We start from the raw sequence: 72,089 nt of genomic DNA, 5'->3' as shown, positions 1-72,089 counted from the left end.
ATGTGACTAGTTAAGGATGTCTATAAGTCGTCTTGAATCTCGTAGTCTTACACTGCCTGTTCTTTGTGGTAACTCCTTTGTTTCCTTTGGTTGCTTGTTGAAATTCGTTCTTATTCTTGGTGCATGTTTCATCTCATTTTCATATAGCTTGAGTATAGATTTCTCTACTGGGCTAGTTTAGCTCAATCTATCATCAATTTCAGGTACATCACAAGGATTTTGTCGCGGAGTGCATGGTGTGTATGCTTAACCCCATCTTTTCGAAAGCCATCTTTGAGAAATAGTTCTATCATCTTTTGTATGATCTCTTGAAAACATGTAATTGTAAATTTCATTTGAGCTCTTTAACTCTAGATATCATGTACCTCTAAATTTACCATCTTTAACTAACTATGGAATTTGGGCCGCAGTGCCAATGTTGTAAATTTCTAAACATGGGGACTTGGTTTGTAAATGATCATGTGATAACTCTCTTTTGGGTACCATTTGTATTATGCGAAGATCTTTTATTGAAATGGATTATTATTTATGTTGAAAATCGAAAGCGTGACAGATTGGGAGCAGCAACACTATGGAGTATGGAGTATTGATTACTTTATTTTATTATGGACTTGTGTTTGGCTTATTTAAATTATTATGAACTTGTTGTTTTAATCATTTTAGACTTGTTTTGGTGGTTGTCTAAACTTATAATATGGTGGTGGAAAACTGAAAATGTTTTGACTTGTGGTTGATTGGTTGTGCTGAAAAAACAAGGGAGTAGAGACTAGAGAGCTGGCTGTTCTCTATAAAAAAAAAATTTTGGTTGTGTGGTGGTGGTGGAAAATGGAAATTTGTATGACTGCAGGCTGCTCAGTGTTCACTGAGCCATTGATGAAAAAGACATGGGAGGAGAGAGTTGAGAGCTAGCCGCTCTCTCGAAAACTGGAAATGTTGAATTTTTTTTTGTTATATGGTTGTGTTTTTATGCCTGCAAATCTGCAATGCAAACTGTGTTTGGAATTTGGATAGAGAGATGTGTAAATTGAAAAATAGGGCTTGGAGCCTTGGATTGAGCTATAGGGCATGGCCCAAAATATTTATATAAATCCTTGAGGCATTTGGCCTGTTGAAATGGTGGAAAATTAGCCCAAAGTAACTAAAGAAGTAAAAAAATGGTCCAAAAAAATAAAACCGGCCCAAATAATGGCCCAACAAAACTAACCCAAAAACTGGCCCAATCCTATTATCCGACTGAACCCGACCAACTCAACCCGACAATGTTTCGGTCGGAGCCTGACAAATTGTATGGTCGGGTTCGGGTGGGCGCTTATTCAATCCGACAACAGTCAGGCCGGGTTGGTCCAACCTGACCCGAGCCCGAAAAAAATCCAACCTGGACAACCTAAAGTATCGTATGCATAGCGTTCAAGAGAATGCCTTATTAGCCGATGCTGTTAAAAGTATTCGCTTTCAATAGCGTTCATTGTCCGCTATTGTTGATCTCTTTTATAGCGGGCAATGAACGCTATGGAAAGTAATAGATAGCGTTTAGAAAAACGTTGTATTAGCCCATGCTGTTAAAAGTGGGGGGCATATCATAGCGTTTTCTGACTGTTGTTTATCATAAACTTGTAATAGCGTTTCCTGAATGCTATGTATTAGATAGACCTTTGATAGCAGTCTTAGAACGCTATGTATTGTCTACAAATTACCTAAAAAGCATTTCATAAGCTCATTTGACAGCACGTTTTTTGCCAAAATACTAAATGAACCAATAAGCTACACATAAATTCACCCAGGATTCCATTCAAAACAAAAGAGAAATATATTTCCATCTAACATCAAGTAACTTTAAATTAAACAAATTCAATAGCAAGCCTTCATGTCCTACCAACATTTTGAAAGAGAATGGCAGTGAAACAATCTTACTATCCCAAAAGTTGCCCACATGTCTTGACACAAAACGGGAAGTATTAAGGGAAAAACTTCAACTAAGTTCCAGCGGCACCATTGTAATCTCCATCTTCATCAAATTGTGAGGAAATATTGATCTTCTCTTCGAACTCGAACACCTACATACTCAGTGAAACACCAAAGAAGTCAAAAGAAAATAAATCAACAATGACTTCTAAAATTGAAGTTAGATCACCAACATCGAAAATTAAATTGAAATTAGATCACCAACATCAAAAATTAAAATAAAGCTAAAAGCAGCACCGAGTTACCCTCACATCTTTTATTGTCATTGTTAATTATGTCTTCCTTTCAACATGATGATAAGAAGTAATATAAGAATTATTAGTCATATTGTTCATGTCTAATAAAAGCAAACACAGAAGGGAAAAATCGGAAGACAGACCTCGTGGTTGTTTATCTTTTGACTAACACGACCCTTCGAAGACCAAGATCTGCAATCTTGAGGAAGCCAATCTTTAGCCCTTTCCAAAACAAAAATGGGAGGATAAAAATCTAGAAGTGTACAGATAAAGATCTCAAGACATTGTATCACTAATCATCTACATTAACCAATACAACAAGAGTTTTGCGTACGCCAACTAAACACACACACAGAGGGAGAGATCTCATCTATAGTAATGACTCACTATTTTCAAAGTTCAGATCCCCATTTCACCAAAACCTTAAAGTTGCATTTGAACTACTGATTGAACAGAGTTTTTTTTTTCCAATGAAAGATTTAGCAGGGAAATGGAAAGGGGATAATCTTATGACAAAACACAGAGAATTGATGATGGCTAGAGACTTGCAACCTGTGGGAGTCCAAATAGATAATTCTCCGGCGAAGAAGTGTGATAGCATTTAGTGTTATCAATGTAGAAACTTTAATCCACAACACCACATGGCATACCTTGGTTTGATTGCCCCAAGGGCCCTTAGTCCCTGGTGAGAAGGCTCAGATTTGAGTTAGGATAATCAACCTCCTGAAAAATAAAAAACAAATGAAAAAGTAATGAAAGGGTATAGTTGGCTACCTACTAACTCTCACAGACATACTCTATTGTAAGTGCAAGCTTTAATTGGAAACAAATAGTCTAATTCCAAATATTTACTAACTCAGAAAATTGTCTTTCTTTTTACTGATCCATCAGAAAAGAGAACGACAAAAATAATTAGCTTAAGTGGTTAAGCCTAGTAAGGCACTTGCAAAATCAGTATACCTAAATTTCTTACTAATCAATCCAAACGTCATTCGATCAATAACCAAACTAATCCTTAAACACAAAAAATTAATCATAAAGACATCAACAAACATGAAGTCATGAAAATAGATACACCTACAGAATAGTTCCTCTATGAAGTCCCTAGCCCACTTTGAATGGCAATTGAAAAAGCAAAAATGAAGATATGTATAGCCCCTATGAATAGAAAACTTCTATTGGTTAACAATCTTCAAATCATTCACAACCCCTATTGCCTATTCAAATGAATCAAGCTTAACTCACACACACACACACAAATAGAATCAGACCAACCAACATCAAGTTTCAATAAGTAAATCCCCGAAGAGAAAGCAAAGCCTAGATAATCAACTGATACGAAAACAAAATGAGTTCACTTTAAGGAATAAAACTTGTTTAGGGCTGCTAGTAGTGGAATTTTGCTCGCCAAAACTAGAGATCGGTTGTGCTTGGGTGCCTGTGCAAAGGAGGGAAAGAGATTGAGAGGGATCTAGAGTTAGACGAACAATATGAAATCGCGACTTACATTCAACAAACATGAGGACCTAAATTCAAACCTCCATCATAATTGAGATCTAGGGTTGGTTTTGGTAGCCACACTATTGAAATAAAAACCCCAAAATCAAAATATGTATATACGTACATATCTATTGTGTCTATTGAGAGAGAGAGAGAGAGAGAGGTGAGGGTTGGGAGTCGTCAACCGTTGGTGCTACTGAAGGAGATGAACGTCATCGATCCACCATGGTTCTAGGGTTTTTTTTTTTTTGTAGAACAAGATGGAGGGGAGGGGAGGGGAGGGGAGGGGGACGGGGAGGGGAGAGGAATTGGTGAAATCAAAACCCAATTTGCTCCAGTTCGCACGAAACCGATTGAGAAATCTAGTAGAAGCAATTTGAATTTTCAACAAGGGAAGGGCACCTAGAATTTTTGTGGAACGCTATTGAATAGTTAATGAAACGCTATAGTATTTTAGGCGTGAGTGTTTTATCCAGTTCTTATCACTGAATGCTGTTATTGCTTTCCTAGTATAGCATTTCTAAAAAATGTCTATTAACTACTGCTATGGAAAGACATATTTGCAAAGGTAATAGTCCATAGAGTGAGGCATTTGCAATAGATAAAATATATGGGGCTAATTAGTGCTGATTCTGCCATCAGATAAAAAAAATATGTGCAAATTTTAAGCCTGCTAGCTCAATGCAGAATTAATTCTTCACATTAGGAGAAGTATAGATCCACAGAGGCACAAACCTTTTTTATTAAATGTCAACAAACCTAGGAAGCAGGAAGGAGTACAATCAGAGAGGAATGTGGCCTCAATGTGGACTAGCTTGTACTTTTTACCAAAAAGGGTTTGAACATCCTAAACTCTCTATAAATTGCATCACAGAACTAAGCACAAGGATCCCAGACAAGAATTGGCCAAAGAAAGCAACTCAACAGCTATAGTGGAATTCAACTAGTCCCGCCCCCGTGATGCTTAAAGTGTCTTTTTAGGCTACAAATAACAGTGTACTAGGCTACAAATGGTAGTGTTTTGGGCAACAAATTAAATGATAGTATTTTTTGTGTCCACATGAATATATGAAGGAAACATATATACAAAACCCAAAATAATCTTCTTGTGTTTTCTAGGCAAATAGTGAAGGCCCACGAGATGAAGGAGAAATCAAAGTGAATATTTAGTTTGCATTTGGTCAAGAATTAAGGAAAAATCAAACTGAACCTATTTAGGGCTTCTTCGTTTGACGGCTCTTTGTTTCAATTGGTGCAACAGGTCACAAAAGTTTGCTTCTTTTTGTGTATGCAATATGGATCGAGCATATGCCTGCATTAATTTTTTTTTGCAAAGTATTAGGTAAATAGGCATAAATAAAAAGCCAAAAAAAAAAACATTTCATGGAAGAAAATCATGATTGAAACCCTAGAAGAACTGAACTCACGATCTAGCCATTAGAAGCCATCTTATATCTGTTACGAAGCGATTAGAGAGGGAAATCGCATGGCAATTTTGGTATGAAGTGATCGAAATTTTTTGGGGTCATCTGATAACTTAAGCGCTCAGGAAAAGGTAAAAGTGACCGGCGCCCTAAATTTGGTGATTTGCTATGGTAGAAAGAGTTTTTCTTCTACTTATCCCTGTGCCTCTTTACAATTTCAGCACACTTCAGCAACAACTAAGGTATATCAACAATAAAAAATATCATATTCTAGCACTTTATCTAAGCAAAAAAATACTATTTTTTCACTAAACATCCAATCTTTCGAGATTGCAATATTATCACATCACAACAACAAATATAAGTTGAATAACTATTCGCTTGTGAAAGTATAATCAACGAACTAATATAAATTTGAAGGATACCTAATCTGACCAAGCACTTTCCCCAACTCCAAAAATTGCTCATTTGATGATTCCTTATTATGATTCCTTAGTCTCTCAAGATCAGAGTATCCAACATTCACATAAACAATAGAAAAAAAACCAAAGTCTATCCTTCCTGTGCACCTCATTGACCCACAAAGTGGCATAAACTAATACATTTCATTCAAAATCAGATGAGTGCTTACTTTTACATACTAAGCCATGGGTTATATACAAACCAAGATGCTGATAACTCCATGCAGAGAGATAGATTGCACCAGTTCAAAACAGAGAGAGAGAGAGATAGAGAGACACACACATAGAAATGATTAAGGGACAAAAGGAAAAAACAATGAACACGACTAATCGAAGAGAATAATCCAAGCTTAGAAACAAATAACCACAGAATAACATAGATTATAGAATCGTCAAGGTAAAGATGATTTCTCTCACCTGCACTTGATCCATATTTCAAGCCCTTTACTTAACAGTTTCAGCACATTGCAGCAATAAAAACTCGATTTCCAGCCGTTAGAATACCATATTCTAACTAGTGGGGTGGAAACAAAGAAACAAGTTTTCATCTTTTTCCTACACTCTGTTACTTCTGTTCAACAATGTTTGTACTTGCCAAAGTCAAAACTAACTTCTTACTAGTTCAAACTTCCGATTTAAAAAGTGCACAAATTCTATAGCTGATTACTTTCCCCACTCACTAGTAATCTTCTTGTTTGCTGGACAGTAAAATGGCATCTTATAAGAAGGGCTGTTAAAAAGGCCTAACTTATACTATTAGGAGAACTAGAGTCTATAATATCTATTTAACTTTTTTGGCTCAATAGGTAGGGTAATCAACCTACTGTGCAAGAAAAATAGAAACACATATAAATTTTTCCACTGTACAAAGCTATGCTAGGCAACTAGAGGACCAATTTGTTATAGCGTTGAGAGAATCAATGAGATATACCCTTAGAAAAGAATCAATAAGGCAATTGACCAAATTAAGAACCAACAAGATAAAGCCCCAAGAGGTCAAAATGGCTTGAATACTGAGATGAAATGGAAGTTACTCCCTTGTATACATCCTTATAGAGTTGTAGTAATATATACTCACTCTCATATATCAAGTATTTCTCCTTAAATATATATACATAAGTATATGTATATATTTACCTATTTGAAAACTTACAGAGGTTTGTAGATCCAGAAGTGTCTTTCACCGTTTCTTTTCCTTGTCTTCTTTTTCCACCCAAACCCACAGCACAAGCTCTAGCCAACAGAGGCAACAATCGTTAATTTAAAAAACCCTAAATGGGGAACGAGAAAATTAGGGACCGTAAATGGGGGATCGGCAAATCGAGTATAAGCATACACAGATGCATACAAAGGAGGGGAGAGAGAGGATAATACCTGGTGGGGGAAACTACGAGAGGCGCATCTAGAGGCGGGAGCACCTAGAGCCATCGCAACTTGGTGGTGCTAGCGGTGGTGGAAGATGTCGCTGTGCAGTTGTTGGTTGTCGGGGGTCGAAGGTTTGATGGAGAGAGAGAGAGAGAGAGAGAGAGAGAGAGAGAGAGAGAGAGAGAGAGAGAGAGAGAGAGGGAGGGAGGGAGGAGATGTGTCGTGCCTCTATCTCTGATCCTTTTTTGTAAAGGGGTAAGGGATTAGGGCGCAGAGGATGGCGCCTCTTAGTTTTTATTAGAACGTTGTTTTTTAGTTAATGAAACGCTATTGTAAACAAGGCACGAGGGTTTCCTTCTTTTTCTCCTCATGAACACTATAGATGTACCCCTACAACAACATTCCTAAAAGAATGCTATTAACTAATGCTATAAAAACCCATATTTATTGTAGTTCCTGCTTCCTCATGGTTTTTTGTTCATCTGATTCGGGTTTGAATTACTTTGAATCGATTGATGCCCAATTATTGTGGCGTTTGGTTCTTGAGGATGATAAGCTAGTGGAGCATGATTCTCTATTTTTGTTTTTGGATTGGATCTTAATAAAATGGAACCAATTTGGGTTTCTTGCATGGGTGAGATCCAACATCAATACTCTTCCAATTTCAATTATTTACTATAATTCACTTCTGAGACATGCAACCGACAATGAATTAAAGTAAATAATAATTAAAACTGGGTCTTTACAAGGGCGAATGTCACGCTCTTGATTTTCAACATAATTAAATAATCATTTTCAGAAATAAGACATCGCATTATACAGATAATACACAAGAGAGAGCTCCCAAATGATCATTGACAAACCAAGTCCCCAAGTTAAGAGATTTACAACCTTGGCACTACGGTCCAAATTAACTTAAGTACAAGTACAAATATGTTTAGAATATTACAAACACTTTAGTCAAAAAGAAATATAGAAGAATTAGTTACAAACGCATCTTATCAAAAGAAAGTCTTCACATAGATGATTAAGTAACTAAACGGGGTTAGCTTCCAAAAGCCTTCCACATCCAAGCACACGATACATGCAAGCTAAAGTCTGGCATTTGAACTTGAAAATGACAATAGGTTGAGCTACACTAGCCTAGTAGAAAAATCTTTACAGAATCTATATGTGGATGAGATGATAATCATGGACACAGTGAGTCAATCTAAATGGCAAATCCTTTTTGGAAGAAAAGAATTAACAACGATTCTAAATCATTAGAGTACAAGGAATTGGCACGCAATGGTAAATCCAATAACAATACATACCAACACCGTTTACTAGTATAAAAGCACTCTCACTCACATACACACACACCCCTCCCACAGTATTTCCACCCCTTGCGTTACAAAAAACTCCACCCCTTGTGATTCTGTATTTTCACCCCATGCGTTATTGTAAACTCCACACTTAAACTTCACAATGACAACCACAATACCATCACAATCGACATCGAAACCATTCATTCATTCCACACATTCCAACATTAACTAACACGTCACAAATAACTCATGGGTCTCAACAATCAAGACAAAAATACAACTTTCATAAGAATATGTGATCCTCAAACCCTAAGGTGTTCCACCCGAACCATGTATAGCAATCAAACACTAACAAGAACCTTAAGCAAAGTGGGTTTTGAGCAAAACCTTAAGTCTACCAAGTGCTACAAGCTCGAATCTACCAAGAACAAGCTCCTCCCAAGCTTTGCTACAAAATCTATAGTGGATATAACCCAAAAACAAGATAAACAAGCATGGATCAACAAGTGATTGAGACGCGAGAGAGAGAGAGAGAGAGAGAGAGAGAGAGAGAGAGAGAGATGTGATTGAGAGTCAAAGAGTAAGAGCAAGAATAAAAAACTTTCCCCTTGTTCTCCAAATGCGAGAATCAAGTGTACTTGAGGTAGAAAACACTTGAATCTTGAAGATTTAAGGTAGAAATCAAGGGATTTGAAGGAGATTGGAGTGGGTTAGATGATAGGGGTGTTTATAGGTCTATTTCGTGGGATTGGGTGTGACAAATAGAAAAAAGGGGGTATTTATAGTGGTTTGAAACGCGTGTTGCATTTTCAAAAATTTCTCAGCGGGTACCGGTACTGGGTGATTTGCAGTATCGGTACTGGCACCTAAAATTTCACCAACAGTCATCAAGTCAAACCCCGCTTGCTACCAACACCTCCAAGCATCATTACAACATCAAAACTAGTAGTTCAACTATTCTCCGAATGTCCGGTACACAACTGTAGGCATACCCCTATAACCACATTAATAGACGCATAACTTATTCAAAATACGATTTTCCACATATTACAATTAAAGAAAATAGAATAATTTGCGGGTCTCTACATTCTATCCTCGTTAAAGAAATTTCGTCTTGATATTTACAATTCAAGCCAATTAAGCTCATGCATCAAATAAACATGCTCATGCCACGACACGTATTATCAAACGACAAGTTAACAATCATAAAGTCAAAATTCGAGACTCACTTTGATTTAATTTGGAAATAATTGTGGATACTTGTCTCTAACCTCGTCTTCCCTTTCCCACGTCGATTCTTCCTTCTTGAGATTACTTCAAAGAACTCGCACCAATGGAATAGTCTTACCCCTCAAACCTTGGTCATGCAAATCTAGGATACGTATCGACTCTTCTTCGTAAGATGCATCGGCTTCTAACTCTAGTTCGGACCACTCTAGAATGTGTGACGTGTCTAGTTCATACTTTCGCAGCATCGACACATGGAACATGTCATGTACACCCGATAGCTTCAGTGGCAAAGCCAATCGATACGCAACTTCCCCAATCTTCTCGATAATATCAAACGGTCTGATATAATGCGGTGCAAGCTTGTCCCTTTGCCCAAAACGAGATAATCCCCGACGCGGTGACACCTTAAGGAACACGTGGTCCCCCACTTCAAACGACAATGGCTGGCATGGACGATCGGCATAACTCTTTTGCCTACTTTGTGCGATTAACAAATGTTGGCGAATCACTTTGACTTACTCAGTGGTTCTCTCTTGTGCTTCAAGAAGGCATTGGTGAATCACTTTCATGCTCTCAGAGGTTTCTTTGATCATCTCTGGCCCAACTAACGTAGCTTTGCCCAACTCGATCTTATATACAGGTGATCAACACGGTCTCCCATACAAAGCTTCATATGGTGCTATCTCGATACTAGATTAGTAGCTATTGTTGTACGCGAATTCGACTAACGGTAGGTGATCTTTCCAATTACCGCAAAAATCCATAACGCAAGCCTGAAGCAAGTCTTCCAAAATTTGAATCGTTCTCTCGGATTGCCCGTCCGTTTGAGGGTGATACGCGGTGTTAAACAAGAGATGGTGCCGAGAGTGGCTAGCAAACTTTGCCAAAAACACACGGTAAACCTTGGAGCTCGATCCGACAAGATAGAAACGGGAATTCCATGAAGACGGATAATCTCGCGAATATATAAATGACTAAGCGTATCAATCGAATCCATAACCTGAATATGTAAGAAATGAGCTGACTTGGTCAATCGATCAACTATCACCCAAATGGCATCGTGCCCTCTCGGTGATCTCGATAAACTGGTAACGAAATCCATAGTCACATTCTCCCATTTCCATTCGGCCACTGGCAATGGTTGTAACTCTCCCGCGGGTCGTTGATGTTCGGCTTTCACTTGTTGGCACATAAGGCACTTGGACACGAAAGTAACGACATCTCTCTTCATTCCCGGCCACCAAAATTGTCTACGCAAGTCGTGATACATTTTCGTTCCCCCCGGATGCACGACTAACGGTGAATGGTGAAATTCTCTCAAAATTTCCTCCCGACACGAAATGGGTACGGACAATTTTCCTTGGTATCACAAACTTTGATCGGCATGAATCATCCACCCATCTCGAGTGTTTCTGTTAAGAAACTTAGTGTGAAACTCCCCCGCTTCTTCATCTTGTTGTTGAGTCTCAATTACTCGAGTCGACAAAGTTGATTGAACGGTCAAATTATACAAAGTGACTCCATCTCGAACCTCCTCAAAATGCAACGCATAGGAGCCTAAGTCGTTCGTCATCTTCCACTCATGAATGGCTAGACTCGCAAGATGTTTTGATTTTCTACTTAGCGCGTCCGCTACCACGTTCGCCTTTCCCGGGTGATATTGCAACTTAAAATTGTAATCTTCGAGCTGTTCCATCCAACGGTGTTGTCGCAAATTAAGCTCCTTTTGAGAGAACAAATATTTTAGACTCTTATGATCAGAAAAGACTTTGAACCTTTCACCGTAAAAATAATGACGCCAACTCTTCAAAGCAACGACGACGGCCACAAGTTCTAAGTCATTGGTAGGTAATTCTGCTCGTGAGTTTTCAATTGCCACGATCCATACGCCACTGCGCGCCCCAATTGCATCAAAATGCACCCTAACCTCTGTTTCGAAGCATTACAATACACTGAGTAACCAACTCCTCGTTCGGGCACAATCAAAACCGGCACGGTAGTCAATCTTCTCTTCAATTCTTGAAAGACCATCTCACATGCGTCACTCCAAACAAAATGAGTCCCCTTATGAGTCAATCTAGTCATCAGAGTCGCTAAGCGAGAGAAATCAAGGACAAAACGATGATAGTACCTGACCAAGCCCAAGAAACTACGAATCTTGAATACACTCTTTGGTCGTTGCCAATTTATTATGGACTCTATCTTCCCCGGATCAATGGACACTCCATCCTTTGACACAACGTGACCCAAAAACTTGACTTCGGACAACCAAAATTCGCACTTACTAAGTTTGGCATACAAATGGTGTTCTTTTAGGAGTTCAAGAACTATTGAAAGGTGGGATTGGTGTTCCTTCTCCGTAGGCGAATAAATAAGGATGTCGTCCACAAAGACAACCACAAAACAATCAAGATAAGCACGAAAGATGAGGTTCATTAAGTCCATGAAAGTTGCTGGTGTGTTCATCAATCCAAAAGGCATAACAACAAATTCGTAATGGCCATAACGAGTGTGAAAAGTGATTTTAGGAATGTCTTCCCTCTGAACTCTCAATTGATGGTAACCGGATCTCAAATCAATCTTAGAGAAATAAGTTGCGCCTCAAAGTTGATCAAACAAGTTGTTGATTCTAGGCATAGGGTACTTATTCTTAATGGTGACACTGTTCAATTTTTGATAATCGATTCACAGACGAAGTGACCCATCTTTCTTTTGAGCAAACAATGTGTACTGGATGCTCAAGTTCTATACTTGAATGCTCAAGCTCTATGCTTGAATGCCCAACCACTGCGTACTGGATGCTCAAAGCCTGTACTTTGAATGCTCGGATTCTACCCTCCAAATGCTCGAGCTCTATGCTCTGAATGCTCAAGTCCAGAACTTGAAAGAAGCTCTACGCTAAAAGCAAACACACACGCACGGGCCCATGCACATATTGCATTATTCACATCGAGTCTGCATCAATTACATCACCATTACCATTATCACATCTAATTATCACCATCATATACATACTATATTTTGCATCTCTCTCATGAAATAGGTAAATCCTGCAATCAACCGGCTTCGCGCCTCGATTTTATTGATCGGTCCAGTACCTCGATCCTCTGGCTTTATGCCAAAATTTATGATGGGAAAGCTCTGTGCATAGACCTTTAGATTGCAACCAGCTTTATGCCTCGGTTCTACCAAGCTCTAACATCCTAGGCTATCGTTATATGATTGATATTGGCTCCGTGCCTTGGTTCTATCACCTCAAGCTCCAAGCTCCAACATCCTAGGCTCTCGCCATATGATTGATACCGGCTCCGTGCCTCGATTCTATCACCTCAAGCTCAAAGCTCTGACCCTCAGGCTCTCACTTTATGACTACAACCGGCTTTGCGCCTCGATTTCTTCATCTCAAAGCTCTGCATTCCAGTTACTTGCCTTGTGCCCCCCATATCTCAAAACTGGCATCCGATTATCTCCAGAAGATGGTTTGGATTCCACCCAATTACAACTATTCCATCAAGCTCATTCACAAGGATAGGCTATTCTACCGAGCTCCCTTCAGTCAAAGTTGGGATGATCAAGAAAAGCAAACGACTCACCTGCTGTGTATTGATCTACCCCAAAATTCTGAAGATGCTCTCCGTAAAAATATTCCCCCGGTAGCCCTGCGCTCTTTCAACTACTCTTCGCAAAAATCCTGGCGTTGCCTAGGTACGTTGCACTACGACTTTTAAAGCCCGAAGGTAAGTATTCTGTTCTTAACCCTCCAAACTTTTTATTTTTTTATTGCCCCAAACTACGGTTGGTCTGAATTTCCTTTGTGGAATACGTAGGCAGCCTCCCGGCCCGACCATAACTAAAACCTTTTTCAAAAAAACCTTGGAATAGTGGTTGGACCAAATTAAGTTGCTTTTACAGCTTTGACTCTTACTTAAACATGTCTTGCGATTCGTCTAAGTTCAGTCAAAGAGGGGCATCTGTAGACACCCCAATTTGGCCTAACGATTATTTCAAGTCCCACCTTGGGGACCATCCCGATGATGAATGGATACAATGATTGTTGATTGACTTCTCATGAACCCATGGACTTATGGTGAGTACTTTTAGCTACTTAGAGGATCCAATCCAGAGCCAAATAGCCTTTCAGACAGAAATACAGTATCTTAGGAAAATCTATCTTTCGGCCGTAACATTGATCTCACGGCCTCAACTTCATTCTTTCACCCATGAAACATGTTACTTGAAAATCTCCCTAAGAGTCGATTCCTCGGCAGCCAGATCTATTCTTCGGCTGCCACATCTATCCTTCGACCGCAAGATCCTTTAATCGGCTGCCAGATCATTTATTTTCCAGATTTTGGAATGTTCCGTCCTATGTTTGATTCGATCCTCAAAACCCTAGCAGCCTTTCTCCAATGCATTCGGGCTACGAAAGCAGAATCGTCTAGAGATCTTATTGCCCTAGAATTCTTTATTGATTCACACCATTTGATTGGCCGGAGTGAGTCACCAATTGCCTATATAAAAGGCCCTTAGGGTTCCGAAATTAATATGTCAATTCACCCTCTCTAGCCACGAAACTCTGCAAATATACTCTCTCACATCCTCTCTACAAAAGCCCTAACCTTTTGAAGGCAGCCGCCATCTGACGATCCAAACCCCGAAGTTCAAACCCTAACCCTAGGATTTTTTGAGAAGCAAATCAATCAATCTCCTTCAATCCAAAGCAATCAAGCCACTGAGGGATTAAGGTGGTGAGGCCTAGGGGCCTTTGGTTCATTTTATTTTTAGTTTATGCATGCTAATCGTAGTACTTTAACTCTATGTTAGTTGTTTAGTCTGGTGTGAGGAAGAACATCAGCTGAGTCTTCGATCCTTAGGCCGGTACATTGATCTAGGAGGATCCCTTAGCCGTGACATCTATTCACCGGCCGTGGGATCTATCTCCCTGGGACAGCCTGTTTTGTTTTATTTATTTTTGATGCATGTTTCAATTATCGTTTTGGCTCACCATTAATTGTTTAAAGGCTAATAAACAGATTACTTATTTAGAATTAGACAAAGCATGAACTAGTCACATGCCGAATAACTATGGGCCAGTCTCATGGCTGGCAAAGAGGGGTGCCTAACACCTTTCCCTTATTGTACTTTTGGCTCCCATACCCGGAATCTTTATCTATTTTTCCTAGTTTTCATAAACTAGGTGGCGACTCTGTTTTGACGATAACCATTATCGTGTGGCGATGTTCCTAGCCATGGGAAATGTCCACGATTTTGGTTTATGAAGTAAACAACCAAATAAACAGCAACGATCAATCTATATGGTGATGCCCTGCTTGGGAGGTGTCTACACCAGGATAGTAAGTAAAACATGCATGAAATAAACAGGAAAGACAGACTGCCCCAGCAAATGGATTTCACGGCGGTGAATTGATGTCACGGCCGTGGAATCCTATTAGATCGATGTATCGGCCATGGGAACGATGCCCCAGTTGATGTTCTTCCTCATACCAGATCAAATGATTAACAGAAAATCAGAATGCTACGATTAAAGTATAGACACATAAAAAATAGACAAACCATAGGCCCCTAGGCCTCACCACATTGACCCCTCAGTTGCTTGATTGCTTCAGATTGAGGGTGATTGACTGACTTCTTTCTTGAAAACCCTAGGATTAGGGTTTTGTACTTCGGGGTTTGATTGTCGGATTGTGGCTGCCTTCAGGGATTTAGGGCTTTTGTAGAGAGAGTATGAGAGAGTATTTTTGCAGGGTTTCATGGCTAGAGAGGGTGAATGATCATATTAATCTCAAAACCTTAAGGCCTCTTTATATAGGCATGGTTTGAGTCACTCCGACCAATCAAATAGCGTGAATCAATAAGGTAGTTTAGGGTAACAATATCTCTATTCCGAATTTGCTTTCGTAGCTCTAAAGAATCGGAGAATGGTTGCTAGGATTTTGAGCACGAATCAAACGATTGACAAAACATTCCAGAATCTAGAAAAAGGACGATCTGGCGTCTGAGGAATGGTTCTCGCAAGCGAGGGATCAATCTCTCAGGGAGATTTTTAAACAACATGTTTCACAAGTGAAAGAATGAAGTGGAGGACATGAGATGAATCTTGCGGATGACAGATGTATTTTCCTAGGATGCTATATTTCTATTTGAAAGGCTATTTGTCTTTGAATTGGGTCCTTTAAGTGGCTAAAAGTACTCACCAAAAGTCCTCAAGTTTACGAGAAGTCAATCAGTAATCACATGTATCCATTCATCATCGGGATGGTCCCCAAAGTGTGACTTAAAATAATAGTTAGGGCAAATTGTGGTGTCTATAGATGCCCCTTTTTGACTGAACTTAGACGGATTGCGAGACATGTCAAGTAAGTGTCAAAGCTGTAAAACAACTCAATTTGGTTGAACCACTATTCCAAGGGTTTTTGAAAAAGGTTTTAGTTATGGTCGGGTCGGGAGGTTTCCTACGTATTCCTCAAGGAAAATTCAGACCAATCGTAGTTCGGGGCAGTAAAGAAAAATAAAATAGCAGAGGGTTAAGGACAGAAGACATACCTTCGGGCTTTTAAAGCTGTAGTGCAACGTACTTGGGTTATGCCAAAATTTTGGCGAAGAGTAGTTGAAGGAGCGCGGAGCTGTCGGGGAAGTTTTTGCAGAGAGCATCCTTAGTATTTTTGGGTAGATCAATACACAATGGGTGAGTCGATTGCTTTTCATGATCATCCTTACTTTAACTGAGGGGAACTTGGTTGGGTAGCCTATCCTTGTGAATGAGCTTGATGGAATTGATGTAATTGGGGTGGAATCCAAAACATCTTCTAGATCGGATGCCGATTTTGAGATATGGCGGCATGGAGCCAGGGAAGCGTGAAGCTTGAAGTGACAAAATCGAGGCGCGGAGCTGGTATCAATCATAAGGCAAGAGCTTGAAGAGTCGGAGCCTGGAGCTTGAAGTGAGAGAACCGAGGCATGGAGCCGGTATCAATCATGAGGCATGAGCTTAAGAGTTAGAGTATAGAGCTTGAGGTGATAGAACCGAAGCGTAGAGCTGGTTATATGTAGGATTGACCTATTTTATGAGTAAGAGAGAGATGCAAAACATAATATGTGTCTGATGATGGTTAGATATGATAATGGTGATGCAGACTCGATGATGACAATGGTGATGTAATATGTGCACGGGCCCGTGCGTGTATGTTGCTTTAAGCATAGAGCTTCTTTCAAGTTCTGGACTTGAGCATTCAAAGCATAAAGCTCGAGCATTCAGAGGGTAGAATATGAGCATTCAAAATACAGGTTTTGAGCATCTAGTACACAATAGTTGGGCATTCAAAGAGCTTTGAGCATTCAAAGAGCTTTGAGCATTTAAAGTACAAACTTTAAGCATTTGAACATAGAGTTCGAGCATCCAATACACAGTGGTTGGGCATTCAAGTGTAGAGCTTGAGCATTCAAATGTAGAACTTGAGCATCCAGTACACAATAGTTAGGCATTCGAAGAGCTTCGAGCATTCAAAGTTTTGAACTTTGAGCATTCAAACATAGAGCTTGAGAACAGATGATATCTTGTTGATATTGCGACATTGAGCCGGCTGAGATAGTGAGCATAGAGCTGTTGAGTAGAAGTTGTACAGCCGCTGAGTAGCTTGACGGTAGTTAGCTTATGGGCATGGAGCCGCTTATGGGCATGGAGCCGCTGAGTAGTTTGAAGTAGTGAGCTTATGGGCGTGGAGCCGCTAAGTAGTGGGCACAAAACACGAAGTTGTTGAGTGATTTGAGCACAGGGCTATTGGGACGGTGGATGAGCATAGAGTTGCTAAGATGGTGAGCATAGAGCCACAGAACAATTACGAGCGTAGAGCCACTGAATGAGTAAGCATAGAGTTGCGGGGCTGTTGAGATAGTAGGTTTGGAGGCACGACTGCTCTCACCTGCATACGCCACTACTGCATATGCGTACACCAGTAAACCTAAACAAACAGTTCTTATTTTCAACCCTCTAGGCTCTGGAAATGACTAGTGCACACCCAGAACAAACCAAGCAGTTTTATATACAGTTTATATGCAATTATAGGCAATTTGAAAGGGCTATAGAGCCACAAAATGAATAGAACACCCCATAAAATAGTGTTGGGATAAAAATAGAGGGCAGAGCTTAGTTATCATGCAAGGGCCAGCCACTGGCTTGGGGAAGACCTACGTGCTTGGGTAAACCATTGCAACATGCAGGTTGTAACCCTTTGGTCAGTGCTTGGCTTTGCACTTTCTGGGTTCTGAGACATGATCAGAAGGACGCTAGAGGTATTCCATAACAACATATATATTTATTGAAATACAGCTAACAATTCTAGCAAAGGAAAAGCAGTAAATCGGTTTTAACATGTTTCACAGTGATGAATATGGAAAGAAAAACATTAAACAACTAAACACCAATCCCCACGCTTGTTCTGCGCGTACTGCCAAAGACTGGCATACGCGTGCTTGGGACAGGCGTGCGCTGATTCTAGTTAGAACGGTTTTGAAACCCTGCCAGCTCTAGAGCTAGGACTGGTATTGATTACCAACCTTGACCCTGCTAGACCCGTTCAGGGATTAGAACATAGATTGTACATAGGTGTTCTACCTTTGGTCTTTGGGTTAGAGAGGTGTTTGAGCTTGAGCTTGAGGTTTGTTTGATGTATGGAGGGATGAGAGTGTAATGTATGGGTTGCTAGTGTTTTCTTTTGGCAAAGAAGAAATAAACAAGAGACTTGGATTAGGACTTGATGAACCAACTTCTTAGCCTTGTAACTTAGTGAACCCTTTGCAAGGGTGAAGATAGGGGGTATATATAGGAGATGAGGGATTGAAGGAGGGGTGTAACTAGCTAAGAGGTGGCTGGTTGGCTTAGAGTGTTAGTCTCCCTCTCATTAAATGAGGAGGAAAAGGTGATGGGTGGCTTATGTGAGGGGAGGGAACATCCCTCTGTCCTCAAACGAATAAACAGTGCCTGGGGCACCCCAAAAGTCCTATGATCATGGTTGAATAAAAGTGATGGGACTAAGAGTTCACCAGGCTAGGGATATATGTAATATGAGTTGTTATATGCAAACTAAAAAGATACAAACATCCAAACTTGCCGATTGCATCATTATCAGAAAGAGTCAATTGGAATTATCAGAAAGAGTCAATTGGAATTACCTCCAAAACCCCCAATTGTGGCTCAAGTGACATTCCGATAACTAAGAATAGACTACAAAAGGAAATAGTTTTTTTCCCCTCAAAAATCCTTAAGATGGCAGGTAGAAACCATCTAAATTCGTCTTCGAAACATCGTACTAAAAAGATCATGATGCAATAATCAAAAAATAGGTCAACCCATTCCCAAATATTTTAGAACCACCAAAACACTGTGTTGATTAAAAAGTTCAGCAGTTTATCCATTTCGTATACAATACTTCCAAATTCAATCTCAGGATTCACAGATACAAAGTAACACAAAACCCAATAACACATAAACCACACACACAGAGTTATACACTTAAAAACACACAGATCGCCACCAAAACTACCAATCATAACCAAAAGAAGCATAATAAATTAAAGTTGTGAAAAATCAAACTTTGATCATAATAGTAGGCTCCATATCCAACGTTCTAGGTAAGCTACCAAAGAGTTATGTTTACTCCAATCGAACAAATAACCAAAACTCTAACCCTAAAAAACCGTTGAGCCGACATAGAGTTTGGAACGAAAATCCTAATCTGCTTATTGGACCGCCTCAGGGTCAAGACCCAACCGATCAGTGGGGCCCAGTACCAAATCTGTCAGTGGCGGCTTGACTTCCTCGCCTCGCTCTTGTCCCATGATAGAGTTTTTTGGGGCAGAAATATTGTGACAGAAGCCGTCTGACCTAGGCCGGAACCTATCATTTGGGGGTTTGGAATAGGTTTAACTTCGTAGTGGGTCTTAGGAGGGGGGTTGGATTATGTTTAACTTCGTAGTGGGTCTTAAGGCCGGGGGGGGGGGGGGGTGGGAGGGATCAAGCAGATCTATCAATGTGCGCAGAGGTTGGTAAGAGAAGAAACAGTGAATTAAAGGTGAATACGTGGCTATCTTTTGTCCAAGAGAAGAAAGTGGGGCTGAAATTACAATTATGCCTAATCGGCCAAGAAGGCAGTGGCTGCAATTGAGGGACACAATTGGGAAATTGGGGCAAAAATTGGCAGGCGAAAAATCCCTTCTTATTATATGATGGAGGAAAAAATGGGATTAAAGTAATTTTTGATAAACAGTAAAAAAATATTATTGCATATTTGTTTATTACCAAAAAAAGAAAGAGTTAAAAGTAATTCTTGAAAGCAAAAAGTTAAAAAAAAGAAGGTTAAAAGTAATTTCAAAATTTTGAAATTGGGGCTAGAGTTTTGGCAGTTGGTGGTGTTGATTGGTGGTGTGTGGTCAAATTTTTGGAAAATAAAAGAGAGAGATAAGAGAAAAGGTAAAATTTAAAAGTAAGAAAATGGGGTTAAAGTAATTTTTAATAAATAATAATAAAAAACTTTATTGCATAATTATTTATTACTTTAAAAGTAGTTAAAAATAATTTTTTGAAGTAAGAAGTTAAAAAAAGAATAAGGTTAATGCATTCCGTTTTCTCCATCCGTTACAAATTGATGAAATTAGACGGCAGGGGATTTATTATTAATAAAATGGTAAGTTTAGATACCTTTTTGTCATTAATTAAAGTTTGAGGGTTTTTTTTGTAAAGTCCTGAAAGTTCAGCGGTTTTCTTAAAATTTTCTCTTTCTCCTGTCTTACCTTCCCCAGATATGTCAAAAACAGGAAGGAGTTCCTGCCGAGCTTTCACCCGCGTTGGATCTTACCCTCTCCGGTCACCATAGTTTCACCTCCAGCAAATCTCTCGCTCTTCGTTAACCAGTATCTCACCTCCCGCGTATCTCTCTCGACTTGGCTATCCATTTTGCCCAGGATTTGAGGTTTGCTTAGGCTATTGGAGATGCTCTAACACGACGAAGAGAAGGCTACTCAGGGAGAAATGCGACCCAACATTGTCTCTGAGGTAAGACCTCCAAAGATCTACTCCATTTCGTTCTAATCATTGTACGTCCCTTTGCTTCCGTATGCACGCGCACATCCTATGTTACTTACACATTTGTATATGCATATCGTGTAGATGCAACTACCATGAGGTTCCTGTGATGTGAACTCACACGCACTGTCGCACTCTCTGTATTTGAGTTTCCGACTTTGATGTGAGATGGGAGCAGGGCCGGCTCCGACGTTTGGATTGCCCTAGCCCTAGCCCAACCCCAAGCTTAGTTGCCAGCTTATCATGAAGTCATAAAAAATAAGAAAAAAAAAAAAGTAAAAAAATAGAGAGGTTATATTGTGCTTTTAATAAGAATTACATCAAAAAATCAAAATTTAAAATGTAACCTGAGTTATAGTGTTCAGCACGATCCGATTCAAAAAATATTTTCTCAGTGCATTTTCTGAAGCAAATTCTTCAAATAACACTAAAATTGTTGTAGAGTGTAGCTAAAGATATATAGTGACAATTTTCATGAATGTGTCACTCATGCTGTTAGCTTTAGTGGAAAAGGATGAAATTTTAAAAACAAATTCTTTGCTTTTTAAGAACGAGAAGGGAAAATTTCAAATCTCAATTCAACTTTTTTCCAATTTCTCTTCAAATTTTCCTTTCATTTCCTTCTTAACTTCTCTTTGTTTCCCTAAATTCCAAATAGAGCCTTAGTTTTTGTGACAAGGTACAAAAACACTTCCAATGTTGGGCACACGAGTTGAACCCACATCGCACAAGTGGTGAGCCTTAAATGCACGCTATTGACCAACAATCCAACAATATCTTTATTGCTACATCTTTGTGATTACATCTATATGTATTATCAATTTTTTTTGTTGCCCTAGCCTTGGGGGTTGCCCAATCCCTAGGGCTTGCTGGGCTTACCCTCGGTCGACCTTGGATGGGAGTTACTTTTTTGGTTGTGTTGTAGTTTAAGAGCTTTGGAGTCTTGAGGTGATCAATGGGAAACCGTAGCTTTTCACTTTAGAGCTTAATTGCATGAAGCGGGAGCTGGGAGTGAAAGCGGGGGTATACAAAAGCTCCCAAGGTTGGGAGCGTCTACATATATTATGAAAATAATGTAGCATAGAGTATTCACTTTGAAAGTACAATCAATTTAGGAAGTAAAAATATGGGACAAGTCCTCCATAGGTATAAGAAATGGGCTAGTGTTGCCATATATGATTTTCTTTTCAAGATATCATGACTTGGGCAAGATATATGAGTCATCAAAGATCAATTAAGGAGCGATAAATCCTAGTTTTTCTGGACAAAGATCATGCACAAGCTCCCATCTTGTCAAGCTCCTTCTTTGGGGGCGCAAAGGCGGGTTCCCAAGGAGGTAGCAGCACCACTTTAGGAGTTCCTTGCAACTAAGCTTCTGATTCGATTTGTTGAATGTATGACTAGGAGGAGCATTAGTATAGCTTGCTTTTTGGAGACTAAGTAGATTGGCGAGAGAGCGAGAGAGCTAAGGATATAGAGAATATCGGGTACAAGCTCTTCAACACTGGGAAGGATAAATATAGGAATGGGGTGGGTGTTTTTTTTTTGCTTGGCATATGGGGTGGTTGTTGTGGTAGCTAAACACCTTAAGGATTCCAAAGTAGAAGAGATAGGATTATTTAGTTAATCTTGTTATTGAAGGATGAGGAGATTAAAGGAAGATAGAAGAACTACATTGATAAACTATTGAATCAGAAGCATTGGGAGAACCTGAACAAAGTGGATTTATGTGCTTTTGGTGGGGAGTGGGGTTCAAGGATATATGTTCTATTCCAGAGTACAAAAATCTAGAGTGGCAAATGAGTTGATAAGGATTAAACCATGCAAGGCTTTAGGACTGGATGGTCTTCCTATTGAGTTATGGAAGAGACTCGGTGACATGGTAGTGTTGTGGTTGACAAAGCTGTTCAACAAAATTATTCAAACTAGGAAGATTCCATACTACGACTAAAGGGGATATCCAAAGTTGCAATAATTATTGATGTATTGAATTGATCAGCCATACAATGAATCACTGTAAAAGAGTTGTTGAGCATCACCTAAGAAGGATGACAATGGTATAAGAGAAGCAGTTTGGGTTTATGCCTGATAGATAAACTTTTGAAGCACTTTTGGGTTTATGACATAAGGGTGTATTGATGTGGTTTAGGAGATATATACTGGTGTTGTCACTACTATTTTATCCCAAGTTGGAGAAACAAGTGAGTTTCGAATCTCAGAAGGATAACATCAAGGGTCTGCTCAGAGTCCTTTTCTCTTTAACAAAAATCGTTGTGGGATGGTAGGGATAACACCTATAGAAGATAAAATGAGAGAGAATAGATTAAGGTGGCATATCTATTGTAGATCAGTTGATGCGGTTGTTAGGAGGAGTGATGTGGTTACTGTAGATGGTAGGACTGAGAGGAGGGATTGACCAACATTGACTTTAGAGGTTGTAGTTCGAAACGACCTAGGTTCATGGATATTGTGGAACACCATGCCTTTGACACAATTCAATGCACACAAATGATTGATGTAGCCAACCCCAATTAATTGGGACATAAAGGCTCGGTTGGTGTGTTTATATAAATATGTAAACATTCATATGTACATGTGCGTCAGTGTGAATGTTGAAACCTATACGAATTGAGTTGGGATGACTCTTTGTTTTATTTTTTTAACGGCAAAAAGAAATTTTTATTAATCTTTGAAAGAAGATACAAAGACTAATAGGACAAGGAGAATGGCATCATATTCCTAACAAAGCTAAGAATAATCCTTTGCCCAATCCAAGTCCTAATCCCTCGAATTGGTAAGAAACCAACCAAAGACTACACCTAAGGGCCGAAGCCCGAACCTGAAATGGGCCAAGCCCAAACCCATGGAAACCAAAAAACCCTAGCCCTATCCAATGTCTGCAGCCACCAACTGGAGCCGAAACACTGCTACCGCCATCCATGGACACTTTGCATCAACACGTCAACCACACCACGCCCTTCCGCCAGGAAACTAAGCATGATGAGCAGAAGCACCAAGGGTGGCGGAGAACAAGAGCGACGACGCCAACATCCAGATCCAGCCATCCCAATGCCCTCCACCATCACACCCCACCGCCACAACCATCATCCACCGAATCCCCCGAATCCCACAGCCGGCCACAAGCGCCACCAATAGTACCTCTCCAGAATAATGATCGGATCAAGGATCCGACAACGGTAGTGATGAGGACCGAAACGGAGCTGACAGATCACCGGCTATGGAAAACCCACCACTGTATGCCACAGCAACCCCCAATCGCTGTTATGCCTTCTCGTTACCATCCAACAATGGAAGACGGTTGGGATCTGACAACGCACACACGGATCTGCATGTTGTTAGGCCCGAAGTTGCTGCACCCAAGTGTCCACGAGGCAGATCCAGATGGGAGAAACCGAGGGAAAAACAGGAGAGGGATAGGGAGAAAAAAAGGGGAAAAGAGGAGAAGAGACGAGGAAATGAGAGGGCTCGTGGTGGGTGTGTGGGGGTGTGAAGGCTCCGCCCCCCAAAGATGAAAACCCTAGGCTGCCTGCAAGAGGAGATGGAGGGTAGAGAGTGCTGAAGTTTTGTTAGTCGTGCACTCTCTCTTTGTTAAGATTTTGGGGAATGGGAAACTCTTTGATCTCATCAGTTCATTGTAGATTATCAGTTATTTTGATTTTGATCTCTCTTTGTTATGATTTAGTTGAGATTTTGGGGAATGGGAAACCCTTTTGATCTCATCAGTTCATTGTAGATTAGCAGTGATTTTGAGAGGGTCCATTTAATATGAGTTAAAACCTGGAAATTTTATGTGATGATCACACACATATATCTGTATACAAACATACACATGTCTACATGTACTTACACTTGGGAAATCCTACCTTTTGACTTGTGGTAAGTTGATTTCTTGGTTTCCTTGTTGAGATGATTGTAATTATAAGAGGTTGATGTGATAGTTTGATTTAAAGTCCAGCAAATTTTCATAAAGAACCCTTAATTGTCATTTCTGAGTGAAAAGTCCAAAAAAATTGAAGAGTTAATGTTAGTCTAACCTATTTCTTTCCACTGATTATATTCGTCATATTTTGGTTTTGGCTACTATAATCTGTGTAGGCAAGATTGCCTACGAGGGTGGGGCAGTGGTGGGGAGACATTCCATTCCTTACTTCAACAGTGATCATTGTTTGTGGTGTTATTTACTTGGTTTGTCTTTTGGTTGGATACGACTCCTTTGCTGAAGTATGCTTCTGGCCGTTGGCAGTGATTTCACGGTTTCAAGGTACATTATCTGAAATTTGACGCTTCACTTGTTTGCACCTCAGATTGCAGGCACGAACACATCCCCTTTTTCTCTTTTTAACTTGCTTTCACAAGGTATTCAGGAATTTCTTAATAAAGTACAGGTTTCATATCAACAACGTGTTTGTTTGTTTCTAAATGCTTACGTCTCTAACATGTCTTGCCGCCTTCTTTTTTCTTTTCATTTTTTTTCCTTGTATGTTCCCTTGCTTTCCATCCGATATATTACACTTTTTCTGATTCGGCTCTCATTAGTTGCTTTCCCTCTAGTTTTTCCTTCTGAAACTTGCGTGGTTTAGAAGCCGACAATTCTGAATTTTATATTATTTTTCAGAATGCACAAAGATCATCAACTGTCTCTTTTATTGTTTTCTCTCTCTTAATTTCAGTTTAGCGTTAACCAATATTGTGGATCAATAGTAGCTGCTTGAAGAGATTTGTGGATTTATTTTTAGGTGTAGAAAAACGTGGCTTGAGTAAATTTTGGATCATTGTCTTGATGGATATTTTAGTGAGCTTTAATTGGGACCGAGGAAATTGCTAGCAACCAAAGTCTACAATACTAAATACTCTTAGATTTCCTCAACACCATGACTGCCCAATATGGTCTTAGGTAAAACCATTTTACTTTCTCAGTTATTACCCACTTTTCCCTGCAACCCATGTGTAGACTGACACAACAGCCCCAGTTAGCAATTCCACACCCAAACAGAGCACGTGAACCACTCCATCTTCTTCAACAGCCATATCAAGCTTCTACACCCACCATTGCAGTTTCTTCATCTTCTCAATGTATGATGGAATCTCCAGCAATCTTCCTCTGTAGAAAGAGAATGTCTCTTGAATCTGAACAGTGCTCCAAGGTGAACTGAAGTTTAACAGAGAAGATCATCTCCATGAGCTTGGACATTGCATCACCTATGCCAAACCTAAAAACCACTCCCTCTGCGGTGACATCATCGGCACTTAGTGGAAGGAGAGAATTGGATAGCTGAGGCAAAACAAAGTCAAGATCATGAGGAGAAACACAACCCGACTATATGTTCCATGAACATACAAATCATACAGACCCAAAATAGGACTACTATCCATGGCTGAATCAGTGAAAAGTGGAAGAGGACTAGGGTCAGCCAAGCCTTCCAATTCCTGGCCGAGAAACCCATTGTTGCACAGCTTAATTCCACATGGCCGAGAAAGCCCTTCTGTTAGGAGCAGCACCCAACCCCACGACAATGAACAGTGCATCACCCACGCAAAGCAAGAAACCCGCATGGCCGAGAAAGCCCTTCTGTTAGGAGTCGCACCCAACCCCACGACAATGAACATTGCATCACCCACGCAAAGCAAGAAACCCAAACGAGTAGTATACCCTTAGCCGTGACATCGTCATCACTTAGCGAGTATGGAGAAACCGATTCACAGAGGTGATACAAAGCAAAGATCTCTTAGGAATGGAACAACTCCACTTTGAACGGATGATGATATGAGTGCGATGAGGAAAAAGGAAATCCTCTCTTGGCTGAATTGATTTCTGTAAAACAATCGGCAATGGTATTCAAAGTACCTCATAAGAGTGTGAATCTATTCCAAAAGGTATAGATTGTAAAGAAATCAAGACAGATTTCATGGCTTAACAATGGGAAAATGGAATTATCCCTCTCTCTCTAGAAGGCAGTGCCCCCTCGAAGGGTCGCCTTGAATGCATCACTACATGGTAGGTTTCGCCAGTATGATAACAATCAACCATTGAACCATAGCTCTGATACCAATTTGATGCTGGATTGGGAAAATGTGAAGGAAGAAAATTATAAAGGGATAAAAGGGTAAAGCTCACCACCCAAGTAGGGACCCAATGGGATACAAAATAACACCTCTTGAGGATTTAATGAAGGATATAGGGATAGGTACTGCTCACAACTCTAAGGAATCCACCTAAGATATACCGAAACGGGAAACTCGTCACCTGTCGGAATCCACTGAAGGATAAGAGTTAACAAGAAGATAAATCTTCTCACAAGCCAATGGCTATTTTAATTCAACACTCAAAACTACTCATTTCATTCATAGCAATAGATTTCATAGGCCACTTGGAACAACCCTCCAAGAATAGGAAAAGACACTTACATTTTCAAGACACAAATTAAAAAAGAATTGACCATGGACTAATTGAAGTATGTGTTTGACTCTTGAAAACTTAAAAGACACTTAGAAACTTAAATAGACTCTTCAATCGACTCAATGATTTCTTGAATGACTTCTACGACTTTGACCGACATCATTATACCCCGTAAATACCATTTTACCTAATAAAAGTGAAATGTCTGTTAAGAAATCTGAATATTTTGTGGTGCCCAAGGCCCCAAGTGGCCTTGGACATAGGAACTTGATAAATTTGTCACACTAACACATACGTGTACCTGGGCACTGATGAGTCCATGTAAAAAAGCTTGGAGTCCATGAAACAAAGCTTTTCAGAATAAAATGGTAGGAAGGGTCCACGTCTGTCAGACCTGACAGTTCCTAAAAATCACCAATCGTCACCTGTTTATCTCATAATAGAGTAACAGTTACGCTAAATATTGATCTAGCCATGAGTCGGCATTCAGGTTGAGAACGACATCGGGAATCCTAAGAGACTGCAAATATGATCAACTCTGAATTTTGTGACATGATATTTTGTTTGGACCTAAATCACTCATGGCAGCCATTTTTTTTTTCCTGGATGTTATTGGGGCTTTGCTCATCCGATTTCATGTCGAGTCAGTTTACTCGGTAGCTCTAAATCTTATCTTGCAGCAAAAGCATTTAAACATACATATGTGCTTACAGTGTTCTAAAAGGCGGGATTAATTGCCGGTTAATGGGCGATTAATCGGAAATCTGGGCTGTCTGATGAGATTAATGGCTAAAAGGTTGAATTAGGCGGCTAGAAGATTAATCGGAGTTCGACGGTGATTAATTGCCACTTCATTAGTCGGCGTCTGGGCGGTGATAGGCGATTAATCAGTTCATGGGCGACTAATCGGCTAATGGGCGATTAGGCGGGGTAAATCTAAATTTTTAGAAAACGAAGGGGGTAACTGTTATACTCATACCAGGTTATTTAGGGCTTCGAATTAGTGTAAGTGTTAGGGCTCTCATTCGATCAGCCTCTCATCAATTTGGGTCTGGGAAGAAACCCAGTCATCGCCGACTGCCGACGCCAGTACATCGACGATCGCCTCTCATCACCGGCGCCAGTCATTGCCGATGCTAGTCATCGTTGAGCCTGTCATCGCCGACGCCTTTCATCGCCGCTGCGCCTCACTGCTAACTGTTGTAAGACTGTAATGTTTCTCTCGATGCCTCTCTCTTGATCCCCCTCGCTCTGTAATTTCTCTCTCTCTTTCGCTCTCTCTCTCTGTAATTTCTCAATCCCCCTCTCTCTGTAGTGAGTAGTATTTTTTTTTTTTGACAAAATTTAACACTGAGTAGTAGAGTAGTGTAGTATTGTAATTACATAGTGTAAATTTATGGTTTGGACCGTTTGGTGTAGCCGTGTAGTAAGTAACTAGTAAGTATTGGCTGTATGATACTGATACACAATTTAGAAGTGGTTTCATTTGGTTTGAACTATGAATATTGAACTTCTATGTCTCTATTTGAAATGTAGAGAACTGTTAACATTCAGAAGTGTTAACATTGAGTATCTGATAGCCAAAGAGAACTAAGAAATTTTTTGAGAGAGAAGATATATCACATCAACTAAAAAAATTGTGATTATTAATGGTAGGGACTCTAGGGAGGTTGTAGAATATATATAAAAAAAAAACCCGAATAATTGCTAAAAGGCGATTAATGGCCGATTACTAGGTCTCGAAGCTTGAAGGTGGTTGGCCGCCCGCCTAGCGCCGAGCGCTTTATAGAACATTGTGTGCTTACAGTTTCATCTTCCTTTCTTGCTATCCATCTTCTCACCTTTTCCATATTTACACCGTTATGAGACAAGTTGGATGTACTTCTCCCTTTATGTGAGCCTTTTTAGTTCATTTTGACCTTAGTGACCTTATGGATTCTTGCTGTGAAATCGTTCATCCAGCATGACCACTAATTCAAGTTTGGTCTCTTTAGGTATTGTTGGCTTTTTGGCCTTTTGTTCTTTGCTTTCAATTGGTCATGGGTGGCATCCCTTTGATGCCTTTTGAATAAATTTATTACTTGTGAAAAAAGACCCCTAATTCAAGTTCCGTGAAAGAATAGGTTGTCAATATTTGGCTACAAAGCACAGTCAGACTGTCACAGATAGTGCTGAATCTGCTGATATTGTGCATTGACTCTAAGCCATTATGAGGTTAAGGGATCAAGTGAATGCAGAGTAAATGCTATCAACAAACCTAAGCTATTTACGATTTTGAATTGGAGCTAATCTCAAAGAAGGGGCATCACTCTTCCTTTTTAAAAACCCTCACAAGCATGTAATTTGTTCTGGTTTTTAGTGGAACTAAGATTTGTTCTTACATGCCTGAATTACTCTCTGAGTCTACTTGAAAACCTACATTAAGACCTGGCCTGAGAGCATTCAGCATTTTTTGGGTGCCTAAATTTTGTGCTTGGCTGGGCCCATGCAGAGTTCAGGCTTATCTAGTTAGCTTTGGACACCATGTCAGCCTATTTGACTGGTCAATGTTTGACTGTGGCCCAATATCCATAAATCATTCCTAGGGAAGGCACCAACAGCCAACAGGTGATTCGGTAGAAGTTTATTTCATCAAATGGATCAAGACATTTTAGAAGCATGCTCCTCGCTATCTCTTTTATGTTTTGGTATCAGGTATACCATTTGTTTTAGACTATATTCATGTCAGTTTTGTGGCCACTAACTTTGGATTTTATTGTTGTTTGCAGTTTACAGAATATTTTCCTCCATTGTTTTTCATGGTTCTCTGCTACATGTTCTCTTCAATATGATGGCTTTGGTTCCTTTGGGCTCGGAGCTGGAGAGAGTTATGGGGTCCGTCCGCTTGTTGTACATGATAATCCTATTGGCTGCTAGCAATGCCGTATTTCATCTTCTTATTGCGTTATTGGCAGCCCATAACCCCTTGCACTCTTATCAGTATCTCATGGATGAGTGTGCAATAGGCTTCTCTGGAATCTTATTTTCTATGATCGTTATAGAGACAAGTTTAAGTGGAGTTCAGTATAGAAGGTTTGGTTTTCCCTTGACTCTTAAGTATTTTTTGTTTTAAGAACCTCTTTTTCCCCAGTGAGTTGTTGCATTAATTCGAATTTTTTTGATGAATCGACCCCATATTACAATGTTATTTCTTTCCTGCTCTTAGATTTTCATCCAGTGCTGGGATTTGCTGATTGACATCTTATTTCCCTGCAGTGTATTTGGACTGTTTAATGTGCCTGCTAAATGGTAAATGACGTGACAATTTTGGTGATGCAACTTGATTTCTCATTTGTTTTCATCTAATTAAAATATGTTCACTGTCTCCAATGCGACTTTGACTGAGATTGTGTATCAGGTATGCATGGATCTTATTGGTAGTTTTCCAGCTTCTCTTGACAAATGCCTCTTTACTCGGGCACCTTTGCGGAATTTTGTCTGGATTTGCATGTATGTTAAACCAATCCTTTCCGAAACTTCTTTATGCTACTGTACAAATCTATTGCCCTGGCTACTGTGATGTTTACGGTAGGAAGTGACTGGGTATGTTACATCACATTTTTTCTGGTATCAGATTCTTATGGTCTATTCAATTTCCTACTACCCGGAACATCCCTCTATTCAGCTATTGAATCCTCCTCATTACTTGTAAGTGATCTTCAGTGAATCTTCTTTTGTTTATTAATCATGTTGCCTTCCTTTCGTTTGTATGCATTTCTTGGATTTTTTTTATCAAAGTAGGAAGAGGGACATGCCTTGCCATTGGCTTGACCATTTCCTATGAAACTGATCCATAACTAAGGGGGAAAGCCTTGGATTCCTGATGCTTAGATCAGGAAAGTCTCAATTTCCTCTCCATTGTTAACTGCCGTGATTGTCTTCCTTGGTCTTTTACTCTCTTTTTGACATGACAAGACTCTGGAGGCCCATCCTTAAAGCTTATGATTTGACTGTTTTCGTATTTGTTTCTATGGTTTTGAAAGATATTTCCCTGCCATTGTTTATACTGGTTTGAAAAGGTCCCACAAGTGACCGTGAATGAGTAGAAAGAGAGTAATGTTAGGGCATCCCCAGTTGGGGGTGATTATGTTTGGGACCTGCAGGCCTGGTACAAAGGCTTTACGAAGGTGGCAGAGGTAGCTTCTCTCTGCAGTAGCCTTGTGCAAAGACATAAGGCCCGAAGGCTAGGGCCATTCAAAGCTGGAATCCCTTGTGTGGCAAGAGTAATTTTGACAGCATTCAGCATTCAGTATCTCTTATTTCACATTGCATGGAAACTAAATTCATAACTCCCCTGTTGCTTTTTTCTTCTTTGGTGGGTTTTCCTCCCTACAAAACAGAGTATAAGCCTTGCTTTACAACAATGTTGTAAACTTATATTTTCAGTCAGCGTGCATTAGGCGGCCGAAATTTATATTGTGCACTGGTGGTAGCCCTTCAGGGTACATCCCCACCTATTCGAGTCAGAATACAATATTCAGGTAAATTTTCCCCTTTTGCCCTCCCTTTGTCCAATTGTAGAAAGCCTAAAGTGATGTCTTTAATGAATAGTGGCTCTCTTTTTGGAAATTTTCGGAGAAACCTTTCTTCATGGATGCCACAGAGAGGGACATCTGTACAGGTATTGTGTCCATCTTCTTGTTAGCATCTTATACCAATGTCGAGCATGGTTGCACTTTTTCTTGCTGACCACGTGGTTAAATTGCTAGAAGTGTGGCATTATGGGGTTCCACCTCATAAATGTTATGGCATCTCATATTGAATGTTGTAGTTGACTACAATTGAAAGATTTATGTTCGAGGATTGGGCGGTTCTGTCGATCTACCGATTGGGTGTGAGAGACAATGAAAGAAACTTTCTGGGCAATCATCTTAAGAGTTTGGAGCTGGTTGGAGTGCGAAGTATAGATTTAGGGTTTGGTGGGAAGAAGAGTTTGAGAGAAGAGAAACAAATAAGAGGAAAAGAGATGGAACTATGGAAGTATTAACGTGCTCACCCACCTCACGTCTTTATTAGACCTGGGTAACAGATCATGTCGGGTCGTGTTCGTGTCGTGTCAGTCGGGTTCGTGTCACAAACCACCCAACCCGACCCCGACCCATTTAGAATTCGTGTTTCTCGAGTTCTGTCATTTTCGTGTTAGAAATACTCAACCCTAACCCGTTACTCGTTAACTCCGTGTCCGGTTCGTGTCGTGTTATCGTGTCCGTTGCCCAACTCTATATAGAATTACAGATATACCATATATTATATATATATGTTCATGTTAATGGGTGACACAGGTTAGTAACCGTGTTGATCGTGTCAATTTCGTGTCTCGCGTGTTCAACCCGAACCCGACCCATTTAGAATACGTGTTCTCGAGTCGTGTCATTTTCGTGTTTCGTGTCAGAAATGTTCAACCCTAACCCGCTAACTTTGTGTCCTGTTCTGTTGTGTTATCGTGTTTCGCGTACGTTGCCCAGCTCTAGTCTTTATATACTAGGGCAATGGCTATCTGCTACGCACGAGAAGTCATGCCCGTTGGCTTTCAGGCAAACATGCCTGTTGGTTCAGGCAAAAAGAATTTGTTCGGTATTACAAGACGAAGTAGTAGGTTGGGATACGAGGAGCGCATAAATTACATTTATGTATGATCCGCAATTTCAACACAAAAGCATAGTTAGATTTAGGGTTTCGGCATCGATTTAGGGTTCTGGCGAAGTTTCCAGTGGGATGAGTGGTCAGGATTTGAGCTTAGATGCTTGGATACCAAATGATGCAAACCGAAATGTCAAGAGGAATCAGAGATGCAAAAGAGATAAGCAAAATCCCAATCAAGGGGATGAACCCCAAAGGGTAGAGAGGGAAACTATGTCTCAATCAATATATTTCAATATGTTTAATAATCAAAAGCTATCAACATAAGAGACCAACCCCCTATTTATAGGCCCAAGGACTCTACTAACACTAAGGACACTAAAAAGACACAAACGACCTTAAATTTTACTACATCAGATACGTAGGAGGTGCGGGTGCTAATGTTTTAGGATTACATATTTGCAGGAACTGCTTGGTAAGCAAACTAAACAAATCAAAAGATTTGCTAACATATTTAAAGTTCTGTGGTTGGCAAAAAGTTTTCATGAATCAACCAGAAGACCTTAACTTCATTTGCTTCCAAAATTTATTGAAAATTAAATAAAGGCCAAATGCAAATAGTACCGAAAAAATGAGAGCTTTGCTACTGAATGACAAAATAGAAGTAAGATCCAATGCTCTTTGAGATTATACCCTCATTCTCTCTCCATGATACCAAGAATATCAAATACGATGTCACTATGCTTTTTGTGATCCACATCCGTTCGTTAGTACAATCCGTCTCCTTGTATGATTCTTAGCTACCACTTGACGACCCTGTCCATATCATTTTGCATGAAATGACCAAGCAAAGATTAACAAACATAAAAATTCTTCGCTTTGAATGATCAAAATGGGGGAGAAACAGAACAAACAAATATGAAGGAAGACAACCCTTGGAGACCTCTACCAATAAATTTGGAAATGCTAAAAAAGAAAATAGCAAACAGCTAAAGGTAATGTCACTGACCTTGTTCATTTTTCTTTTCAATCATTGTTGTAGGGTTACTAAGATAAATCTTGACTATCTCAATGGCATCTTTATTGTAACTGATACACTCCTAAGTAAGTAGAGTATGTCATTGTTCAGGGTTCCAATACCTTAATCAAGGGAAATTCATCATACTAACTATGAACAGTCGAGGAGAAAATCCAGGCAACACCTTTCAACGATTAACAAAAAGTATTTCCTGGGAAAATCCTTAGTGAGTAATGGTGAGACTAAACCTACCACATAAGAGGATTAAAACACCTAGCAGAAGTGCGATACAGTATCTAATCTATGTTGATTAGGAGTTCAGAATACCCTAAAGCTCCAAAACCAATCAAAACAGAAAACAAAAAGAGCAAGGAATTCAGTAACTGTGAGGAGAACTCCCTTACCTATTGCTGGAGCTTAGGTTCGGGTTGGTCTTTGCCCCGGCCTGTGACGATTTGGTTCAAACCACGCGCTCGGGCATTGTGATCAGGGGCAACATGTTGGTGCCGGTTTGACAAACATGGTTCAGCCCAAGCACCTAGCCTATTGAGGTTGGAGATCTGCCTGGCCCAAATAGGCCCAGTTGATTCGGCCCACTACGAAAAGGCATAACATATAATTAAGGTGAGTAAGATCAGCCAACCGTAGAGATTGAGAGTACTAGAGATGGATTAGACAAATTTCACTGGACATAAACCAACAGGACTGATCTCCTTCGGGGAGTTTGGACGAGGATAAAAATCTGCCTTTAATATCCGTGCAAATTTTAGAGGACCCAGATGAGGAACAACTCTCATTCTGAAACTTCATAAACTTCCTTTCATTCGAGATGTGGTACATTGGAGTGATGAAGGCAAGCGTGATGGTAGTGACGCTATGAGACTTACCTTTCAACGAAGACGATAAAAATGTAATCCAGCTAGACCAGGACTCCATGAGTCCAAGTGACATTCAACGTGTAGTAAGAGAGAGTAAGAAAAGTGTTAAAGGGTGTTAATTAATCCTAACACAAAGACATTATTTATATTAAGTGATAACTCAATATAGGACTTATTTAACCGATGTGGGACAAGACTAAATAACTCCTCAATATTCTAACACTCCCCCTCAAGTTGGAGAATAGATATCACTAAGTCCCAACTTATTACATAACAACTCTAACCATGGCTTACAATGACTTAGTAAACATGGCAGCCAACTGAGCGCACAAAGGGAGTAGCTATCATACCACCAGCTAACTTCTCACTCACCATAGACAATCAACTTCAATATGCTTAGTCCTCTCATGAAATACCGGATTTGATGCAATGTGAATTGCTGCTTGATTATCACTGTACAAATTCATAGGCAACTACACACTGAAACCTATCTTCTCAAGTAAAGATTGGACCAATACAATCTCACATGTTATGTGGGCCATAGCTCTATGTTCTGCCTCTGCACTAGACCGTGCAACCACTGTTTGCTTCTTACTCTTCCAATTGACAAGATTTCCACCAAGAAAAACATAATATCCTGTAGTTGATCTCCTGTCAGAAGGTCCTCCTGCCCAATTAGAATTAGTGAAAGCCTCCATTAGCTCAATAAAACAGACCACGTCCTGGATTAGCCTTGAGATACTTTACAAATTTAGGAACGGCCTCCCAATGTCGAAGACAACTAGTAGACATAAATTGACTCACAATACTAACTGCGAACGAGATATCAGAACGCGTAATATTTAGATAGTTCAATTTACCAACCAAGCGACGATACTGATCAAGATTAGAAAGCAACTCCCCACTCCCCCTATCAATGCTCAATTTGACATTAGGATCCATAGGAGTATCAACAGGTCTCGACCCCAATAAACCTGTCTTATCTAGAATATCCAACACATATTTTCTCTGTGATAAGCTAATGCCATCTTTAGATTGTGCTACCTCAATACCTAAAAAATGTCACAATTTTCCTAGGTCTTATGTATGAAATTGACTCTGTAGAAATACCTTCAACTCATCAATACCCTTTTGATCAACGCCCGTAATAATAATAATATCATCAACACACACAATCAATAATACCTTCCCTCGATCAGACATGAGGGAGAAAACAGTATGACAGCTCATGCCAAATTACAAAAGTGCATCACTGAACTTGCCAAACTTGGCCCTAGGAGATTGCTTAAGCCCATAGTGAGCTTTCCAAAGATGACATACTTGAGAATGCTCATGAGCAACAAACCCAGGTGGTTGCTTTGTATTAACCTCCTCAAGAAGGTCACCATGTAAGAAAGCATTCTTGACAACGAGTTAGAACAAGGGCCAACCAAGGCTGGCAAGAAGAGAAATAAGGAGCCGAACAGAGCCAAGCTTTGCAACAGGAGAGAGGATCTCGACATAGTCAATACCATAGGTCTACGTGTAGCTTTTAGCAACGAGACGAGCTTTGTAACGTTCAACAAACCCATCGGGGTGATATTTTATAGTACACACCCATTGGCACCCCACAGTTGACTTTCTAGAAGGAAGATGGACCAACTCCCAAGTCTCATTATCATGTAGGGCAGACATCTCCTCCATAGCTGTCTGCCACTTAGAAATAGACAAGGCCTCCTGAATAGTGTTAGGAACGAAGACAAAAGAAACAAAAGTGGTAAAAGCACGAAGGGAGGGGGACAAGTGATCGTAGGAAACAAACTTAGCAATAGGATGAGAAGTAGTACAAATCGAAATACCTTTACGAAGGGCAATGGGAAGAGAATTTGCATTAGCGGCAATTGGATCTCACAACGGAGTGATGGGCTAGGTGGTGCCGGTGGAACTTTAGAACGGCGAGCATATAGTTCAGTGGTATAGGTGGTGGGGGTAGACCAGAAGGAAAGATGTGCATATACTTAGATTGATCTTCAGGAGAGGAAGATGAAAAATAGGGTAAAGATTCATTAAAAGTAACATCAGCACAAACAAATTGACGACGCAAAGTAGGAGAATAACACTTATAACCTTTCTAAGTGTGGGAGTAACCGAGAAACACACACTTCATAGATCAAGGATCAAGCTTATCCCAATTTGGATCAAGTGCATGAACATAGCAAGTACACCCAAAATCTTAAGAGGTAGAGAATAGAGAGGACTTTTGGGATGCAAAATACTATAGGGAATTTGGCCCCCAAGAACTCTAGAGGGCTTACGATTCACAAGATATCCTGCAGTAAAAACATCACTCCAATATAATTTGGGTACCTGCATTTGGAATAAGAGAGCACGAGCGACTATTAACAGATGTCGCAACTTGCGTTCGGCAACCCCATTTTGTTGTGGAGTTTGAGCACCAGAGGATTGATGAAGAATACCATGCTCATTAAAAAATGTGGACAATGCATTATAGAAATATTTACCAACATTATTAGAACGAAATATACGAAGTGAAACATCAAACTAAGTTTTTATTTCCGTATAAAAAAGATTTGAAAATGGAGTACAACTCTAACCGTTCTTTCATAAGGTAAACATAAGTAAGCCGGGAGTAGTCATCCACAAAAATTACAAAATACTAAAAACCATTACGTGACGTGACGGAACAGGTATAGGACCCAAATATCTGAATGAAATAAATAAGGATGTGGCACACGACTCTCTACTCTAGATGAAAATGAAACACAATGATGTTTACTGAACTCATAAACTTCACATGGTAGAGACTCAAGACGTCGACACGATGGAACTAGCTATGGAAAGTTCTGAATAGATGGGTGACCTAGACGACAGTGATGCTCATATGGGAAGATAGGACTGTAGTTCAACATATGTAGTGAGCTCGCCATTGACAAAGTAGTACAGACCACCACGCTCAACTAAGCCACCAACCTTCGTCCTTGTGTGGAGATCCTGAAAAAAACAATAACCAGAAAAGAATGTGACAAAACAGTTTAAGGACTGTGCAAGCTTACTAACACATAAGACTGTGAAAAACGAGGAACATGTAAATCAGAGTCTAATGTAATTGAAGAATTTAAAAGAGCCGAACCCAAACGAATACGAACTATATCAGTAGTGGAACCGTCTACCAGGGTTACACGAGAAGACTACGGGAAAGAGTATGCCGGTCATATTATCGGAGGCACCAGAATCAATAACCCATGGATTATTAGAAACAAGACCAGTAAAAGACGAGGAACCTTTCTGAGTGGACGTAGCAGTGGAGGAAGATGGCATATGATACTGCTGCGAAGACATTAGGCGATGGCTATGTTGCACGGACACGGATACAGATATGGATACGGGACACAACAATTTAAAAAAAATGGGGATACAGACATGGCAAGGGACCTGCCACATGTATGAAAAATAAAAAAATATATATATAAAAAAAAATTTATGGACCATTGTTTATGAAATTTTTTACAAATTGTATATTTTTTTTCAAAGGCATAATTACAGTTTAACCCAAAAGTTTTGAATAATTTCATAAACCACCAAAAATTAAAAAAAATTACTTTTTGACCCAGCCGTATCCCCGACGTGTCCCCTGCGTGTCCCTTATCAAAAAATAAAAAAAATTATTGGACACGCCACGTGGCTTGTCCAATACGTGTCCCCGTGTCCAATGCGTGTATACGGCACCCTTTTGGAGTGTTAGTGCTTCATAGGGCGATGGAACTCATCCTTTGGAATAGTAACAACACGGAGTACAGCTGGTCGATGAACTAAGCAATGCTGGTCCATCGTCCTCAGAAACTGTAACCTGATGGCAAGAGGGGTGGCCATGAAGAATCCAATAGAACTCAATAGTATCGTTATCACCATTGTAATATGTGCAATGGCGAGGCGCACGATCGCGGCCATGGCCACCTCCCCCCGGTGGCCAACCATCTCTACTAGAATCACGACCAATACCACGACCATTGACCGCGTCGGTACCATGTCAAAAATACATTTATAAAAACTAAGAATTAACCCTTATTTAGAAGAATACTGGCCAAGTTCAAGTATCGATCCTTAGGGACAGTATGGCGAAGTTACTATAGATTCGATCAATTTTTAGATTAATTCAGAACAAAAAGGAGAGTTGATTGGTTCGATTATTTTGAGAACTAAAAGAAACTAAAGCAATTAAATAAGAGGTTTGAAAATTGATGAGACAACGTCTAGGGTTTAGAATCCACCCCAACCGCATAATTGTGTATTGCATAGACTGGATTAACACTCGAATCTCAAATCACTGTCGCTAGGGCTTGCAATCCCTATCGATAGTGGCCGAGTAAATTTCTACAATCGGCCAACCGGCACAGATCATCTCACTAGCGCGGTCTAGCCACCTAACGGCATGGTCCGCCTCACGAGCATAACCCATCTCAGTCACCCAGATTGAGAACAATGAAAACTATTATGTGAACGGTATTTGAAAACCTAAGAAACAAATACTCAACCGATAAAATGAATTAAAACCATTCCATTGATGTCATAGGAGTTTTTGAACACATAATCCGATTTGAATACAAACCCTAATCTATGCAAGTACAAAGTTACTCGGCACGGGGCTTCATCTTCCCCCTAGAGAGAATGGAGTTAGCTGGCCATGGACTATGAAGTCCTGTTCTCTCGTACTAGCAGCCGATTATGTCCCGGAATAAATCGTATCACCAGCAAAAACCCTCGCTCCCCTTTGTGCTGCCCCAAATTTACCGTAGGAGAAAACAATTCCTTCTTTGTAGACTTCTTTTCCTAATCCAACTCCTTTTCCTCTTTTCCCTTCTTTAGTCTTGACCGAATAATATAGAAACTAATATCTGAGAGTTCTAATATTACCCAATCAATTCCAAAAGGGATTTGAACACCCCACATGCAAAAATCATATTGGTTTGTCCTCCAATTCCCGTCCCGTACAGATTAGATTAGGTGCCTTTTGGGTCTTCAATTAGGCTAGGCTAAACTCTTGCATTAGATTCCATCCTTGAGTCTTAAACAAAGCCCATAAACATGTTAAGCCTCCAAATACCTACAATCACAAGAAACGCATTATTAATCTCCAAGTAACAACATAAATGGACTTAACAATGATAAATTAGGGGGTGCTAATGTGAACATTTGGGCGCCTGTCAACCACCTCGGCCTGTATCTCGACCAAAACTACCACGACGACCTCCCTTTGTCTTGCGACCACCACGACTAAAACTATGACCACTAGGAAACGTGGTAATCAAAGCGGACAGGGCAGAATGTGTCAAATTAATAGAACCAATATCACATACAGAAGCTTGGCGGAGGCGACTAAGAGAAGGTAAATCCCGAACACATAATAGCTGAGATCAAATAGAATCATATGAGGAAGGTAAATCGGATAGAAACCTAGCAACTTGCAAGCGTTCACGCTGATGCCCCCAGAATTTGGCATAATACGCCTCCAAAGACAAAACACCAAGTGATAAAGAATGTCTGATGAAGATCATATGTCCGACGAAGATTATTAACATTAGAATACACTCCTGAACCTGTTTCCACACGAGTTTGGCTGTAGGTATGAAAGACAGAGTACTATTAATATGTGGTTCCATACTATTCCATAATTCAACCCAAATCCAAGCATTCTCAGCCATCCACGAAGCTTGTCTTGTCAGCTTTATTGGGAGGATCATCAATCAACAACAATTGGCAATATATGGGCGGAAGATGATTGGAGACAGATCTAACCTTTGACAATAACAACAACAATAACAAAACCCATTTAGTCCCCAATCATTGGGGGTATAGGCGGAGGATGATTGGAGACAGATCTAACCTTTGGCAATATATGCACAAAGTGGTTGCTTTCAATACCACTAAAACAATGGCCCACCTAAACCTCTAGGAACCGAGGAGCTACAAGAACGTTTTGCTGTAAAACCATGACCCCAAATCAAAGCCGAAGGCATCAGAGAGGGATTAGTAATGGAAATTTGGAAAGTTAGCCAACTGGATATTTCTACAAAAAAAGAATTCGAATTGGGGCTTTAAATTAGTAGAAATGATCAAGCAGTACTCCCCATGATTTCGATCCAGAGTATGCTACTATCCACCGATTAAGTAAATAGCTATCAGGAACGAAAGAATCTTTCACCTTTTTTAAGTCTCCCCATCGCAACTTGTTTAATGGTTAGGTTTGCATTCAACAATGGAGCTCTTAATGAAATTTGTTCTTAAGTCATTCTTCTCAGTCTTTATTGGCTCAAGTTTCTTGATTTTTTGGCAGACCTGGAGACCCAAATCAATTTCTGTTCTCATTACCATGCTTCCTTCCGTCATGGTCCAGAGCATCAGATGGATCATCAGTCAAATAATGAAATTGCATCTCACCTAGATAATAAACTTCAACAGCCTTCGCCCAATAGTATAATTCTTACCATTCAAAAGAGTTGAGGTAATGGACAACTGCTCATGAAATCGAGAAGAACTAGATAATCGACCAACAACAAAGATAGAACTGGAAATAGATTCAAAACCAGTACCGAAGCCCATCGCAAATAAACTCAATAATCAACACGAAATCAACTGCAAACAATGAACGACCAACCACAAGAACTAATAGACAAGGTAAACTACCAAAAAGAGCAAACACCACCAACACTCATAAGCCTATCGCAACAAGATAGATCCATCAATAGCCAAAGAAATCCACCGAACCAGATTGGAACCATAAAAACAAAGCAACCCAGCAATCGACCATCAACAGTAGCCGAAATCTATAACTGAATTGAAGAAACAACCATGAACAGCCTTCAAAAAATCAAAATAGTTCGTCGATTAGCTGTGAAAACTTCAAGAAAACGGTGAAATACTCTAATCAAGTTCCAATCGAGCAAAAAAAATCCCAAATTGACTTCACAATCACGCTAATCGAGCACTGTAGAGGGTCGGCAAGTGCTGTAGAGGGTTGGCAAGCACTATTGAAGGTTCGGCGAGGGTCGCCAAAGGCAGAAAAACAGCGTCGTCGAGGGGTGGTGTTAGGGTTTCGGAGGGTGGCGCTTGGGTTTCAAGGGCTGGGCTAGGGTTTCGGGATATGGGTGTTGATGGGCTAGGGTTTCGAGAACTGCTCTAGGTTTTTCGGGACATTGGTATGGACAGATTGTAGTGGGGATGGTGGGTATGGTTTGGTGGTGGCTATGGTGTGTATGATTAGTATTAGGGTTAGTGTAAGGGTGGCTCTGATACCATGTTGTTAGAGAGGGTAAGAAAAGTGTTAAAGGGTGTTAGTTTACCCTAACCCAAAGACATATTATTTATATTAAGTGATAACTCAATGTAGCACTTATTTAACCGATGTGGGACAAGACTAAATAACTCCTCAATATTCTAACACAACGTAGAGGTAATGGTGTCCCAAACTTGGGACAATTAAAGACTAGATGCTGTGGCTCTCATTACCATTGCAAAGGCTACAACAAGAAGAAGGCTTTATTCCAAAAGGAGCAAGCCTATCCTTTGTTGAGAGCCTGTCTTGGATGGCAAGCCAAGTAAGGACTATGCATCTTGGGATGCTTGTTGGAAACCACACTAAATAACTCAATGGAACGTTGGGGTAATGAATTCTCAAAGCCTCCCAAAGAGAGGTAAATTGCCCACTAGTGGAGAGTTTGAAAATAAGAATCAGGTTTATTAGGATTGGGATTGTACACAGAAGGAATAGAACTTTATGCTTTTAATATTGCCTTGAATTACTTACTATCAATTTTTTTTTTTCCAAATTACAAGTTTATTTTATCCATTTCTTCAACATACTCTCTCCGACATATTCTTTATCTTGGGAATGCTGCTCTTTGGATGATTTTTCTTCTTATGAGATTTCAATATTTACTTTACCTTGTCAAACCTACACATTGACTTCAATTTCCCCCTTTTCTTGTAGGAACATCTTGTAATTTGTTTTTTTTGGAGTTTGTCCCACATTGGTTATAAATATTACCTCCAAACCTAGTATATGAGCCTGTGCAATCTCTCCACTCATTGCCAATTGGTTTTAGGTTGGTACCCTCCAAGAAATCTAACGTGGTATTAGAGTTAGGGTTTCGGAGAATTTGTTCCCCCTTGTTTGTGCCATAAGTGCACGGTTGTTTGTTGTGATCCAAGTGTTATGGATCGTTTGTTTACCGCTTCACGTGCGAGTTGGGGGTTGCACGTATGGGGAGTGTTGGAGTTTGTTCCACATTGGTTAAATATAACCTCCAAACCTAGTAAACGAGCCTGGGTGGCCTTTCCATTCATTGCCAATTGGTTTTAGGTTGAAACCCCTTTAGAAATCTAACAGTTTTCAAAAAGGAAATTCCCATACCTTGTCAAATCGTGAATCGAATCGAGAATCGAAAAGGTCCAGTGGCGAATCGTGAATCGTTCCGATTCGGTCAAAATTTTTAAAATGCATAAAAAATGTAGATTTCAAGTTTGAATCAACAAAAGTATTGTTTCTAAAGATAAATAGATGATCACAAGGTCTAAATAAGCAAGACACTTGCTTTTATTGCAAAAATGTGGGTCTGAAATCTGAGTTGGGAGTGGAAGTGAATATAATATCATACATTTGGGAGTGGAGAATATAATAACATATAGTTGGGAGTAGGAGTGAATATAATATCATATATTTGGGAGTGGAGAATATAATAACATATAGTTGGGGAGTGGGAGTGAATATAATATCATATAAGTTGGGAGTGGAGAATATAATAGTTGTAGTGGAGAATCTAATAGCATATAGTGGAGAATATAATAGTCTAAATGGTGGGAAGGGGACAATATAAGCCTCATTACCTGTTTACTCTGCCTATTCGATGGCAAACAAATTCGGTGGAAGAGATTATCGGTGGCTAAGCTCTTCCTAATCGACGGCCAACAGTTCGACGGTCGACGATGTCTTTTATTTTGTTAGAGATGCTGCGTGAAGCTCTGTTCAAAGCTCTGTTCTTCCGGAACCCACAAGTATGTAAAACCCAAATTCTTTTGGATTACAACCGTGGAGAACCAAATTTTTTTTATTTTTTTTTGGTACGTCGGAAATTTGTGGAGAACCAAATTGATCCTCTTAAAATCTTCCTTAAAGGGTTTTGACCCTTCGTATGGCAGAAAAAACCATTACAAAACCTGAAATTCAACTTTAATTTCATTTTCGGAGGCAAAAATTCGACCCCACCTGCCGGGCTCGAAAACAAACTGAATCGTATGATTCTTATGATTCACTGATTCTCGAATCGATTCGTCGATTCTGATTCTCCCCCATTTCCGATTCTTTGTATTGGTTCAAATCGATGATACCCTGAATCGAACCGAATCGTACGATTCGCGATTTGAACGATTTTGACAACTATGCTCGTGATCATGATTCTTTGACATTTTTTTTCTATCACTAATTGTTATATTTAATTCTCGACTCTTACAATCTTGGGATCTTCTGTATTTATAAAATTGGTTTACAGAGGAATAGTTTATTGACTATGGTTTCGTTGACATTAGTTCCACATTGTGCGTGATAGACCTTCACTTGAATTTATTTATAGACGTCAGACTTTTTCGGTTGGTTATTGGACTTACGAATGCTTACAGGTTGCTTTAAGTTTGTGGGCTGGTGTATTTGTTTAGGCTGGTAAAGGTTAATATATAGCTTTGAACATGATGGATCCTGTAGCCATAATCATTTCGTGCAACTTTACTTTACTCCTTGTGTCAGTCATCTCTATTAGCCACTAATTATTCTTAAATTACTATATCCAGTCAGCAGAAGATGGTAGCAGGTTTCTTGGGAGAGCGAGGACGCTTGGTTCCGGTCAAAGTCAAACAAATTCCACTGTAAGTTCTGATTCAAGCCTGCAGGCTAGACTCTTGAATGATGGAAACAGCCCCAACCATCCAGCAGCAGCTGGTGCGGAACACCAGATTATAAATGGAAGGTATCTGGATTTATTTGTTTGTATAGTTCAGCATGACTTTGTTCTTTGGTTGAATGATAAGCTGGGATATGAATTGATACTCAAGTTTTGAAACTTTTCAAGCTTTAAGATCCCGCTGCTTTTGGGATCTTACCTATTTCTTCAAGGATTCTTTAGAAGGAACATTTTCCTTAAGATGATTGTTTGGTCTGTGTACAACATGTATGTTTGAAAGATAGAAGCTTAGATTTTTAGAGGAGAATCTTTTGACGTTGTAAGTTTGCACGGGCATGTTCCTTCACACCGGTATACAAACTCAAATAAGACGGTGAAAAAGAGACAATTCTCAGAAACTGGGAGAGACAATTATCAGAAACTGTGTTTTGGATGAGAAACTTGAGTTCCCTTGGTGATTATGAATGAAGGTTGAGCAATAAAGTGGGGATAAACTTCTTTGAGCCTCAACTGTGATCATATGTGATACGAAAGATACAACCATATTACCCCTACTTGAAATTTATTGAGACTTCTCCGGTCATTTTTATTTTTTTAAGGGGAATTTGCACTTATACCCCCTGTACTATCACTAATTTGCACATACACCCTTCATACTCCAAATATAGGCACTTAGACCCCCTATACTTTGGACTGAAGTGCAACTGTTAGAAAATCCGTTAAAATGGATAGAAAAGCTACTTGCGGGAGATTTCCCTCCAAAATGAGGAAGAAAATGCCCAAAATAATCCTCATAGCCATTTATAAGCCTTGTCAAACTCCCCTTTCCAAAAACAAAGCATCCAACCCCTCCATTCCCCTAATCCACTCTCTCTCTTCTCTCACAAGATGTCTTCTCAAACATCAAGAAGCCCATCAATTTCTAGCCGAAAGATGCACCCAATTTGCCATTGCAGTTTGCTTGAAATTGATGGGCTTCTTGATGTTTGAGAAGACATCTTGTGAGAGAAGAGAGAGGTATTGTTTCACTTAACTTTTTCTAAAAGTTATGGTTTTGTCCTTATTTGAATTTTTTTCGCGTTTGTTAGTTTTGCGCCAAACTTTTGTGACTTATTCATCTTGACGAGGCGAATCGTAAAGTAATTTTTCTTTTACTTTTACCTAAATATTTTGGAAAATAACCACTTTTAAGTGTAAAAAAAAAAAAAAAAAGTGGCACAAAACTAACCACTATTTTGGGTAAAAGTAAAAAAAAAAAAAAAACTTTTCCAACTCATCTTGATGAGACGAATCGGAAAACTAAAAAAGTGAGGCACAAAACTAACAGACACAAAAAATTCAAATAAGGACAACCAAAAAAAGTGGAAAAAGTTGTTAGTAGAATGGGGTCAGAGAGTGGGTTCGGGGAAGGGAGGGGTTTGGATGCTCTGTTTTTGGGAAGGAGAGTTTGATAGGGCTTATAAATGACTATCAGGGTAAGTGTGGGCATTTTTTCCCCTCATTTTGGAGGGAAATCTCCCGCTAGTAGCTTTTCCATCAATTTTAACGGATTTTCTAACAGTTGCACTTCAGTCCAAAGTACAGGGGTGTAAGTGCCTAAATTTGGAGTATAAGGGGTGTATGTGCAAATTGGTGATAATACAAGGGGTATAAGTGCAAATTTCCCTTTTTTTTAATAATCAGCTGTGTCTTATTCATTAGGAATCAGTGAGAAGGAAGGGCATAATAAAGTCAGGGGCCACCTCTAACCATATGAGTCACAAAAAAAGCATGCCTAATTAAATGATGGCCAACACAATTCCCAGTACGTGTAACATCGCTAAATTCAATCTTATGGAAATTCGCCGCTTCCTTTCTAATGTCATCCAAAATTACGCTGAGGGGATCAAGCCCTTTTGTTGTCCTCAGATCGATGCCATCACCTGTGAAGAATCACCTTCCAAGACTATCTCTAAACATTGCCAAGACCGTGCACACCAAATAGCTTCTCTTGCCAAGTTTCATCATGCTTAGGAGTACCCATCAATGGAATCTTCTTTAACTTTTCAGCAATGAACTGACCGATTCATCCCGCACAACAATTCCAATTCCAACTGCTCGCTCTTCTTGAAAAATAGCTCCATCAAAGTTAACTTTGAAATCGCCCGCCATGGTAGGGGCCATTTTGTCTTGTCCTTTACCCAAATTAAGAAAATATAGAACATGAGCAACAATATTCTGGCCAACATTATGCCAGTACTTTTGAAAGAAGAGCGCTGGCATACCGTCAGGCCTGGGGGCTTTCAAAGAGTACATTTGGGAGAGGGCAAGAAGTACCTCATCTTCTCTAAAGGTTTGAAGTAACCTGTCGTTCATCTGCTCTGGAACCTTGCTAGATACCTCTGCCATGACAGCCTCTAAGCACTGGTCATCCGGATTGCTTGAGTTGAAAATTGATTCAAAATAAAAACCCCAATGCCCTCTAGCTCCTTGGGATCCGAGACCCATTCCCGCTGTTCATTCTTGATGCTGGATATCCTATTTGTCTGATTGCGTTGAGTTGTCCAAGTGTGAAAATAAGCTGAAATTGTATTAATCTGGGGAACAAAGTGTCAGACCTATCTTCGTACTAAAAAATGCAGATCTAGAATCTTCTTTAACATGTTTGTGTGTATCATGTGTGGTAAGGTTATAGAGAACTCTAGAATCTAGAATCTTGCAATTTCATTCAAGGTACGTCCATGAACTAGATTGATTGTTATGAAATGTAGTTGTGCTTAGGGAAATATGTGATATCGAGTTGGGTCATTGTTGAAAATTTTGAGGTTTCAAAATGCATATGATTGTAAAACTTTATCGAGGAAGACATGGAGAAAGGTAGAAGATAACATTATTGGATAGAGCTAAAAGTGTGTTTTGTTTAGACTATCAATTTTTGTCCCATCTTTTTATTGTCACATGTTAGAAGAATTTACACTACCCTAACCCCAAGCCAACCCAGAGCCTCATGTGTCAACTTCCTCCCTATAGAAGTTAAACTCACAAACTTCCCTGCTCCTGAGTTCAGCTACACAATTGCTGGGCAACTGCTTCGGTTACAGAGAATGAAATATGCGAATGTCCATAAAGGGCAAGGAATATGACAAGAGAATCACAAACAACTGTAGAAGGTATTGCTTATCAAAGCATCTGGTCGAGAATTGAAGTCTTGAATCGGGAATCAAACTAGCAATTGAAGCAGAGCTTTACAAATCAAAGCACTACTCGCACCATGAGCCAGCAAAGAAAGCTTCATATGAAAATGGAAACCCTTCTCACCTTTTCCTTATGAGTTCTTTCGTGAAAACCCTTTCTCTTTGTTACGAGGGTACGGAAAACTGCTTCTCCTTCTTGCTATATGGTTTATTCCATGCGTTTGAAAGTTGTACTGCAAAGTGCTAATGCCATACACCTTAGCAGTTGAGGCGTGAAAATTGTACAAGAAGAACTTGAGGTGAAAGACAAGAAGTGTTGTCCTAACGGCACACCTATTAATGTCAACGCATTTGTTCATTTGTGGCATGTCTCACCTTTATGTGCACCCCAGGAAAGCCTTTGAAATCTTTGTTAGTAGAAAAACAAGGAGCTCTCATACCAAGTAGAAAAACAAGGCGTGAAAGCAATAAGTTTGGGGAGCACAGCGGAATATGTTGGATACTTAGTAACTAAACCAACCCAAGGGTAATATAAGTGTGTAGGAGATGACAAAGAACATAAATTGAGATGTACAACTCGAAGGTTGTACAGTGCTCCCAAAGAGCACACATGCCTAATCACTCAACAAAATACCCTTTATATATTTTATGAAGTCACCGAATATTATAAATTGACTCAAACACTACTAGAATTTATAAGACTCTGCTATCACGTACCTAGTCAAGTACACAAACCTATATAATAAATAGATTAATGAACAACTCTACGACTCCATACATGAGTCACAATAACAACTTGAAAGACCATAGCCAAAAGCAAGGGATTCTCGAAGAAGCAGTCTCGTAGAGCAAGGCTCAGATCAGATTGGATGAGACCTATAACTCTTGAACTTGACAAATGGCTTTTGAACTGAATTCATGTACCAATTCATGTATTACACACATGAATCTCTATTAGCGATGTATTTTCCAATTCTAAATTAATTCCAACACTCCCCTTTAATTTAGAGTTTGACTCCATAGTTTGGGCACATGACTCTTCACATGTATTGGGAAAAACCTTGAGCTCCTTCATCGCTTCCTACTGGGTTGTGATCTCTTGATATTTTTCAGCAGGACCCTATTTTGCAGCCTATGGTCGTGTCCCCTCAAAACGGTCCCTAACTGTTCTTTCAACAGACCAACCAGTTTCGTAATCTCGGACAATAATCTCCTTCCAACACCTACTCGAGCACAGACCAGCCGTCTCACTATTCATAGGCCTCCGCTGTGATTTCACCTATGTCTTGGAACAACCTTCTGATTGCCTCACTGTAACTGGTTTAGACCTTCAATCGACCAACTCTAGACCCTCAATGGATTGGACCATATATTGATTCTTGATAGAACTACCCAATGTACCAATCTTGATCGTTCATCTTGTCAGTCCCAAAACGACCTTAACCGACTGAGGTAATCCGAACAGAAACAAAACTAAGCAACCACGATTTATCACAATTGACATTCTCGGCAGCTCTGCCTAGGTAGCTTCACCCAACAAGAAGTAGTCCAAATTCCTCCAGGATGGCTTACACTTGTTGCTATTCACTTCTCCGGGTAGCCCTCTCCTAAGTAGCCCTTTCCATGACTCGAACAGCCAAGTTTACAGACACGAAGTGGGTACAAACACAAAGTAGGTTAGGATCAAAGAGAGAACACAAGATACATGATATTATGAAACTGACTGACTTTTATTCACTGGCCTTGAATATTACACAGGGTAGAACTCTCCTTTTATAGGCGTAAGGAGAGAGTACAAACACCATAGTTTACATCACTGATTACCTCACTCAAATAGTATTACACATATAATTGGTGACTCCTACCACAACGTAGACTTTCATAAGCCTAGCCTACTATATGCCAAAGCCTATGCATGCCACACTTATTACACCATGTCTGCTAACTACTACGTACAACCCATAATTGAAGACTACTATTTACAGGACTATGACAATTCAATACTATTAAGACTTTCACCCCTTCTGAAAAGGAATGAAAAGATATTTACTACGTTACACAACACACCTATTAATATTTCTTTACAACAGTACACAACAGTAAATTCCAATAATTTCAAGCTTGAACCCATAAACATTCATGAGTTAACCTAATCTTATGGTTGCCAAACTGCTTTTGTTATCCCAAAGGCTCATCCCCACTCTAACAAAATCATTTGATTGTTGCCAACAACACATTCATATCTTTGACAATCAGCTATCTCATAGCTCTAGATTGTCAAGCCCATAGAAACCCAATTTTTGAGAGAAATAGTAAAATGAAACATTTAGGCTAAATCACATAACCCCGCCCCTAGTACATCCTCGGTCACTCATCGAAGAAATGAAGGAACCCATAGAGAAATCGCAAAGGATGAACAAAACAAGCCACAAACCCGAGCCCCGAAACAAAACCTGTTTCATCGCTCCACCGTGTCAAGAGCCGACCATCCTTGCATCCCTATGAACCATGTGAAACCCACATGAAACCTTCTCCCTACATTTTCCCCCTCACACTCTCCCTCTGTCCCTCTCTTCATGTGTGTGTTAAAGCATGGCCTTTAACACACGCATGAAGAGCACTTCCAAATTATTTCAGTGTTACCCTAGTGTGAACCTTGGAGTTCCCCAAGTACAGCTCTTGCCCATTAAGAACATTCTTCAAAATCTTCTTTGACCAACTCATGCAACATTAAAGTCACTAAAGACTTCAATGGTCCAGCACCTCTTTCGAGCTACCACCAAGTAATTCCAATGCAAGTCCTTCATGTTTCCCCAAAAAAAATGTGAACCATACTTGAATTTTAACCAATCCCAACAATCTCCACCTTGGTGAAAATTCCACAGGAACCATTGTACTCCACCAAGGGTTGTAAACCATGGGCCTTCGCAATCAAATCACTAGCTACACAAAACCGAATCAGCAAACTTATCCTGTCTCAACCTGATTCTCGAAATTCGGCCATCACATGTGTATATAAAACACGAGCTAAAAATCACTGTTAACTCCAGAATAGGGCGTCAATTACCCATCCTCCGCCAGCAAGATTTTTCCTCACATCTGTCTATGCCCTATTATAATTTGCATGCATCCATGGAGATCATCCGACGACGACGAGAGACTATTTTCAAGGCTTTACCTGGGACTTGTTACACCCCCACCCACCCACCCCCCCCCCCCCCAAAAAAAAAAAAAAACCCAATACCTTAGAGACTGTGATGACATGTCCAAGATATTAATTTCCTGGAACCATAACACTAGAGTTGCGCACCAAGAGCCACACCAATTTTGACATTGTTCAACATGCACCAAACCACATGGACTCACCAAGAGCCAAAATAATACTCTTCATCGACATATGTTCCGAACGAACTGAGTGGAGCAACAAAAAGATACAAACCTCTTTCTCAACCAAGAGCCTAACCGCTCTATATCAGTACAAGAACACACTGCCACCTCTAGAACTAGACTTGGACCTGCTGAATGTTCCAAATCTACCATCAGAAAATATTTTACTTGATCCAAATCCCATGGACCCATTCAGAATCAAACAAATCTGAACTCGCCAATGAAGCCGTAGCTTCTGTAAGCTTGACACACCGAATCACGTCCCTTGACAATCCAAAGCCACTTAAGACTTCTTGTTTTCCACGTGATCACAAAACCAAGCCACAATGCCACCTGTTGCAACACCGCAACAACTTGCCTTTGTTTTTTTATATCCATTCCATACATGTCCATGTGCTCCGACCTCTGCAAACTTTCGCTCACCCGCCTTAGCTTCAAATCACCAACCACAACCTTCTCCAACACTGGAAAATCCATCCATGGATTGTTTGCCAGTGGCTCTGATACCTAGTATAAAAACAAGGCTCTGATACAGTGATACCTAGTAGAAAAATAAGAAACAAAAGCAAATGATGATTTGCTATGTTTGGGGAGCTCATCGAATTCGTTGGAATACTTAGTAACTAAACCAACCCAAGGTTAATATGAGTGTGTGTTGGAGATAACAAAGAACATAAATGTAGATGTGTACAGAGCTCCCAAAGAGCACACATGTATAAACACTCAACAATATACTATTTATATATTTTCTGAAGTTGACCGAGATATTACAAACTGACTCAAACACTTCTAGAATTTATAGGACTCTTCTATCACGTATGACGTACCTAGTCAATTACGCAAACCTAGATAATAAATAGAGAGGGTATTTGGATTGTTGCTTTTCACATTTCATTTTTGCATTTTCACATTTTAGGTGTGTGAACAAGTGGCCCTTGACAGAGCTTAATGGAGGTAAATGATTCATGTAGCCGACCCCAAGTGATTGGGATATAAGGCTCGGTTTGGTTTGGTTTGGTTGGAACTTGGAAGTACCCATAATGAGTTATGGGAGAATGAGTTTTTAGTTTTTGGGTTTAGAGAAAAGTGAGAAAGAGGTAGGAGGGAGCTTACCCTTGACATGTTTTGGAATTTTCCACCTACCCCCTCACCAGTACATTAACCTCCCTCCTTACCCTTCACTTTTCTTTGGTGGACGTTTTGGTTCCCTAGACAGGTTTATATGGAAACTGAGTGGATAACCACCTTTAATTCTAAGATCATGTTCACCCCTCTGTTTTGTGTACCATAGTTTTAGTTTACAATTTGATGAATCACCATAACCCTAACTGTGTTGCTTTTGTTTTCTTATGTGACCTTATGTAACAATTTGATCTCCGCTCTATGATTTTATTTTTAATTTTCATTACTAAATAATGATCCAGAAAACATGGTAAAAATTGTATTTTTTTGAAGTATTGTTTGTGGAGTGGAAATATCAAACAATATTTAATTTTTGAGTATCTAAGAAAAGGAAATGATTTTCATACTCCATTTTTATTTTTTAGTGAAGCTTTTTTGTGGTAATTTTTTTACTACAAGACACCAAAAAGGAGTACGCACTTATCAAAATGAGAGTGCCAAAATCATTACGCCTAAAAAAAATGTCTAAACAATACTCCTGTTGCAAAATGTATTTTGCACATATCAAGCTCAACATGATAAAAAACCAACTCATAATTCATTTTCATCACATCTCTCTCAAAACACTACTCTTTTTGCAAAATGCATTTTGCACATATCATTCAAACACTTTCAGATTCAAAATACATTCTAGTCATGATCCAAAAAGCCAAAATATTGAAAATGAAAAGTCCAAAAGTAGGCTCCCGAACGCCCTCAGATTCATGAACTACTCTATGAGATACATGAATCACAAAAGACTTTTGAACTGAATTCATGTACATGAACCATGTGTGCGAATCTACTTAAAAGACTCAACCCTTAGACTCCACACACACACACCAAGATACAAAATATATGTACCTTGAACATACATCGAACACACATAGACTCTTAAATTATCGCACATGAATCTCTATTAACGATGTATGTACCTATCTTAAATTAATCCCAACATTGTTCGCCTTTGAAATTGTTTGAGATTTTTGATGTATGATGAAAGGTAGTTGTAGTTCACTTCGTTACTATTTTATGGAAGGTTAGTTTATTTGTTCTTTGTGTTTCTGCTATTTAGGCACTCAGAAGTAGATGGTGCAACAGCGGCTGCTGGGGGCCATGCACATCATCAGGTTTCCATATTGGACAGTAGTTGAACCCATAATTCAGTTAATCTGATTTTTAAATGCTTTTTGTTTATTGTCTGTGGTATGCAGGGCTTAGTTGTCTCCGAAGAAGAGATCCAAAAACTTGTAGCAATGGGATTCGAAAGGGTAAAATTTCTACCTGAATCTTGCATTGCTTTAGATGGGTTTCCTTAAAATGTCTTGACTTCTTGGTTTCCCATTTCGTGTTAAATTTTGATAATATATTGGAAAAATGATATTACTGCGTTGTTATGAGAAAGATCAGTGGGACCATGTCCTGATGCTTTTATATATATCTCTATCAAAGTGTTTTGGTGGGAATTTAGACAACAGACCTTGTATTGTTCCCAGACACAGGTAGAAGTGGCAGTGGCTGCTGCTGATGGGGATTTTAATGTGGCGGTGGAAATTCTTATGGCGCAACTGGTGTGTATTTGACACTAATTTGTCATCTGGTACTCATGGTGATAGGTTCTGATTGATTGGGTTACATTTTTGGGATTTTGACAGGGTTAAATACGAAGACTGCTCTACCATTCGTGTAGATCACCGTACTTAATGGTTCATCTGTCTCCTATTGTGCCTATGTGGCTAAATTCTTTCGCGTGTGGGTCTAGTACTATTATATACTTTGGCAACCAGTTTAACGCATTTGATGTTTTTTGATTTTGTCTTTTATTAACTTGTGAGGCACGAATTTCCTTAATAGGAAAAGCAGATGGTTCTACAATAGGCAAGAAAAGAAAAGAAACCAGATGCTTTGTTTACCTATCTTGCAATTCTTATACGGGAATTTGTTCTAATTGATAAGCTTCCAGTGATGCATGATTTAGTATAAGCCTACTTTGAGCATGCATTCTCATAGATAACTGGAAATTTTTGACAGGTTTTGGTATGCGCATGAAATTATAAACAGATATGGAAGGTTTTCAAAATAATGTGAGTAGACTTATTGGCATGTTGAAAGAGTACTAGATGGCGTTTCTTATGCAATGGAAATGAATATATTTTTGTCACTAAATAACAAATATTTACTTTGGTTTAACGAAACAAAGTTAGTAATATTTTATGCATTTGTGTTCTTAAACTATCTAAACCTTTGAACTAGAGCCAATTTTTAATCTTTAGTCGCTGAATAGTTGTTAAAGATCTTAGATAGTTTCTTAATGTTATTTTTCTCCAAACGTGGCAGGAATGTTGAGAATGATGTGCATATAAACTTGTATATCTATGAGAATTAGAGACTAATCTTTTTCTATTTTTTAGATGACGAGCTATTTGGAATCTATGGCTTTGATTATGCCAGAGTACAAGAGGTGTTTTTTTAATCGGCATTGAAAATTTCATTGTTATTATGATATATGGCATAAGAGAGAGCTTCAAAGAGAGAAACTCTTGTAGTACTGCTACTTGCAAAGCTAACACTAAGTCACATAATTTGAGTGCGTAATCGGGTGCGGGGGCGCGAGCGTGAAAATGTCTTTGAAACTCGTCTCAATGTACTAAAATTTGTGAGAGCGAGGATTGATAGTGTGAGCATAGTACATAATTTAGAACGGGAGCAGGAGACATTGTAGACACTTCAATTTGGCCTAACGATTATCTGAAGTATCACATTGGGGACCATCCCGATGATGAATAGATATATGTGATTGCTGATTGACTTCTTATAAACCTATGGACTTTCAATGAGTACTTTTAGGCACTTAGAGGACCTAATTCAGATTCAAATAACCTTTCAGACAAATACATTATTCTAGGAAAATCCATCTGTCGGTCGCAATATCTTTCTTATAGCCTCGACTTCATTCTTTTACCTGTGAAAGATGTTATTTGAAAACCTCCCTAAGAGATCGATCCCTCTCCTGCAAGAACAATCCTTCTTTTGTCATACCCTAGGAGGAAAGAAAAAGAAAAGTAGAAAGGCCTAAGCCAAATGGCTACAAGGTCTGAAAAATAATACAACCGGATGTTTCCGACCCATCTAAGAAGAGGGGAAGGAAACAAATGGACAAAGGTCAGGCAAAAGCCAGGTAAAAAAAGATAAAGGCCAAGCCTATTGTTGACAGTCCATCTAAGAAGGGGGAATGGGAACCATAGGATCTGGCAATGTGCTGATGATGCCGAGGTGATAATCTGGACATGTAACTTCATACAACTTCAGAGCAAATAATAGAATTGCTATACAATACCTAACTGACAACCCATGAGTGAATTGCCAATAGGGAGCCCAACAATGCTGAACTCACTTCTGGAAAATAACTCACCACATCTGCCACTGAAGGAAGTTTCAAAACCGTGACTCTTGAAATGGTGATAACTCTAGTGTCACATGAAACGCCAAAAGTCATCCAGCAATACCATGAGCACTCTCAATTAACTATTATCCACTCCCAAAATCTATAAATAACCTATAAATAGCCGCCCTCAAATGCTGAAGATTGACTGACGGAGACCATCCGCAAGTGTCCAAGGACATCCCCCAAGGATAGACAATAAAATTATACAAAATACCAACACCTACAGCCCCTACGGATAATATAAAAACCACATAAACCACCTTTGTTACAATCAATTGCCCAAGTGACAACCAATGGACCATTGCTGCACCTGGACCTTTGTTTCCAGACATTCCACCTAAGATTAATCCTCATAATGAACATTGAATGAAATGGAAGAGCTTGTAGACCGAACTAAACCATTATACGCAAACTGCAAGATGCTGAGATGAAAATCTGGCAATGTGAAAGCGATGCACACATCTGGAAATTTAAAGGGAATGCTGAGAGGATAATCTTGTCATGCACAACATTGCTGTCACTGCGATGGTTACAGCCATTACCCAACATGACATGCAAAATTTTGTAGGTTACAGCCATTACCCAACAGGTCAACTATAATAAGGATACCACACTTTCAACAGGAGACTAATATAGAGATAGAGATAAAATAACAATAACAATAACAATGCCCTTTTGCATTTTGGTGCCCACACCACAAAGACTCACATCTCCCACTCTTCTTTTCACTCGGATGCAAAAGGGCCAGGTTCCACCAACACCCTTGAAAGACTCACATCTCCCCTCTTATTTTAACCATTTTGTGCTCCTTTTCAAAGCCTATGTTTATTGTGATTATTTCCTTGTGCCTCTCTTCTCTCTCGATAAACTCTAGAATGTCTTTAGGAATTTCTTCCTCAAAAATAGGATTATCAGAATCCACACAATTAATCATAGGCAAAGTGAAGTACTCTAAATCCTCTTCCTCATTGCTAAAATCTTTAAAAGACATTGTGGAATCAAACTCAAAATAGATGCTATAACTCAGTGACTTGACTGGGCACCCTCGCTGCTAGACTCAATGGTTTGAAAAGACGAGATACTTGATTCAGACTGAATTGACTCAGAATCAGAATCGGAACTAGAACTAGAACTAGAGTCACCATATCTTATTTTGTATTTTAAAGCATATTCCACAGTCCAATTTGGGTAAGCCCCATTTGCAACATCCACAATTAGCTCGGAGCAATTTTTTCCTCACCAAGGTTGATCATTAGCACTTCTCTGTCGCCTTGATTCACACTTTCATTATTGTCACCATGCAGGTCTTGAAGGGCCTTCGGTCTACCACTACCGTTGCTTCCACCAATTGAACTTCCACCTCATCTTTATCACTATTGTCAATTTTTTGTATGCCAATGAATCCCCACCAATTACCAAACCTATCTGTAATGGGGTGAATCACCCTTATTTCAGTATTGGTGACCACATCATTAAAGAGTAGGTTTAGTGTTACTTCATCTAATGGGTCATTGTCAATAACTTCCTCTTTTGTTTTCAGGCTCCTTCTCTTCGTCTAGTGGCCAGAAATTGTTTGCAGGGGCTAAGGGATCATAAAAGTAAATAGGAACCTTGCGGAGCGCTCCTTCTTCAATTATTTATTCCACCTCTTCGTCATTAACTGTTCTTATGAACATGATGTGGTTTTCTTCAGGAATGACCATCTCGGGCTTCGGTTGATTTGCCAAGATTATATAATTGGACGGGTCGAAAGCCTTTTTGATGTTTTCTGCATAACCTTTGAAAGCGTTGACAGAGAGACTAAACGGGCCAGACAACTCAGTGACAATTTGAAAGTGCGAACCAAACATGAACAGTGATGCAGCCATTTTACTTGAAAAGTTTTCTTTAGTTAGATTACCCTCTTCCTTGGCTTTAAAGCTCCTAAAGTTAACCTGGATAAAAACTTTACGACACATATATACAAATGGGTGTGAGGAAGAACTTTAAAGATGGATGCAAGTGGATTCCTAACCTATAGGCTCCTGTCTTATTTTGATAAGTTCGATGGCTTTCTACCACATGTATGATTTGGGTGGTCTCATAGGTGCTCCGTTTTCAAATGGCGTCAATCCTTTCGCTAGCCCATCACAGGTGACAATTGGGTGATTCTTTTTAATATACCACAGGGATACAAGTGACCATGGAGCTTGCTGGAACCCCTAACATAGCCCGTGACATGCCAGGATATTAGGTGAACTCAACGAGGTTGCCTGGTTGATGCATATGATGAAAGAATGAAATAAATCAAATATTAATTTTATGTTAAATTTTCTAGTTATGGCTCTCACGTCCCTAGCAAAGTCGCCAAAACTGTGGACACCTCCCCGAAAGATATCCTCTATACTTGTTTCCTCTTTATAAATTGAAATCGTGGATATTCCTATGGTTAGGAACATCTCCACACGATAACGATCACTGCTTGATAGAGTTGCTACTTAGTTTATTAAAACTGAGAAAACAAATAGAGATTTCGCATACGGGAGCAAAAAGTATGATAAGGGGAAGGTATTAGGCACCCCTCTTAGCCCGGCACCAAGACCGGCCCATAATCCTTCAACGTACGACTAATGTTTGCTTTATTTAATTCAACAATTAAACTGATTATTACGCATCTAAATAGTTAGATAGGTGAGCCGGGACAGTAAATAAACCACATGCAATTTAAATAAACGAAAGCAGAAAGCTGTCTCAGCAAACGGATTCCTCGGCCAGCGAATGGATTACGTGGCCGTGAAATCCCATTGGTTTAATGTACCAGCCATGGGATTGAAGTCCTCGCCGGTGTTCTTCCTCACACAAGAATATGAACGATCACAACAGAAATCAGAAAAACAATGTTAAGAATTAAAACGCATATATTAAACCGAACCACAGGCTCCTGGGCCTCACCACCTTGATCCCTCAGTGCTCGATTGCTTCGAATTGAAGGTGATTGATTGAATTCCTTCTCAAAACCCTAAGAACTATGTTGGGTGCTTTGGGATTTGATTGCTCGGATTGCGGCTACTCATGGGGAGTTAGGCTTTTGTAGAAAATATAATGGGGATAATTTCTATAGAGTATTGGCTATTGTAATAGGGTATTGAACATGTATTTTGGAACACTAATGGCAGGGTATTTATAGGCATTGGATGACATCACTCCAGCCAATAGGAATGCACGGTTCAAATTGAAAGTATAGGGCAACTCTACCTCTTTATGGTAATCTCTTTCGTAGCCCCAAAGCCTCGTAAAGTGGTAGCTAGGGTTTGAGTTCGGATAAAACGAAGACAGAATATTCCAGAATCTGGGCAATATAATTTGGTAGCCGAGGAAACGATTCTCACAGGGAGATTTCAACCACCATATTCTACGGGTGAAAGAAAGAAGTAGTGGTTGTGAGATCGATCTAGCGGCCAACAAATCTATTTTACTTGAACACTATATTTCTATCTTAGAAGGCTATTTGGCTTTGGATTGGATCCTCTAAATGGCTAAAAGTACTCAATAAAGTCTTTCGAGTTACAAGAAATCAAGTCTTTCGGGTTACAAGAAATCAATCAACAATCACTTTATCCTGTTCATCATCGGGATGGTCCCCAAGGTGGGACTTAAAATACTCATTAGGCCAAATTGAGGTGTCTACACTAATGCATAGCAATAACAAGCCATTTGATATTTTTCTTTATAGATCAATACCTAGAATAACATAATTAATGGATCTCCATTTTACAGCTCGTTTAGTCTTTTCATTTGGATTTTGATAAATACTTTCTGATTAGAGTTCTCCAATCTTCAGTTATATCTAAAGCCATTACATCTATTTGGCTTTCATCCTTATCAATAGAGAAAGGTAAAAACCTTTTCTGGACTTTAATTATTTTTTCATTATAACCTATTGAAATTTTAACTCCAAAGGATATCTGAGCTATTTGATTGGCTTCAGCAACCTTAGTAACTCGCTGTGGGCACACGCCCCTAAAAATCTAATGTTTGTCAGGTGCATTCTTTTTGGAAAGCACGGCGAAACGCTTTGATTCAGAGTCACCACTTGGATTTTTGTGTAAGCCACTCAAGGAACCGAACTTTAAACATTTGCTACGTTGCTTGATTTTGAAAAGGCGTAGACTGGTCCGTCGTCACCTTGATATCTGAGGTTCGGAAGGCAGGTTACGAGAGGAGAAGGGTTTTAAGGCACCCCTCTCGCCCAATCCGGAGATCGGTCTCTACTCGGGCATTTTATAAAATATTTGCGCTTCTCTCTTATTAATCAATTTTTAGCCAATTATGGTGGGGAATAATTAAAGGGGATTAAAACTATAACATGTTTGCAGGATGTGATAGATGGCATGCTCGCTTATTGAAACAATTAGTATAGGATGAAAATAGAGAGTTTTTACCAAGGTGGTATACCTTTGTTTTTTTGAGTTTGGAAGGAGTTTGAGCTTGAACTTGTGGGATTGATGAATGGTGGATGAGTGAATGAGAATGTAGTATAAGTACGGAAGTTGTGTTGTTTGTTAACACCTTACTTTTGCAAGAAAAGGATGAACAATGAGGGCTAGGGTTTCTTAGCACTTGGCAAGATGGTAGCTTGGTAACCCTTTGAATGGGGAGAGAAGGGGGGTATATATAGGAGATATGGGGGGGTGTAACCAGCTACAAAGGGGCTGGTTAGCTTGGCACATAAGTCTCCCTTCATTAAATGAAGGGGGGAAATGTGATGGGTGGCATGTGAGAGGGGGAGGGAACATCCCCCTGCCAAAGATTGCTTCTCAGATGAATAACAGGGTTTGGGGGTGGCCCAAAAGTCCTATGAACGTGGTTATGTAAAGGTGATGGGACTAGCTTTGACCGGCGTACACCAGCTTTTGACCTGCTTACGCAAGTCCAAGCCTTGTCAACGGTCAAAGCTGACTGATGACTGACATGTAGTAGTGGACTAACGCACACTGGTGGAGGACCAGTGTATGCAAATAGGATTTGGCTGAGGCTTTTTTGGTTCTGGTTTAAGGGTTTTAGAAGAGTTTAATGGGGTTTAAACGCTCGAAGCTCAAACACACTAACATTCTCGGGGTGCTCTTGATCTGTTTCATCATCGGGGAATCAAATACCGTAAGTAAACTAATCTGAAAAGTCCAAAATAGGGTGTCTACAGTAGCCCCCCTTTGACAACACTTGGAGCACCACTGTCTTGGTACAAGTAACGTCAAAAGTTTCTAGACACCCTTCAAGGCTATCCAGAACAGAGCATACTAGCAAAGTAGACACGTAAACTTAAATAACCTGATTGGCGGATTGAATTGGACGAATGGACCATCGCTAGGGATAAAAATAGAATTGGACGGGACAGGCCGTTGCTTGCTGGAATTTGGACACGGGCTGCCGTTGTGGTGGACTCTCTTGGGGAATAATTAGTTGCGAACGGAAGATCGCTGCTGGGGATCAAACCTTCTTCAACACAAAGAACTCCAACAAATCACGGGTAGGTCACGTCAGGTAGGTTGAATTCCATCTGTTGGGAATCAGAACCAATCTCCTTATCAAAGACCATCCGAGACAGAGCAATAAGATTGCTGGAAAATGCACTAAAAGTTAGACCGATGTGGACTAGGACAGGCGGATGGCTGTTGTGGACCGATTGGATGGGCAGATCATCATTAAGTTGGACATATTGGCTATCGTTGATTTTGGATGGGCGGACCATCATTGAGTTAGACAGATTGGCTGTCGTTGATTATTGCTGGGTTCTGTTAGCCCAGGGTATCACTAACCTTTGATAAGAGCATGGATTGGTGCAACATGGACTGCTATTGGGAAGAATTTGATGTAGAAAACTGATTGAGCCTGAGGCCCAGAAACAACTTGCGTGCGCTAGTTGTTACTGGTGTACGTGGGTACGGGTGACAGGCCTGGGTTCAAACTCAGCCTAGACCCGACCCAAACCCTTTCTTCCCTCTTTTATTTCTAAAGACGAGAGGAAAACTGCCATACTGTGGTTTCAAAACTCCCCCTATCTTCCAAATTCTCTCTCTCTCTCTCACGAACTCTACTTCTCTCTCATATTCTCATCTTCTTTCTTACCACAAAACCCACACAATGTAGACATGGCGGAGACCGGTAGGGATAGCAATGGCAGTGGCAGTGATGAGGGGTTTCGGCCGAGGGACCAAGTCGAGACCACGAGGCCTCCAATCGATGATCAGATAGTGGAGGGAGCCTTAGTGAGCACCAGTGCAGAGGTATAGAGTGGTGGTGACGACAGCAATGGCCATGCACGGAAAGTTGATGAAGAAGATCAGCATACGCCGATGGAGGAAGGGCGTACGCTGTTGGTCTTTGAGGCTGTGGACCCATGGGTTCATCGCCTGGACTTGCGAAGTGTTGTAGAGGATGTTGTAATTATAGGTAGAGGCCTCGGTGTGGTCAGCGGTAGTGTCAGTAGCAGTGGTGGCGGTGTCATTCGGCCGGCGTCTCCGCCGAGGGACCCGACGAGGGGGAAAGGAGTGGTGACTGCGGAGGAGCCATCAGGAGTGGCACCGGTAGAGCAGGTTGAGTTTATACCAGCCGCGGGGTCTTCGGGGCACGTACCCATTACTCGTGGTGACTTTGCGGAGTTTATTGATAGGGAGGTGCTTGCCCGCTTACTACAAGAGAACCCCGCAGTGATTGCGGCGGTTCTGGCAGCCCGAGAAGAGAGACAGAGGCAGATTGAGTTGGCTCAGGAGGAGAGAGGTTGAGAGCCCAGGCTGAAAGGGCTAGGGCCGAGGAGCAGGCCTTTATGAGGGAGACCGAGATGGCCGAGAGGGCCCAGGAGGAGGCGACATGGGCGTAGGAGTCAGCGGTGGCACTGGCTAGGGCTAGGTTAGAGACAGTACGAGTCGAGTTTGTGGCGAAGACATACACGCTACCGGAGTTGCACATCTTTACTCCGTCAGCGCTGACTTGGGGTGAGGTATACTTTCAATTCCTGCTTTAGCTTCCATTTAAACTGTTGTATCAGAAACTGTTGCAACTGAATAAACCTGCGCTGTACTGACCAACCATGAATTGCATGATGTTTGAACCATTCAATAACTTAAACTTGAACTCGTCTTCAAACATAGTACCTTCGATACGATACACCTGACTCCACTTAGACTGCCTTGACGTTTGAATTTTGAACTCGAATCAACTATAAGTTGCTTTGAACTATTGAATTGATTGATAGAATGTCTTGAAATCAATTGATAATATGCCTTTGAAACTTGACTGGTGATGTAACTTGGATTGCATATGCATTAACACCTTTCCTTTGATTTGGTGTTTGTTTTGAACAGAGGAGAGTGGCCACTTCATGAGGGCATGGAGGAGCAGCGAGCTTGCTTGAGCTATACAGAGGACTGCCCGAGTGGGTACGACAGTTAGTTAATGCAACGGGTTTTGGCTAGTTCATCTCCACTTTAACGCCAGCAAAGAATGACCACACAGTGCTTATTACTTTGGCTGAGAGGTGGCACGATACGTCAAACACCTTTCATTTTCCGATTGGGGAGATGACAATGACCCCTTTGGACTTCGTGGCCATCACGGGCTTGAAGGTAGGAGGTGAGCCCATCCCGTTTGACTCGAAAATTCACAGAGACGAGGTGGCACTGAAGTGGTTTTTGGGACGGGTGCCTGACCGGGAGGAGGAAATGGTTAGGTACGAATAGTTCAAGGACTATCTGAAGAAAGTCCCGTCCACCTAGCAGGAGGAAGAGTAGATGGCGAGGGCCTACTTGCTGTATTTGTTTGGTGCCACCTTGTACCCAAACAAGCGCAGTAAGTTACACTTGTCCTACTTACCGGCCTTGCGGGACCTTAGTACGGCTTCTCGGAACGACTGAGGAGGAGCAACTTTAGGGGCGTGCTATGGTTTCATGGGAGAGTTCACAAGGTTCAAGAAGACGGTAGCCGGCTACTGGAGGGTATGGGAGGTATGATTTCAAACTTGTAGTTCAATTCCAATTCCTACTTGTACTTTTGAATTGCATAGACTGTCTTTTGACACTTTGATTGTTTGAAAACCTTGCAGCTGTGGGCTTATGAGGTGCTGAAGATGTACCCTCTGGAGAACAAGTGCCCTGATATGAGGACCCTCCCACGGGTGATGATCTGGGGGCTGTTGCACAAAGGCCAGAAGAAGCCAAAAGGGAGCCTCGCTTTTAGAGCCTACCTCGATGAGTTGTCGAGCACCCAAGTAAACAAGAATTATGCTAGTAGACTTGTGCCTTAAAATGCTTTAATGTTGTCATTGATGTCCTTTGTCTTGGCTTTTTGCATGTGTTGCAAGTGGAGTGGAATCCGTGGGGCGGCGTGGTGCCTGAGCCAGAGTTTATGGCGAGGAGCAGAGCGGTGACAGTGAGCCAATTGTTGTTGGAGTCGGCCTTTGGGTGGCAGTGGTACTTGGGCGACCGGGTGACACGTCAGTCACTTGGCTTGCTTGAGTTCCAAGTCCCTGGGCCACTTCCGCCTCGTGCTTCGCACACAGGTAGGTACACGCTCGCTGAGCTACAGCGATTTACTATTTCGGTGACAGACCTTTCTACCTTCCTGAGGCCATAGCGCGACTATGCTGTTTATCGGAGGCACCACTTGGCGGGGCCACTTGGAGTGATGACGCATCAGGCTGTTGTAGGCGAGGCCTTAGAGGCTGGCTTGGAGAGGCGCGGTGCGAGCTCGAGGCCGAGAGGTGGGTTAGCTCGCTCGAGGGAGAGGACTAGCCAGGCAGCGACAACTGGCTTGCCTTGGGTTTCTTGGACACTAGTGGTGCGCGATGCGCAAGGAGAGGCCGCTGTAGTTGAGTTCAAGCCAGCCAGAACAGAGCTTGCTTGGGTCGCAGGACCGATAAAATGTATTTTCAGCTTCTATCATTTCTTTGTACCATAATTGAACTGTATTATGAACTTTTCCCAAAAATGTATCTCAGGTGCTGGTAGAGTGGGTAAAGGAGGCTGTCCACCTAATGCTTGCCATGGAGAAGGAATTTCATAAGATAGCACGTGGCACTCCTCTGTGATTAAAGTACCCGATGGTGACTCTAGCTTCTATTTAGTCGACCGTCGTGTAGAGGCCTCAGGTATAACCCCCAAAACTTGTTCAATTCCTTTGGCTTTTGATGCTAGATAGCCTTGCTTTCAACATTTAACTATATACAATATGCACAATGTATACTAAAATGATTTAATGAATTAACAATGCAGGGACAAGCTAGGGCGGCTCTTAGGCTGAAGGCTTTACGGCCTCCTCTTCAGAAGAAAATGGCGAGCGCCTCTACCACCTCTGCCACAGCTCAGAGATAGACGAGCGCTTCATAGCTAGCGGCTAGCGTGCAGAGAGGTGCAGAGTGTGTAAGCCGCGAGGCGACGAGGTTTCAAATAAAGTTGAGGGAGAGGCCGCAACAGACAGGGCCAACTCAGAAGAAAAGAAAGGGAGCCACGACATCTCGGACTGCAGAGAGCGAGAGTGAGGAGGGAGATGAGGAAGAGGAAGAGGAGTGCTCGCCTTTCAGCAGCGGCTCCGATGACTCCACCGATGACCCTGGGTACAAGAGAGACCCGAGAGAGAGAGAAGACAACGACGAGGAGGAGGACGACGACGAGGGCTTTTTTTGACTACTAAGGGCTACCATTCAGCCTCATTCACCTTACTGTCATTTAGCTTTCTGGTTCGGGCCTGCGTGCCCACGTAGATAGACTTTCGAGAGCGGGCCAGCGTGCCCTAGGTTGACAATCGTAGCAGTAGCTCAGGGCCTGCGTGCCCTTTTTGACTTTTGGGCGGATGTGCCTTGCTGATATTGCTTTTGCCCAGGCCGTCGTGCCACGACCTTCATTATCCCACCTTTTGCTTTTTGGATATTGATATAGTAGTATATAAAAGTTGCATTTTCTGGTTTATTGAATTTCTTTTGACAAAGTCTAAAAGAACGTGCAAACCAATCGCTAATATCTAACTTGCATTTGACGAATGATCTGAGTCGACCAATAGACGCGTATGTATGTACAGGAGTGCGAAGCTTTTTGGGGAAGGTTCAGTTCATCAGCAGATTCATCGCCAAGTTAACTTTGACTTGCAAGCCGATGTTTCGTCTTCTAAAGAAAAATACTCTGTTTGTATGGACAGACAGGTGCCAAGCGGCTTTCACATCCATTCAGAAATACTTGCAGAATCCTTCGGTCCTCATGCCGCCGATCCCCGGGAAGCCATTGATACTTTATTTGTCTGTGAATCCTTCGTCTATGGGGTGTTTACTAGCTCAAGAAGGAGAAAAGGGCGTCGAGAAGGCCATTTATTACTTAAGTAAGAAGATGGTAGGATGTGAAGAACGCTACACAGCTCTGGAAAAGACTTGTTGGGCTCTTGTTTGGGCCTCTAAGAAGTTGAGACACTACATGCTGGCTTATCCAGTGAAGTTGATTTCTTGAATGGATCCTCTCAAGTATCTGTTTGAGAAGCTAGCACTTACTGGCAAGTTAGCACGTTGGTTGCTCTTATTGGCAGAGTTCGATCTTGAGTATGTTATGAGAAAATCTATTAAGGGACGAGCAGTTGCGGAATTCTTAGCCGATCATCCCGTTGATGGACCGGAGGACTCAGATTTTGTGTTCCCAGATGAGGAAGTGCTAATAGTTGTCGAAGGCGTGTGGACAATTTACTTTGATGGAGCAGCCAACCAGAAAGGATATGGGATCGGAGTACTGTTGTCTACACCTGATGGTTCTCATATTCCGCTTGCGTTCAAACTCAATTTCGATGTCACAAACAACCAAGCTGAATATGAGGCCTGTATTGTTGGTATGGAGGCCGCTCTTACCCTCGGTGTGGAAAAACTCGAGGTCATTGGTGATTCTAATCTCGCCGTATCTCAAGCCAACGGGGACTAGAAGGTTCACGAAGAAAAGTTGAAACCGTATCATTAGGACTTGGAAGATCTCATTCCTCATTTCAGTAAGGTTACTTTTACTCATATTCCCCGCTTGAAGAATCAATTTGCTCATGCCTTGGCAACCTTGGTTTCCATGGTCGAACTTCCTTTGGGTGTCAAACTCTGCCCTATTCTGATCGAACAGCGGGACTGTCCTACCTATCAGTATGTCAACGCCATCGATGATGTAGATGATGGCCTACCCTGGTACCACGACATATGGAATTTTGTTAAAAACGGGGAGTATCCGCCCGAAGCTTCTAAGAAGGATCAACTCGCATTACGAAGGATAGCGGCCCAATACATCCTTTATGGAGGGAAGTTATACAAGAGATCCCATTGTGGGATGCACAAGCTCTGTGTCAATGGCTCTGAGGCCGCAAGGATTATGGAGGAGGTTCATGAGGGAGTCTGTGGTCCTCATATGAGTGGTGTCATGCTTGCTAGGAAAATCCTACGACAGGGTTACTTCTGGTCCACGATGGAATCTCAGTGTGTGGATTTTGTACGGCGTTGTCATAAATGCCAAATCCATGCCAACCTAATGCATGTTCCCCCTTCTAATCTTTTTGGCATGACTTCTCCTTGGCCTTTTTCTATGTGGGGCATTGATGTCATTGGCATGATCAGACCGTCTACTTCGAACGATCACAGGTTCATCTTGGTGGCGATAGATTACTTCACCAAGTGGGTGGAAGCCGAATCTTACAAAACCCTAACTGCAGTTCAGGTTGCCCATTTTATCAGAAAGAACATCATCTATCGATATGGTGTACCTCAAACGTTTGTGTCAGATAATGGGACTCATTTCAAAGGCAGGGTTTTGGAGTTGTTCGAAGAGTTCGGAATCCAAGTCCATCATTCGACTGCTTATCGCCCTCAAACGAATGGAGCTGTTGAAGCGGCAAATAAGAATATTGAGACGATTATCAAAAAGTCTGCTTAGTCTGCCCAGGACTGGCATGAGCAACTACTTCTAGCACTTTGGGGGTACTGGACGTCAATTCAAACATCGATAGGAGTGACACCCTATTCTTTAGTTTACGGGATGGAGGCGGTACTCCCTATTGAGCTTGAGGTGCCGTCATTGAGAATCATGGCGGAGTGCGGGCTCACAGAATCTGAATGGCTCAGCGGGAGGTTTGTTGAACTCATGCTTTTCGATGAAAGGAGACTCCGTGCCTTATACCATGTTCAGGGTTATCAATGAAGGATCGCACAAGCTTTCAATAAGAAAGTGAAATCTAGGGACTTGGTTGAAGGAGATATGGTTACAAAGGAGATTCGGGCGCCCGTATTCGATCCTCGTGGCAAGTTCCGTCCGAAGCGTTCAGGGCCTTACATCATCAAGACCATCCTTTCTGGGGGAGCAGCTCAGCTTATAGATCTCAACGGCAACGAGTTCTCCACTTTGGTGATACTCGATCAACTCAAGCGTTACTACCTCTGAGAGAAGCTCGTTGGGCCGAAAACCACAAGGGTGGGCGGTTCCAAGCAAAAATTAAAGCAGGCCTGCTGGACCGAAAACCTGAGAAGGCGGTTCGGGCAAAAATAAATAGGCAATACTCAAAAGCTCGCTAGGCCGAAAACCCAAAGTGGCGGCACTAGGCAAAAGTTAGAGCGTAAAAGGAGAGTCAAAAATACCCGAGCGAACCTAAGCTTGAACTACATTCTGACCTGATTCCTTGAAAGAGGATACGTAGGCAGTCTCTTCGTGAGATTCGGTCACATTCCATCAACATGATCCGTGGTACCATTTGGGAATGATCTTCAATGTTCAAAGCGGCGTGGTGTTCAACACTTTGGATCAACAGGAGAAAGTTTTAAATCTTTCGATTTTATTCAAACTGCTACTTCTATTACACAGCTGAGCAAAGTCTTTAAAACAGTTAAGCATAAAACAGAATAAAATGCTAGAGGCCTTAATAGGCTTACAGTTTATTCTAGATCATTAGAGTCTGTCAGGAGTCAGTCATCGCTTTGTCTTCTTGCGATTTCCCTTCTTAGCCACGCTTTGTATCGATGCATGAGCTCTGTACTGAAGTCTGGTTTTGCTCCGCCAAGTTGACGCTGGCCCTAATTGCGCTCATATCTGGCCAAGTTATGTGCAGTGAATGCAGGGATATTGAAAGTTTCGATTCGGGTTCGGTGCAGTCCTTGACTTATCCCTAGCTGACGGAGAATGCGACCGAGAATGTAGAATGTGAAAGCGGTCAGCCCGGCTATCACCATCCTCTCGAAACCTGCAGAATTAAGAGCCATGTCTTGAATGTTCAGGGCCTCATGCCTCCAGATGATCTCATTCGGGAGCATTTCTTTCATGAACGTGTACCACTGGTTCGTGGAAATCTCCGGGTAGATCATCCCACGCTGATGCATCCGACCAGGCAGATGAGGTCAGTTTGCCTCCGGTGCCATGAGCAATCCCAATTTGTCAGATAGCCATAGTTGTAGGTGAGGGTAAAAGACAAGTAAGGAGCTATATAAAACTTGAGCGAGAAAACAAGTGACGAGCCCCGATATGACCTAAGCCGAGAGATGATGTAAAAGGGTAAATGAGAGAAAACTGGAAAAGGGTGAACTGAGTGAGAATTTACCTGCAGCAGGAGTGGACTACCGCCAAATACGTTTGTTTGGCCAGTAGAAACCAAATCCAAGCCCATGAGTGTCTCTGCTAGAACCAGCGGCACCACATTCCTTCGAGTGCCCATTTGAGCTGCAATGCTCACTAGCGATGGGTTGACCCGCCCAATCGGAGATACTAGTAAGTAGGCGGCCAGTACGCTGATTGTCAGGGCAAATCGGTGTCGAGCCTGCAAAGCGGTATCCTCTGTGTTTCCTTCAGGCCCGTACCACTCCATCAGACGCATGATGTTGATTTGCCCTTTAGTTAACAAACTTTCGGCTGCTCCCTTCTAAATGTCGAGACATGAATGCAAGAGCTTTGGCATGCTTTTCCTGTAAGGTGGAGCAACAATCACGCTCGAACCAAACCCTTGGAGATATGCTTGAAATTCTTCCACGGTTGGGCACAGCTCATTGTCCCCGAACCTAAAAACATGAACCTCTGGGTCCCAGAACTGTAGCGCTGCCATCAGAATTTTGGGCCGGACCCTCACGTTGCAAAGAAAATGAAAAGCGGCCAGCCCATGAAATTGAAATGATAGCCAATCTCTGGCTGCAAATGCTGTTAGCCATGGTTTGATCAAGACTGGAGGGGGGGGGGGGGGGGGGGGGGGTATGCCTCACATTTCCAGGGTCATATCCTTTTATGGCCAAGGCATGATGAAATATCTCCCTTTTCCAAGATAAATATCCAAGCAAGGTGGCATTGCCCCCTTCAATGCAAGGGCATACCTGTGAGCTACCCCAGGTGTATTCTGGACGACCAAGGATAGTGACAAGGCATCCAACGTCTCAGATTCAAGATTGGTCAAACAAAGGTGGCATAGCAGGGACTTTCCATCACGCGATTGTCTCACTTTATCGTGCGATGGTTCCTCCATCGCGCGATCTTACCAGTCCATCGCACGATGGTTCAGTCTGCAATTTGACAATTTACAGCAGCTACTAACCAACTTTGGTCATTTTTCGTTTCGGGGGTTGTTTTGCAGTTTTGTTGGTTCCAGTAAGTCACTATCGTTATATGTGACTGTGTCCAAGTGTCGGATTCGGAATATCGTGTTTAGCGGAGATTTTGGACCCTCGGTGGCCCATTTCAAGTACAAATTAGGATTTCGGGTGGTCGAAATATGTTTTAGAGGTTTTCACCCTATTCTCTCATGCTGTATAGGTCATATGAACCTAACATGACTGTACGGAGGTGTCGGTTGCAGTCCGGGACATTATCGAGTCATGTTTTGCATTTCGTGTCCATTTTTGTGTCTTTTTAGCACTTTTTGGTCTAACTTTGCTCCGGAATGTATTTTTCAGTTCCGTTGATTTGTACGGGTCGTGTTGTGCATGTTTGACCTCATGGGAGTGTCGGTTTCATCAAAATTCACGTATTTGGAGTTTTGGTTCTTTGTTGCCCAAAATTTCATTATATTTCCTGTATCCTCGTATCCTGGTCGTGTCCTAGGTCGTATCCTTGGTTTGTCTTCTGAGTTGGTCACGTTTATGCATATATGTGTCTGTAAGTAGTCTCAGCATGTCATCAATGCAAGTTTGGTATTTGTGGTGAGTTTTAATTCCTCTAACCTACTGCAAGAGTAAATAAGCCGTGAAAATGCAAATTTTGTGTCTAAACCATGGTCTATCTACTTCAAGATGAAGAAAACTACTGCATGTTTGGCACTTCGGCCGATCAAAAGCATCATGTCTGCTTGGGCACATCCGCCTGCGAATCAAAGGCACGCACAGCCCTCAAAACAACAATCAAATGTTAGCTGGGGCCTATTCGCCCACCATCTACCTATCTGCTTGGGCGCGCAGGCCCAAAATCAAAAATCAAAATTGCAGGAAGTAAATGAGGTTTCGCAATAGCCCTCAATCCTCTCCTAGCCAATCACCGTCGCCATCGTTGTCATCCATCTCTCTAGGATCTTGCTTGTATCCGGGATCGTCTGCGGTGTCGTCAGAGCCGCTGTCGTCGGACGACCCCTCTTCTCCCTCTTCTTCCTCTTCTTCTCATTCTTCTTCTTCCTCCTCCTCCTCAGAGACCTCAGGCAGGATTAATCGCTTCTTATGGGTCGGCTCATCTTGCGAGGGCTTCTGGCGCATCTTGATTTGGTATCGCTCCGTTGCGCGCGCCACAGCCTCTCTGGCTACCTCCTCACTCATGGCAGTCGGCTGTGGGCCTCTTGTCTGTCGTCTAGTAGTGACCGGAGGAGGCAGAGCCCTTTTTGCCAATTTCTTCTGTGGAGGGTCTCTAGCGCTCTTCCTCCTAGGAGCCGCCTATCTTTGTGCCTACATGATAAATTTTGTGCATTAGTATATATTGTGCATATTGTATGTTTGAAAGCAGGTATGATCAATTTCAAATCAATGTCTATCAAAGTGTAATATGTGTCGAGCAAGGAAGCATATATCAAGTATCGAAAGTAGGGATGTATTGTTTTCTCAAAGGTATACCTGAGATCTCTGAGTCGCCGATGATGGAGTTGGCGCTGGATAGCGCAAGTCCAATGGCAAACCACTTGCCGCTCTTCTCACTACGTTCTCCAATGCAAGCATGCGACGAACAGCCTCGTTCACCCACTTGGTTGGTACCGGCAATAGTGATATGAGGGATATCAAGGCAATTCAACTATCAATCAATTTTATCAGGATGCCATAAAAGGAAACTACAATGTCTTACCGGAACGGTAACGGGTGTAGGCTCAACCCTGGATAGGGCTAGGTGTATCTTAGCTGGATTGCCCTGAAAGTCTACCATTGCAATCTTCCATAGCAATTCTAGTGGCCCACCTCTCACTGGTCCACTCAGGCCTCGTCTCACACGGCCTTCGCCACCACTCTGTCTTTCTCCTGCAGCTCTCCTCTCCTCTGCAGC

At 40.9% G+C, this 72,089-nt stretch overlaps 1 protein-coding gene and 2 long non-coding RNA genes across 4 annotated transcripts; 2 read left to right on the top strand and 1 right to left on the bottom strand.

The window, feature by feature from the left end:
• Nucleotides 1–1,745: 1,745 nt before the first annotated feature.
• LOC131322721 (uncharacterized) lies at nucleotides 1,746–2,675 on the bottom strand. The gene is made up of 2 exons (XR_009198935.1): nucleotides 2,342–2,675; nucleotides 1,746–2,054 (listed from the first exon to the last, which is right to left on the bottom strand). It is a non-coding gene; the product is annotated as an uncharacterized LOC131322721 (long non-coding RNA).
• Nucleotides 2,676–20,294: 17,619 nt separating this feature from the next.
• Nucleotides 20,295–54,096, top strand: LOC131322499 (rhomboid-like protein 15). 2 transcript variants are annotated; one of them, XM_058353846.1, is made up of 13 exons: nucleotides 20,295–20,553; nucleotides 24,700–24,865; nucleotides 29,770–30,073; nucleotides 30,257–30,289; nucleotides 30,399–30,490; nucleotides 30,615–30,688; nucleotides 31,427–31,521; nucleotides 31,592–31,661; nucleotides 44,354–44,529; nucleotides 53,260–53,314; nucleotides 53,399–53,455; nucleotides 53,681–53,755; nucleotides 53,840–54,096. In XM_058353846.1, the coding sequence occupies exons 1-13, from the start codon at nucleotides 20,530–20,532 to the stop codon at nucleotides 53,843–53,845; spliced, it is 1,227 nt and encodes a 408-aa protein (XP_058209829.1). In that variant the 5' UTR covers nucleotides 20,295–20,529; the 3' UTR covers nucleotides 53,846–54,096. The 2 variants fall into 2 exon arrangements, with proteins under 2 accessions (XP_058209829.1, XP_058209828.1); XM_058353845.1 differs by having other exon boundaries at nucleotides 53,681–53,784.
• On the top strand, nucleotides 48,570–50,839 carry LOC131322512 (uncharacterized). Its single transcript, XR_009198865.1, has 2 exons — nucleotides 48,570–49,276; nucleotides 49,757–50,839. It is a non-coding gene; the product is annotated as an uncharacterized LOC131322512 (long non-coding RNA).
• Nucleotides 54,097–72,089: the final 17,993 nt, after the last annotated feature.

Source organism: Rhododendron vialii, chromosome 4a, assembly GCF_030253575.1.
Source record: "Rhododendron vialii isolate Sample 1 chromosome 4a, ASM3025357v1".
NCBI classification, from domain to species: Eukaryota; Viridiplantae; Streptophyta; class Magnoliopsida; order Ericales; family Ericaceae; genus Rhododendron; species Rhododendron vialii.
This window is presented reverse-complemented; position numbering and strand designations above follow the sequence as displayed.

Bases quoted from the DNA above. Each gene is read 5' to 3' on its own strand.
- LOC131322499 (XM_058353845.1), top strand. From the start codon at position 20,530: ATGCGACCCAACATTGTCTCTGAG. The intron at 24,866-29,769 runs GTACATTATCTG...TGTTGTTTGCAG, and splicing joins AGTGATTTCACGGTTTCAAG to TTTACAGAATATTTTCCTCC. The intron at 44,530-53,259 runs GTATCTGGATTT...TCTGCTATTTAG, and splicing joins CACCAGATTATAAATGGAAG to GCACTCAGAAGTAGATGGTG.